The 70,977-nt window shown below is 48.8% G+C and overlaps 1 protein-coding gene and 1 long non-coding RNA gene across 5 annotated transcripts; one reads left to right on the top strand and one right to left on the bottom strand.

Moving 5' to 3' along the window:
- Positions 1-14,382: 14,382 nt before the first annotated feature.
- Clstn3 (calsyntenin 3) lies at positions 14,383-62,608 on the bottom strand. 3 transcript variants are annotated; one of them, XM_038318928.1, is made up of 21 exons: positions 62,015-62,608; positions 59,467-59,698; positions 49,604-49,854; positions 47,083-47,237; positions 44,767-44,889; positions 44,175-44,370; positions 42,409-42,617; positions 42,026-42,175; positions 41,621-41,806; positions 40,899-41,180; positions 40,109-40,221; positions 34,332-34,494; positions 33,696-33,749; positions 32,789-32,946; positions 32,510-32,658; positions 23,842-24,068; positions 23,382-23,552; positions 22,193-22,338; positions 21,656-21,791; positions 15,515-15,717; positions 14,383-15,176 (listed from the first exon to the last, which is right to left on the bottom strand). In XM_038318928.1, exons 4-21 carry the CDS (start codon positions 47,144-47,146, stop codon positions 15,036-15,038), a joined length of 2,871 nt encoding a protein of 956 aa, XP_038174856.1. In that variant the 5' UTR covers positions 47,147-47,237; positions 49,604-49,854; positions 59,467-59,698; positions 62,015-62,608; the 3' UTR covers positions 14,383-15,035. The 3 variants fall into 3 exon arrangements, with proteins under 3 accessions (XP_038174856.1, XP_038174857.1, XP_038174858.1); XM_038318929.1 differs by having other exon boundaries at positions 49,604-49,851; XM_038318930.1 differs by having other exon boundaries at positions 62,064-62,608.
- LOC119808445 lies at positions 62,001-65,345 on the top strand. Of its 2 annotated transcripts, none has more exons than XR_005284431.1 (3): positions 62,001-62,079; positions 62,693-62,807; positions 65,025-65,345. It is a non-coding gene; the product is annotated as an uncharacterized LOC119808445 (long non-coding RNA). The 2 variants fall into 2 exon arrangements; XR_005284430.1 differs by having other exon boundaries at positions 64,997-65,345.
- Positions 65,346-70,977: the final 5,632 nt, after the last annotated feature.

Raw genomic sequence — 70,977 nt, 5'->3', positions numbered from 1 at the left:
ACAGCCTCAAGAGCAGTTCAGGGAAGGCATTAGCACACGTGAATTTTGGCATCAAAATCGACAACATGTTTAATAAGTGTTTGCTTGAAACATATCTGGCTTTGGTTTCCAGAGCTCTGTGGACTTCAAAGTTACAAGTGAAAGGCCTTGTGAGGTATATAGAGTCAAAGCCCGTAATTGACCTGGAAGAACGAAGAAAATCTTGACTCAGTGTTGGGACATGCTGGTGACTATGAAACTAAACTCTACCAGGAGCATTCTCAGAGGCTGGTGTGGCTGTGAATGGCAGCAGGGGTAGGAGAGGTAGCTCAGTTCTGTGCTAACTGGTAGTCTCTCCAACAGTCTGCCCTTCTGGTTCCTAGGATCAGCCCCCCCACACCAGTGCTGTAGCCATTTCCTCTGAGTGGAAACATTCCCTTCTGACATGAGGAGAGAAGAGGAGCCCACACATATCACCAGGATCTGGAAGCTCAGACATTAATTCACAGTCCGGGCCCCACGTTAGATGAGCAGAACCACCGCTGGAGACAGACCCTTGCTGATTGAAAGGCTGACAGGTTGTGCAGGGGAGCTCCAGGGACACAGCCTTTATGAGGCCTCACCCTGCTGGTGTGGGCTTTTTGGCGCTGCAGCTGCCTTTGAGTCACCCTAAAGGAACTTCTAACAAACTCAGTCCTGGAAGAAAGTCCAGTAGACTCACCAGATCACCCACCCCTGGAGACGCCAGAGAAGTTGTTTCTTCTGTCTGCAGCCAGTGCTCTACTGGGTGACTGGACTTTTGTTTACGTCTCCCTAGAAAAAAGCCACACAATAGAGAGTGGCTATAGAACTGAACTCCAATGAAAGTGTTGGGAGCAGAGAGACCCCAGATCCTGAATTTCTTGTAATCCCCTGATCTGAGTGCCTACAGCTTCTCTGAGCACTGAGACCTTCAGGAGTTCCTGATGGCAGGAGAGTGGTTTCTGGTGGGTTTGGCTGGGGTGTGGCTATCTCTATATAATCTGCCCCTGAACACAAAAAAAAGGGGGCATTCTTGGGAATTCAAGGATGACCCGCGTCGCTGTCTCCTCTGTCTGTGTTTGTGTATTTTAACCTCCTGCCCCTTGCCCGAAACTCGCGAACTGGGTAAAAGCGCATCAAACGCAGACACGGGGGGGGGGGGGGGCGGCATGAAAGGATTATCCCGTCAAGAGCTTGGTGTGGCTTTTAGTCTTCCACTTTCCAGTCGCTGTGTCTGGGGAGATGTAAAAGAAATGCCTATTCACCCCAAAGAGGGAGAAAGCAAAGGAAGATTCCACCCAGCCCTGCTTGGTGAATAATAAGTGTGTAGAGACCACAGGAGTGTGGGTAACATGGGCAGCTGCCCTGGGAGGAGACCCCTCCAGTCAATCTTGAACCTTTTACATAATTTAGATTATTACGGCTGGTAGTGGTGATAGGACTCTTACAGGAGAATCTGCTGACTCTCTCTTTCCAATTCCGAACCTTAACACCTCCATCAGTTAGATATATGATGCGTGCCTGCAGTCCCAGAGTTCAGGGGGTGGAAGCAAGAGGACTGAGGGTTCAAGATCATTCCCTATACACAGTGAATTAAAGCCCTATACTATGTGAGAAACTGTCTCAAAAAAAAATACATTATCATGTAGTGAGGGGCAGCGGGCCACGTTCCCTACGCCCTGCTCCCGGCCTCCTGGCTAGCTTATGTCCTGAAATAACACACAAACTGTATTCATTTAAACACTGCCTGGACCATTAGTTTCAGCCTTTCATTAGCTAATTCTCACATCTCTTGCTTTAACCCATATCTAATAATCTATGTAGCACCACGAGTGGTGTCTTACCAGGAAAGATTCAGCACATCTGATCTGGCAGCTGGCTCCATCAGGTCTCTCTCTCCCAGAGAGGAGAGTCATGGCGATTGCCTGAGGCATCTGCCTCACTCCCAGCATCCTGTTCAGTCTACTCCACCCACCTATGTTCTAACCTATCAGACCAAGCAGTTTCTTTATTAATTAACCAATGAAACAGCAGATAGACAGAAACACTCCTACATCATTATCATAGACCTAGCTATTTGTGTCTAACTTTGTTTATGTCATTGACAAGGTCACCTGTTGGTCACCACAGCCCTTGGTTTCATAATGGCAATGGTCACGTCCTGGTCAGAAGACACAGACATACACTTGCTCTGCCATGGACTCTACAGCAGCTCTGAGGAACCGTCTCAAAATGATGTGCTGGACTTCAGATGTATCTCTGAATCAGCTCTTCTCCGTCTCTGAGATTTCCTTGGATCCCTTACATTTTCTCATGCAATAGTTGACACATTACACACACACAAACACACACACACATAATTATGAATATGTTAATGTATATTATGTGTGGAAAAGACTTATTTCTGGTTAACTAGATTTTAAACGAATAATTAACTTATTGAAATTGTAAGTAGAAAATCTGATTTCCCTTAAGCCTCTAAATTCAACCTTGCTATTCTCTGTATAATTGTACTAAATGCCATGTTTTCGAATCACTTCTGCTTCTTCTTTTGTTGGGGACTGTGGACCCCCAGACCCTGAATTTCCTGTAAACAGCTTGTTTTTCTATGCTTGCAGCTGCTCTGAGCAAAACAACTTGTTTTCCTATGCTTACAGCTGCTCTGAGAGCGAGACAGGGGAGTGGTTTCTGGTGGGCTTGCAGCTGAGAGTTGGGGTGTGGCCCTTGATCAGGGAGACCCTATATAAGCTGCCCTGGAACACAATAAAGTTGACATTCTTGACTCAAGGGGGCATTTTTGGTGGTCTTGTTTTAAGAACGACCCGTGTCCCTGTGTGTGTGTGTGCATGTGTGTGCTTGCACGCCTCAGTCTCCAGCCCCTTGCCCAGCTCGCGAACCCTCTGGTAGTGCAGGCAGTACGCTACAGGTGCAGTACTGCAGTTATAGAACATGTAGTAGCGGTTTAGCTCACTTTGAACAGCTGTGATCCCTTTACCCACCAACCTCATGTTTATTACCTCTCTCGTTGCCATGACAACACTGACGGGGCACTAAGGGAAGAGGATTTATTCGGGCTCATGGTTTTGAAGGTGACAGCTGTCATGGTGGAGAAAAGATGACAGAGTTCATGCGGGCGGGAGATGCTGCCGGGACTTCGTCTTTGGTGGCCAGAGTTTGCAGTGCAGTTTATCACATTCAAGCATGTTGGAGAGCAGAGAGCTCAAACTTGAGCAGAGACAGCCTATAATCCTCAACTCCACCCTAAAAGGTCCCAAAACAGCACCACCAGCTGGGACCAGGGGTTCCAGCACAGACCCCTCCCTGCTAGGGAGAGTTCATGTGTGAACCGTAGCATTCCCACTTATGAGCTGGGAGAAACTTCCATAACTGCTTTAGACCATATTCACGAGCGTGGTGCTTGCTGCCACAGCTGACAACCTGAGTTCAGCCGCAGGACCCACAAGTTGGACAGAAAGAATCAAGTCCTGTAAACTGTTCACTGGCCTCTACTCACACATCAGTTGCCACGGCATGTACACACACACACACACACACACACACACACACACTCACACGTGCATGCATGCATGCATGCACACAACATAAACAGAAAAAATGTAGAAAAATTTTTTATTTCATTAAATGTCATAGTCTGTAGTGGGCGTAGTCGGTCGGCAATTGGAAATAACCAAACTAGCCTTATATAAAATACTCAGCTTTAATAAAAGGAGAAAATGGGAGAAACTTACAGAGCCAGAGTTCCAGCGCGGAACCAAGAGGGCAAAACAAACAAACATGGTATTTTGTGCCCCGGAGAGGTCACGCCCCTCAGACAAGGGATTGGTCAGCTTCCCCATCAATAGTCTTTGTTACTTTTCTATTTGCTGTGACAAATAGCCAAGGAAAGTTACAGTTTGGCTTCCAGTTGCCGAGGGTTAGGGTCCATGACGGCAGCAGAAACAGCTGAGAGCTCACATCTTGACCCATAAGCAGGAGGTATGCACACTGGGAATGGTGTAAGTCTGTTGGGGGCTGTGGACCCAGACCCTGAATTTCCTGTAAACAACTTGTTAGGCTTGTAGCTGCTCTGAGAAAAACAACTTGTTTTTTCCTGTGTTTGAGCAGAGACTCTCAGGAGCTCCTGATGGCAGGGGAGTGGTTTCTGGTGGGTTTGGCTGGGGCGTGGCTATCAGTTAAGGAGCCCTATATAAGCTGCCCTGGTACACAATAAAGGGGGCATTCTTGGGGCATTCTGGTTTCAAGGATGACCCGTGTCTCTGTCTGTGTGTCTTTGTGTGTTTAAATCTCCAGGCCCTTCCCTGGCTCAAGAATGGTTCTGAAGTGCAGGCTCCACACTACAGGTGTAGTACCATAGTACATGTAGTAGTATGGATGATACATAAGTCTTTTGAAACCTCAAAACCATCCCCTGTGGCACACTCCTTCTAATAAGGCCACATCTCCACCAACTTGGGACTAACTAATCAAAATATGAGCCTGTGGGGGCCATTCTCATTCAAAACGCTATAACACTATTTAGTACCTTGGACAGCATCAAATTGCTTTCAGCTAAAAATTAACCTAAAGCTAAAATGTATTTCCAGTTAAAAATACAGAACTCAGCCAGGCACAGTGGTACATGCTTGGAATCCCAGAACTCAAGCAGAGACAGAGGCAGAGGCAGGTGGATATCTGTGAGTTCAAGACCAACTGCAGTTACATGGTGAGAACTTGTCTCCAAAAAAGGAGCAATTTTCAGATTCTGTGAGACCCTCACCCCTTATTCTTAAGGAGCAAGAAGGAATTTCTTAGCAGAATATTTTAAAATTAGAAACTAATTTCTAGTTCATGCTCCCAGGAAGGATAGTGGCCCCTCCCAACTCGGGAGAATAAAAAGTCAGGATGGGACCATCTGGTGATAAGGATGTCCTGACTCAGGAACAGTGAGTGGCCTTGCTCGCTAACAAAGCGGGGTGGGAGAGAGCAAAAGACCTTGCCCCCGTGCCAAAGCAGCTTCAAAAGACCTCTTTGTAGTTTTTCCTTAAAAAGCCTACCCCACAGAGGAGCGATAACTCCTCTCTACCTCACCCTAGCAGGGTCAAAGATGGGTTCCAAACATGTTTTATTATGCTAATTAAACCTTGATTATTACAGTCTGGGCCTCTCTGGTGGTCTCTCTTTCTGGGGGTCATAATCTGGGCACAACAATTCAACAAAATCCTAATTAAAATACCCATAATACTCCCCACTGAAATAGTAAAAAAAAAAAAAATCCCAAAGTTCAGATAGAACTATAAAAATATCCCAGATAGCCAAAGTAGCCCTGAGCAAAAGGAACAACGGATGGATTGCCATTCCATATTTCAAAATATATTATAGAGCTTGAGTAATAGAACTGTAATACTGGCATAAGAAAAGATATGTGTAACAATGAGACAAAACAATAGACCCAAATGTGGGCACATATAACTACAGCCATCTGATAGTTGACGAGGAAGCAAAAGCATGCTGAAGAAAAGACAGTAGCTACAACAAACGCTCCTTGAAAAACTGGATGTCCACACACAGAAGAATAAAACCACACCTGTGTCAATTCCCAGCACACACACAAAAAATTAACTACAAGTGGATCAAAGACCTCATAGTGAAACAAGAAACACTAAACCTACCAGAAGAACACATGAGTGTAGGAAATGCCTTTCTGAGCAGGACTCCACTTGCTCAGGAATTAAGGCCCAAAATTGCCAGGTGGAGCCTCATAAAACTAAAAAGCTTCTGTACAGCTACGGAGGCAGTGAGTTGAGTGAGGAGAAACCCACAGAGTGGAAGAGGGTCGTTGTCATCTGTTGGGAGCTATTGGGGGCTCTGGACCCCCCAGACCCTGAATTCCCTGTGAGTGGCTTGTTTTTCCTATGCTTGCAGCTGCTCTGAGCACCAGACCTTGATGGCAGGCTGGTGGGTCTGCAGCTGAAAGATCCCGAGAGCTGGGGCGTGGCCAGGGCCCTGTATAAGCTGCCCCTGAGCACAATAAACTTGGCATTCTTGTATCAAGGATGACCTGTGTCCTCGTGTCTCTGTCTGTGTGTGCGTGTGATTTTAAGTCTCCAGGCCAGTTCCTAGCTCGCCTAACTGGTCCTGTGGTGCAGGCGCTACAGGGCCATTGGTTTCTACAGTCAGCTCTACATCTGACAGAGGATTAAAATGCAAAATATATGAAGAACTCAATATAAATAATCCAGAAACAAATGACCCAACTGAAAATGGGGCTGTCAATCTGGACAGAGTTCTCAAAAGAAGAAAAACATAGCTAAAAATACTTCAAAAAATATTCACAATCTTCAGCAAATTGCAACAACCTTGAGATTTCCTCTCACCCCTCTCGGAATGGCTAAGGTCATCAAAGCAACTGGCAGACAAGAGCTGGAGGAAGTATGGGGAAAGGGAACCCTAAGTCCCTGTTGGCAGAATGGCAAACGGGTGCAGCCACTCTGGAAAAGAGCATGGGGAATCCTCAAAAGCTAAAAATCTACCATTCAGTTTAAAAGTTAGCAGGGGAGTGACTAAGCTGTTGACCTTTGACCTGAGAAAGCTGAATTTGCTTATCAGGTCAGCCATAAATATAGGCCAATGGGCTTAAATTTTTTAATCGTTTGTCTTCAATAAAAATAATTAATTTACATTATGATTCAGCACAATGGCTTTCTCTAGGTGCTAGAACCATATTCTTGGACTTCCCAGCCTCCAGAACTGTGAGTCCAATAAAATTCTATTGTTTATCCTCAGTCTGTGGTCTTCTGTTATAACAGAAGCTTTAATAACAAATTCAGTTCCATAAGTTAAATAAAAACCTTTTTAAGGGAGCCATTATGTTTTTCTTGCTAAAGAAGATGGAAATACCCTGTAAGGATAATGTGGCAAGATTCTAAGGTGAGACCGCTTCGATACATAGATTCATGTTTGGAAAAGATACCACAGACACCCTCGCCGTGCATGAGTCAAGAGGCTTTCAGACAGAGGTGAAGGATGGAGTCTCATGACAAACTCTACCTGGCAGAATGTCCTCCTCCTGAAAGTGGTTTAAACAGCAAGGATCTTTCTTTTTCTCACACTGCAATGGGTCCAGAAACACAATGATTTAGTAACAGTCCTTAGACCCCTAGGCTGTGCTTCTTTACAGTTCTCTGGCTTCCCCATCTTCCCAGCATTCCAAAATCATATCAATCCACATGAGAAAGGACAGCTCGGGCTGGAGGGTTACAGGACACTAGTCAGGTCTGGAATTTTCTTTGGTACTATAGACATTAAAAACCAAGCAATATTCATATATTTGCTTCTGGCTAAGGGCTAGGTGTGGTGAATAAAAGAATCGATAGGTCCCAGACTGAGATTCTGGAACTGTAGGTGCAAACAAAGAACTATTATAGACGAAGAATAATGTGAGTTGTACGAGTCAGCAGCTCAGGTGGAGCGACCTGAAGATCACTGTAGAGCAGGACGGTAGTGAAGAGCGAGACACGGACTTGAATGAGAGCCTGAGAAACTCTGAATAATGACGACAAGAATGACTTAAGAAGTAGGAGGGAGACAGGTGCCAAACCCTTGGAGAGATTTGGAAAAATAATGGGGTGTGGCGGCCAGCTGTGAGAAATAAGAATGAGAAAAGAATGTTCTAGTCAGGCAAGCACAAGAATGGACCTTGTCCATGTTGGTAGGAGCAGAAAAAGGGACAACTCAAAAGCCCTCATACATGTTCATACCAGTGTGGTTATGCATATGTTATAAATATATGTATAATATATGGTTTTACAGAGCTATATAATGGTCAGATGCTTATTTCCATTTCCAGTCTAAAATTAATTGTTCATTAAAAAATAAATATGATAAGAAAATAGCCGGGCGGTGGTGGCGCACGCCTTTAATCCCAGCACTCGGGAGGCAGAGGCAGGCGGATCTCTGTGAGTTCGAGACCAGCCTGGTCTACAAGAGCTAGCTCCAGGACAGGCTCCAAAGCTGCAGAGAAACCCTGTCTCGAAAAACAAAAAAAAAAAAAAAAGAAAGAAAGAAATAAAAGTTAGCAGGGGGAGAGAACTGGAAGGCCTGGAGTTCAGTGGCAGAGTACTTACCCAGCAACACACAAGCTCTGGGTTTTCTCTCTAACACCACAGATAATAAAAAAGTGAACGAAACCTGTACTGTGCATTCATACACTGAAATCCAGTCTGCTAAGATAAGTAAATGGAGTCTTGGAGAAGTGATTAGATCATGGTGTTGCGACTTCATAAATGGGATCGATGCCAATGATGGTCAGAGTTCATTGTCAGCTTAGAAAACCCTAGAATCATGTGGGAGGTAGGCCTCTAGGCTCATCTGTGGAGAATCGTCTTTATTACAATAACTGATGTGGGAAGACCCATCTCGGTGTGGTCAGGACTATTTGGCTAGGGTTTTCTGGATTGCGTACAGTGGAGCAATCCAGCTGAGCATCAGCACTTGGGCATTGGTTCACTGCCCTTTGCTCTTGCCTGTGAGAACAAGAAGTCTAGCCCCACAAGTTCTGGCTGCTGTAACTAACCTGCCAGGATGGCTGTAACCGAAATCAAGAGCCAAATAAGTTAAGTTTCTCTCTAAGCCGGCTTGTCGTGCTTTTTCATCACCACAGCCATAAGGAAAAGAACTGAAGCTATACACCTCCGGGAAATGATACGGCTGCTTGCCCTGACTCTTGCTGCTCCTCTCCATGTGAGAACAAAGGAATGAACCATCTAAAAACCAGGAAGAGAGCCCTCACCAGACACTGAATCTACCGGTGCCGGATCTTAGACAACCTAGCCTTCCAAACTGTGACCAATAAATGCTTACTTTGTAAGTCTCTCAGTCCACGGTAACTCTGTTATAACAGCCCACCCAAGTGTCTGCTTCTATTGGCTTAGAATACCTGAGTGTAATAATAAGGACTTTTGTTTCCAGGTGCCGCGACCCACATCCAAGCACTGGGCTGAGCTTCTGGAGGTTCAGGGAGGATGGATCACATGGGTAAGGGGGCGGGGTCAAGATCATCATGAAGAAAAACCACAGAGAGACTGCTGACCCGAGCTAGTGAAAGCTCAGGGGCTCTGGACTGACAGCTGGGGAACCTGCATAGGACTGAATTAGACCCTCTGTGTGACAGTTATGTGGCTTGATATGTTGTGGAGTTGGGGGCCTGGCAGTGGGACCAGGACTTATCCCGGGTGTATGGGCTGGTTTTTTGGAGCCCATTCCCTATGGTGGGATACCTTGCTCAGTTTTAATACAGGGAGCTAGGTCCTGGCCTCAACTTGGCATACCAGACTTTGTTGACTCTCCAAGGGAGGCCTTACCTTCGGTGGGAAGTGGTGAGGGGGGGGGAGGGACAGGAGAAGGGAAGGAAGGGGAACTGGGGTTGGAAATAAAATGAAAAAAAATTAATAAAAAAGAGAGTCTTTTGCTTCCAAAACATGACATGACAGAACTATTGTTTGTAGGCCAGGGGGCAATGACAGGGAGTACAAGGCAAAGCAAACTGCCCACCTCACGGCCAGGAAACAAACAGGAAAAGGAAATGGACCAGACCCACAATCCCCCCATGGACTGTACAACCCAAAACCATAGAGAACCCACGAGCCTCCCACCTATGTCTCGCACTCTAATCAGGCTCCAGCTCCTTAAACTCCCATGACTTCCTCACATCTGGTGACAAAGTTCGATCCGGAGGGCCCAAGAGAGACACTCAACATCCCAGCTCCAGCTTCAGTGTCCGGACTGGGCAAGCAGCATAGCAAAAGCGCAAGGGCTACACACCTGTCGGGGGCATTCTTATTGGTGACTTCTTAGAACTTTCTTCTGGAGGAATTGTCACTGCCTGTCTTCTGGATGAAGTACGTCACAACTCACGCCAGCTGGGCATCTTTTGCTTTATTCTGGTTTGGGAGGTGGGCTGACACCGCACTCTGCAGAACTCAGCAGACTTCCCTCCCATAATAGGCTTGCATGCTCTTGGCATTTTGCTCATCCACACCGGACTCTGTTGACTTGTCAACAGACCTTAGCAAATGCCTGAGATAATCTCTTGAAGGAGAAAAGGTGGGACCAAGGAAGCTTAGTCGGTAAGGGTCATTGGGCCAGTAGTTTAGGCAGAGCCAGCTCCACGGGGACAGGTGGCATGGACAGCTCAGATCCACCTTGGGCTTGGGACTCTGGAAGTACAGTCGCACTGTTGCCTGAAGCTGTCCACTGCTGTTGCCTTCTTTTGGACCTGACTTTTCCCCTCTCCAAAGTGGCTGCAGAAGGAGAGGAGATGCTTCGCGGTGGCCTAGCAACAAATCGAGGTATTCTCCGATTGGCTATCGAACCTGTTAACAGCCTCTCCTCCAAGCCAGCCACATTGCAATATACCACAGAAAAGGGAGGAAAATACCAACTGATGAAGGAAATAGGAGGAGCTGGAGGAATGGCAGTCATGTCTGAGAGCCTGAAAATTGAGAGGTTCCCTCATCCTTGTGGACTAGAAGGCACAGCCTGCAGATACAGGCTTCTTCCTATTTCTCTGACAGAGCCAGCTCCAGTATACCCCAGAGTCTCCATCCCCTCCTTCTACCCACTGTCTCTAAATTTAGAGCTTTGTCGTCCTCTTCTTGTAGCGTGAGGGTATTTTAAGCACTCTCGGGATGATGTGGCAAGAGAGGCGTTAACTCTAGCACCATGGAGGCAGATAAAACAGCTCCTCCCTGCCGCCTGCCAAGGGCTTACCCATCACCCTCACACCTACCTCCCTTCCCCATGCCTTCCTCCCTCTCAGGAGGCAAGCTGGAAGAGAGAGAGGGAGGAAATTGGGTCCCCACGGTGCACAGCGGAACTGCTTGGGCACTGGGTCTGTCCTCTCATGTTGTACTTATAGACATCCACAGGAAACACCCAAGGGTTTGAAGGATCTAAGGGATCCTCCCACAGCTCAGAGGAAATCCACATCGTGACTGGTTTGGAAGTTTTAATAAATCTACTTCAGAGAGTCCCTGAAAAAACTGAAACCTGGAAGGAATCTGAGATCTCCCACAGCTCCCTGAAGAGCAGGAACCAACTTATTCTTAACCCTTCCCAACAAAGCCCCCAAGGTGAGGGCTGATTGGCTGAGAATCTCAAGTGTTCCGATCAGGCCCAAAGTGCAAGGTGAGTCTAAGGCACGCCTCCACTGAACTTGCGTCCCGTGCCCTGACGACACCAAGGCAAGTTTCCAGGGCTCTGGTTTGGTAACGTGAAGAAAGACACAGTTTGTTCTTGAACTCGTAGTTGACAACACCTGCCTCTACGTGCGGCTTCTCCCAAGAACTCGGAGCTTCACCATGCAGTAAGCTAATTTCAACAAGTCAAGATTGGACTTAGGAAGGAAAGAGCCTCCCACTGCAGGAGGAAAATTTGAGTGCAGCCAAGGAAAATGTGCTTGCTATTTCTAATTAAACTGGAAATAGGTGAACTCACCCAGCCAAACCTGAAATCCTGGGGCTTTGCCAGATTCTTTAAGGGAGGTTAGGGAGGTTAGGGAATGTTCCAGGAGAGCTTGAGCAAGAAAATAAAGACCCACTTGGACTCTTGCCTGATGCCTTTTCCCTGGATCATTGACGCTGGCATCTTGTCTAATTCTATTCTCTCTCTCTCTCTCTCTCTCTCTCTCTCTCTCTCTCTCTCTCTCTCTCACACACACACACACACACACACACACACACACACACACACGAGAGAGAGAGAGAGAGAGAGAGAGAGAAAGAGAGAGAGAGAGAGAGAGAGAGAGAGAGAGAGAGAGGGAGGTGGGGAGCCCGAGAGAAGCAGGTAAGAAGGCAATCAAGATCAGGAACAGGAATCAAGACATGTCAAGACGGTAACGGTACAGAATTCACAAAGACTGACTGAAAGTGACAACTCCAAGGCCCAAGCCGCAGCCACAACATAAGGAACTCCAAAGCAAATAAAAATAATGATAAGGCCTGGCTTCTGCCCTTCTGCATGGGAAGCCTCAGTCTCTAAAATCCAGGGTGAGTGAGGACCAGGAGGTTGACGAGAGGAAGGAGCAGGAAGTTGGATGCACTAAGTCAGGACCATGGACTCAGACTCTTGTATTCTTTGGAGAGTTAGAGCTTTCGGTTCTCTCAGCCTCTGACCTTCACCTTGGGCTTCTGAGGGGTGGCAGGAGCAGTTGGAAGTCTGTTCCCCATGGTGTTGTCACAGGTCCTAACAACACTTCAGGGCACCTTCTGGTCCACCTTCCAGCCCCTGGCTTCCCAGGCCAATGGGTCACAGGGGCAGCTCTCCTCTATCACCCCAGTAAGTCTTCTCTGAGTCTGAGGACCACCCACCACTTCGTGCATCATTTTCTGAGCCCCTGGTGTGCACCTGGCCCCGCACAAGTTACAGAGGATGCAGGGAATCTGTCTGATAGAAATGCATGTGCGACAGCCTCAGAGGACCTGCTGTCATGGAGTTGTGACCACGGCGTATCCAAACACAGAAGAGTCTTAGAAGAGGCTGCATTTGAATGGACTCTTTGATAATGAGCAGGGCTGTCAGGCAGACAAAAGGGGAAAGACATGAGAGGCAGAAGGAACAATTCACACAAGAACACAGAGGCAAGAAAGAGCAGCGTAGCTTTAGGAAGTGCCAGTGCTTTGTGTGCCCGGCATTCAGGAGAGCAGGGGTAGTGGTGGCAAAGAAGCCAAAGAGGGAGAGGGGCTAAGAGGCTGCCAGGGCATCTGGGGTTGACTCAACCCGTGACAGAAAGGAAGATTCCAAAGAAGGGAATGACATAGGCAGAACTGTATGTTAGAAAGGCCACTACGGCCCAGTGTTAAAGGCAGACTGGAGTGGAGCAAGATAGAGGGGTCAGGGGCAGGAAGGGGGCTCTTGGGACCAACCAGGTCAGAGGTGAAGAGCACCAATCAACGTGGCAACAGCAGCAGCATGAAGAAGCAATGACAATGTTGTGTCACTATGTGGACACGGGGATGGGTAAGATAAAGATCTAGACCGCGTGCCAACTTTCTGGATCAGGACACTGCCAGGGAAGGCTAGGGAGAGGTAACCATGACTGCAGTTTGAGCAAAGGCCAAGTTTGAAGCAGAAGATGCCAGGCATTCATACCGATAGATAGGTGGAAATACCAGAGAGGAAAAAGGCCTGGGTGAGAGACATACACGTGGAGCCATCCAGATACAGCTGAGGTCTGGAACTGTGAGCTAGGCCCAGGGCACCTGGTAGAAGCAGAATGGAGAGCGGAGCATCAGTAGATGAGAAAACTCCAGCTCTACCCCATGATGCTACAAAGGAACACGTAGAACTAGGGAAAGGATAATGCTCTAGATTGCTCGCAGGCTCTTCAGAAAGGAACGACAGTGTGGTTCCCTAACATTGCCTAGGGCAGGAATAGTACAGGAGGGACAGTGTCCACAGCAGCGGGGACAGCACAGGAGGGACAGTGTCCACAGCAGCGGGGACAGCACAGGAGGGACTGTGTCCGCAGCAGCGGGAACAGCACAGGAGGGACAGACAGCACAGGAGGGACAGTGTCCACAGCAGCGGGGACAGCACAGGAGGGACAGTGTCCGCAGCAGCGGGGACAGCACAGGAGGGACTGTGTCTGCAGCAGTGGGGACAGCACAGGAGGGACAGTACAGGAGGGACAGAGTCCGCAGCAGTGGAGACAGCAGCAGCTGGGACAGTACAGGAGGGATGGTGTCCACAGCAACAGGGACAGAGAGAACCAGTGGCCCCAAAGATTGAGGGCAAACCACAATCTGCCATCCTACCAGTTCAGTGTGAAGAGAGCTAAGGCCACTCCGCAGCCACCTCAGGGGATGTGGCAGAGCAGAGGTCCCTGGAGCCTGAGTCACGGATTGGTCAGCAAAAATATCTGATCCCTTTGTTGCAGAGAGCAGCACTGCCAGGGCCCTCCCTCAGACCCTTCAGCTGGGAGTCGGTGTGCTTGGATTGGGATGTTGAAAGCGGAGGAGGGACTGGTGCACTGGGCATCTGCCCACCCTTCTAGGTCATTCTTTTCCAGGACACAGAGGGAAGAAGGCAGCGTGAGTCATCGTCCCCCCCCCATCTTCCCTTCCCAGGGACCTGACAACCTAGGGGTTCACACACCAAATGACAGCTAGAGCTGGCTCTACCCTGTTACCTCAACCTGCGCAGAGACCATAAATGACCCCTGAGGTCAGAGAGCCCACAATCACACAGACTGGCCAGGTAGACAGCAGGCTAGAGCTTTTTTTTCTGGTTGTTTTATTTGAAAACCCTAGGGTGTGTCCCCACCTTTACCACACCCATCCCCTACCCTCACCCCAGGACATGACAATGCCACACACACACACACATACAAGGCTGTGAGCTGCACACAGAAACACAGGAGTTGCGCTCACGACAACATTGAAAAAATATACACTATATATAATACACCCAGGACCCCCATTCCTCCTCCTTCCCCACAACCTAGGCAGAAGCAGGCCATGGAGAAAGGGACAGGGACTGTAGGACCTTGGGACTGCTCAGGCAGGAGAGGAAAGGAGGACAAGAGGAGGAGACTGTGAAGAGGGAGAAGCAGGGATCCCCAGAGTGAAGTGGGAATAGAAGCAAGGAATCCTTAAAGTAAGCAGGGAGGCCCAGTGTCGGGACAGAGTAGGGAAGGGCACAGCAGCAGGCTCCTAACCAATCCCACGCCCACCTCAACCATGGCTGCGGATGTCCCCCTCCCCAGTACAGTGCATGGCTGGCAAGGTTTGCCACCATAGGTGGGTTACAGGACAGCCAAAGTCATCCAGCGGCTCTCTGCTCTCCCAGCGCAGCTAGCTGGGGCAGGCTGGAGGAGGGCAACCCCTGTGGGGCCTGCTGGGGCTCTGAGATTGAGGGAGCACTCGGCGTGAAGAGCTCTTTCTCCTCTTGGTCTCTCTTCTCTTGGAATGTCTCTCTCCCTTTGTTTCCTGGGTGCCTGTCTCCCCAGGGCAGGCCTCTCTCTAGGCAGAGTTGGAGCCTCAGTAGCGGTGTGGGGGGCTCTCAATGATGCGTCTCTCGTCACTGCTGGGGGAGTCAGCAGCCTCTGAGTCACTGCTGTCTTCTTCCTCTTGCTGGCCACCAGCAACCCCTGCCACACCGGCCTGCTGGTTCTGGTAGGACTGCAGAGGACAAAAGCAGAGAGAACAAGAGCTCAATGGCCCACCCACAACCAGAGCCTCTTCTTGAAGACGTGTATGCACACAAACACACACACACACACCCCTACACACGCCATCCCAAGCCTCTCCTTGAAGACGTGTATGCACACAGGCACCATCCAGAACCTCTCCTTGAAGATACATTCACACATCATCACGTATCCCTCCCCATCTCTTCCCCGGTCTCATCCTTCCTCCTCCATGCTCTTAGCAGCTAAACCAAGAGCTTTCTCCTGGGGCCCGGGCCTCATCATGGGTATCTGCTGTAGCTGTGTCCCTCATTTTTCCAAGCCACTCACCTCCATGGGGTTCACGATAATGGTGAGAGCAGAGTCATCCCAGAAGAGATCAGGGTCTTTCGGATCAGTGGAAGCCCCTGAGGGTCCTCCGGCTCCCGAGACGCGGCGGTGAAGGGAGTGGATCCGCACGAGGCCCAGAATGACCATAAGCACCAGGAAGCCCACACAGACCACAATGATGAGAGTCGCAGCACTGGGGACCACTGTAGGGAGAGCAAGGAGTTGGGTGAACGCAGCACACCAGGGAGATTTGGGCACAGGAGCTGTAGGGAAGAGACTGCTCAGGGGAAGAGGCCCTGGGAAGAGAAGACAGCCCTTGCCTAGGTCTCGAGGAAGTGACTAACCCGAGAAACTGAAGAAAAACAGACCCCACCAGAAGAGTCAACAGGAAGGAAGTGGGAAAAGGCTGCTTCGAGGGCAGCAGGGAAGAGAGATGAGCAAAGAGAGGAGGGTGGTGTGGAGAAGGCTCCCAGCCTAGGGCTGCCTTGAGCAGTCATGTTGTCTCTGGATAAAAGACAAAGACTGGAAACAAGAGCTCAACAGCCTATCCACAATCAGAGCCTCTCCTTGAAGATGCTGTCTTTCTGCCTGGACCTTCCCCAGGGGAGGGAGAGAGAGGAGCAGTTACAGGGAATTGACTGGGATGAGAAGAGAAAGAGCTCTCAGCCTAGCCTGCTGACCAAAGCAGTTGCTGTCCCCAAGACTAGGGACAGGTTCCTATGTCAAAGAATGGCCCCTTCACTTACCCACCTGGTCTGAGCTCACTCCTGTTCTGTGACACCTCCCTTCTCCTTGGAGGGTTGAGGTTCCTGGTCCTGCGGGGCTTCTGCTCCTTCCCGGTCTCCCCCTGAGGTGTCCTGACTTCCACCTCTGCACCCCCAGGCCTCCTGCCCTGTAGCCTCATTCTGATGCCCAGGTTCAGGGGTGCATGGACTCTCACAGGCAGTGAGAAACAGAAAGGTATGTGCACTCTCACACGGACCTTAGAGCTGATGGTGGAAAAGCAGATGTGCATGCACAGGCTCATGCCAATGAGGAGTGAGTGGGCACACAGCTGAACAAACACTGCCATGCCCCAGATCCGAGCCAGGCCCCTAGTTGTCCACACGCCTGCCTGGACCAGCCACCTAGCAGCCTGCTCACTCAGTAGGAGTAACGGGAGGTGTGTCAGAGTCTCTAGCGCAGCACCGAAGAGCCGTAGAGGCAGGCTCACCAAACTCCCCACCAGCTGGGCAAGCCAAGCAACTCCCTGAAGGAAGACATAAGCACTACAGGCATGGGCCCTGAGGGCCACACGACAAGCAGCCGTGAACAAAACCTGGGCCCCCTTCTGCACACACACACACAGCACGCGGAGAAGCATGAGGAGCCACAGCAGGGGAGCTGCAAAGCCCTGAGCCAGCAAGTGGAGGAAGAGAACCCACAGGTATTCTCCCAAGCCCAGAGCCCTCTTGGGCAGCCGGATCACTATTTGCCACATGGGTTCACACTTCTCTTCACACCCGAGGAAGTCCTGTGGCTGAAAATTTGTGTGTGTGTGTGTGTTTCACAGACACACAGAGACTAACAATCATATAAGCAAGCCATACATGAATGTCGCATTGCAACTCAGCCTCACATTTACCCGCATCCTAAAACTTACACATTAAGAAACAGAACAGTGTAGAGGAGACAGCATAAGAGCCCCACACCCAGCTACAGACCCCTCTGCCAGCAGCCAAGCACGCACACAGCCACCACTGCAGGACCAACCAGGTTAAGTGGAGAATGCCTGCTGTGGCTGTCCCAGCCACCACACAGTTCCCTTCGGCGGCCCTGATGGCTCTCTGACAAGCTCGTTCACATCCTGACATGACCCACGGCCCATTTGGGACCACTTGCCAAATAGAGCTAACTCTGCGGGGGCAGGGCCAGCATGCTCACTAGGCACTGGCTCCCAGGCAAAGATGGGCCTGGTTGGATCAGCATTTTTCAACTGCCTGGGCTTGGAGGAGGAAAGAGAAAGGGGACAGAGCTTCTCTTTCTGTGCACGTGCCCAAAATAGCCCCTCACGGGTCTCCAGATCAATGGACAAGCAAATGGCCCCTGTGGCCAAGCCTAGTCAATCCCACTTTCATAATGCAAGCCACAGTAGGTGGCTTTGCACTAATGGGGGCCATAATATAAACCCAAATCAGATACACTTATACCTCTGAAGCCATGACGTAATGAAGGAAATGATATGCCATGAACACAAAGTGTCTTCAAAAAAAGACAAAACGCAACACTCCAGCTGTAGACCAATAGTTCTGACTCATTAGGATTCATTCAGTAGGCTGGGAGAATGTTTCAATTAGTCACAGACTTCAGAAAGCCCATCAGATCTTGTGGCATTAGATCTACATGGAGAATTCTGGCCTTGAGTGACCGCTGCAGCCAACATTAAGGGGTGTTTAGCAAACGGTTCGTGTGACCGTAGTGACACAGTTGAAAGCCCTGTCCGCAGCCCAACATAACGCCACCCCTTGATGAAGAAAGCAGCTCAGAAGAGATGATCTTCTGCGCCCGGTGCCTACCCTGTGACTGCACAGGTTCTTCAGGCTCCTTTTTGCTTTAGCTCCCAGCTCAGGTTTCGGCTCTGACCCAGCGCTGCCAACACAGCAGCTCACGGGAGACATTTTATATGAACGGACATCATCAGGCCCGGCTTCGTTCATCTCCTTCTCCTCACACCACTGTCCCTTCTTCCTTGCTTCCTAATTATTTCTCTTTTAGGTACTTTGCTTTAGGTTTGTTTGGTTTGGTTTGGTTTCATGAGATGGCACATTGCTTTGTTGCCTGGACTTGGCTTGAATTCCTGGGCTCAAGTAATCCTCCTGCCTCAGCTCTAAGAGACTGGAAATATAAGGACACAATACTGTGCCAATCTTATTTTCTCCCCCTCCTTCTTTCTTTCAGCCATGGACCCTGAAGAAATTATTCATCTTTTTAGAAGGAATTCTCTTTTTTTCTTTTGTTTTTTTTTTTTGTTTGTTATTTCATTATACAGGGTTACATAAGGCTATTTTCATGCAAGTACATAATGTATGTTGAGAATAGTCACCCCAATATCCTTTCCATTCTACCCCATCACCCGAGTTAGTCCCTTTGTTCCCTCAGACAACTTCAACTCTTCTTCCGCATCATCGCCGTTTTCTTTTTAATAAGATTTCTTTGCACAGCTCTCTGTGGTGCTTCAGGTATTTAGAGAAACGGCTCCCAAACTTGGCTGAGCAATGGGGTTACATGGGGATCTTTAAAGTTAACCACTGGTAGATTTGACAAGATGGCCCCGCAGGGAAAGGTGTTTGCCTAGCAAGTCTAGTGACCTGAGTTCATCCCTGGACAGCATGTGATAACCGGCTCCACAAAGTTGTCCTCTGACCTCTGCCACATGAGCCCACATACACACTTCACACCCGCAAAAATACACAACAATAATAATTAATAAAATTAAGTAAAATACTGTCTCGAAAAACCAAAAAAAAAATTAAGTAAAATAAAAAACATTGATACCTGTCTCTCATCAATTTGGGGTGTCAGCCACCAAGAGATTTTTGAGTTCCCCATGTGTCATACGTGAAACAGTGTGTGAGGTAGTAGTGCAATGTCTTCATCATCTTGCTCCTCAACTCTTCTCAAGTCCTCACTGTCTACCATGCTTCTCCGGCCTGCCTGAGACCTCTCCAGAACACAAGTGCAAACCCCACACATGTCACAAACTCTTCCTTGACCATTCTTTTCCCCCCCACACACACCCGGGATCTCTTTTGTCTGATGCATAAAAAGCTGCACGGGAATCAGCCTCCATCCTTGGAGGAGATGATACAGCTATGTCTACTCTCATCTACATCCCCCTCTGCTCAACATGCCCTCTGCCTGAGATGGTAGAACTACTTCTACTGCAGCTTTAAAGCAGTTTGGCGTCATGAAGCCCTAATCCCGCACAGCAGTGCTTGGACTTGGGAGGCGAAGGGGAGGGGACACCTTGGTGTCAGAAGCAGTGTATGGAACAGGTTTGGTAGGTGTGGATGAAGTGTGTCACCTGGTGAGCTCAAGCTAGCTTACTCACTAATGACCTCAGAAAAATGGTGACCTCTGTGCCTACTAGGGCCAAAATAAGGGAAGAGGCAAAGAAGGCAGGTGGCTGCTGTCCACTGAAATCCCAGCAGGACGTGAGGCTGACCTGGATGTAAGTCACAGAAGGACATTGCACACAGCATCAGAGCAGCCCTTCCAGAACAAGGGGATGAGGGATGACAATGTCTGTGGAGCCAGCCAGGACAAGGCACTCTGGGCAGAAGCCCTGAGCAATTAGAACAAGGACACCCCTCCTGGGACCTCAAACCAAAGAGAAAAAGGGGCTGAGATCACGGCCATGGCCCCCAGATCTAGTTTGAGCCTACTCATGGGAGCAGAATCAGGCATCCAGCCCAACAAAAGGTTTGTGAGGTGACCCAGTGCCTGTGAGCTCCTCAGGGAATTGCCTAAAGAGCCTGAGACCTTTGGCTGCTTTTCAAAAGTGACAGTCTGTGGCCTTTGGGGGTAGAGTTAACGCTTAAAACATTGACATGAGGGCCGGGCGGTGGTGGCGCACACCTTTAATCCCAGCACTCGGGAGGCAGAGGCAGGCGGATCTCTGTGAGTTCGAGGCCAGCCTGGTCTACAAGAGCTAGTTCCAGAACAGGCTTTAAAAAAGCTACAGAGAAACCCTGTCTCAAAAAACCAAAAAAAAGAAAAAAGGAAAAAAAAAAAAAAAAACATTTACATGATCTCCAGAGCCAACCCTGACAAAAACGAAGAGTGAAGTTGGGTAACTTCACTGGGTCAAAAGCAAAGGTGTGTCTCGAAAGTGAGAACAAGTAAGCACACCTCCAAACAAAACAATTCTGAGAGGTTCCCCAAAGTCACTTTCAGCAATTTACCACCATTGTTCAGATTTTCATAACTTAAGACAAGACTTATTTTATATTATAAAATGTAACATGTTATAAGATGGTGTGATGTCAACCTTATAAAAGATAGATGATAGATAAATAGATAGATAGATAGATGATAGATAGATGATAGATAGATAGATAGATAGATAGATAGATAGATAGATAGATAGATGATAGATCGATGCATGAAATACAGTAGAAACATAACATGCCTCAAAAGGTGGGTAGCCTCAATCTGACAGAAGCAGAGCTGATTTTTTTCTTTATACTCAGGCTTTCTCCTTCCTTCTTTTATTTTTTCTTTTGTAATTAGGCAACTCTTAGTATTAGAAAACAAACTGAGCCACTGGTAAAGGACCATCCCCAGCGGGCAAGACTGCCCCATCCAAAGACAGCATTAGGCATGCGTTGCTTTAGAAATGGCCTTGGGATTTTACATAGAACTGTGTTACATGTTTAATAGTGCCTACTCTTTCCGGGGGGCGGGTAGCTATCCTGTAATTCTTTCTTTGTATTGTATTTATTTATTTATTTGGGGTGTGTGTGTGTGTGTGTGTGTGTGTGTGTGTGTGTGTGTGTGTGTGTTTTAATGCATATCCCACAGTACATGTATAGCGGTCAGAACCCAACTTGGAGGAGTCAGTCTCTCTTTTTACTATGCATTTCCCAGTGCTTAAACTCAAACTCAAACTCAGGTCATTAGACTTGACAGCCAAGTGTCTTTGCCTGATGAACCATTTTGCTAACCCCCTCATTGTTCTTCTCTCTCTCTCTCTCTCTCTCTCTCTCTCTCATCTCTCTCTCTCTCTCTCTCTCTCTCTCTCTCTCCCTCTCCCTCTCCCTCTCCCTCTCCCTCTCCCTTTCCCTCTCCTCCCTCTCTCTCTTTCTTTTTAATAGACAGATCTCACCACATAGCCTAGTCAGGCTTCCCTCCTGTCTGTGCCAGCCTCTTGAGTGCCTACACACCACACTGCCTTGTGATTCCAGGCTTGAGCACCCTGCACTGACTCAGGATTCACCTTCTCAGCAGGGTTAACAGTCCAGGGGGATGTAGAGGTGACCCCACAGCCATCACTAGGGCAGGTACCACAGAGAGCAGAAGCTACCGCCTTGCCCTCCTTCCCTCCCAAGGATATAGGGATGGGGTCATGCCACACTCCTCACCCCCACTCAGCTTACGTACTGGAGTTCCGGTGGGAGCTGGCCAGGCTGTGTCCAGCCATCTCAGGAGGAGGCTGGTGACCCCGGTGCAGGAACTGCTGTGAGCTGAGCACATGGCTGGGGTGGGCCACCCGGTTCATGCTATGCAGGACGTTGACCTAGGGAACGGGAAGGCTTTTTAGGTACAACCACTTCTTCCCAGGGCCTGTTCCACCCCCTCCAAGCTCACTCGGTACACCCATCTCTTGTCTGGGGTAAGGCTCATACCACATAATGTGTGTGGGGATCAGAGGACAACTTGCAGGAGACAGTTCTCTCTGTCTGCTATGCGGGTTCTGAGGACCAACTTCAAACAGGCCACTGGGCTTAGCAGCTAGCCCTATCACCTTAACAATCACTTCACATTCCCTCCTTCTCTTCCTCCTCCATCTGTCATGAGTCTAGGAATCTTCAACACAACAAAGTCCCTGTCCATCAAACATCTATCTGAGTCCAGTGCATCCTGCCTCCTTGCCAAGAACAGCAGGTGACCTGGAAGGGAAAGGGATCCTCTGGGTACCTCCACGATGAACTCGTTGCTGGAGTAGCGGCCATTCATCTCTGAGCAGGAAAGCCTGAATTTCCTGGCATACAGGGCGGCTCCATGCCGAAGCTGATACCGAGCGTGCCTCAGGATCTCTTCATACACAGTGATGGTCTCCACCCCTGGGGAATAAGGAGACAAGCTCAGTGGAAAGGCCAGCGAAGGGAGGTTCAAGGCAGCACCCTGTCTCAGGCTCCAACCAGCGGACAACGCAGTGGGAGAGCTGGTTAGCCCCATCCCTCAACAGAGGCATAAGCTGACATCTAGGAGAAGAAACACTCCCACACACTCCGATCTACAGAGGTAGAGTAAGCAAAGCCACGTTTGCTTCTCTGCCCTTCTCACCAAGACTTGTGGCTTCTGAGACTCCCCAGGGAATGAAAGAATCTAGATAGTTATAGAAAAGAAGGTAAAGACATCTCCAAGGGAGGTAATAAGCAGAAGGGGCACAGCTTTGGTGAGTCCTGGAAAGGGACCAATGTCATTGTTTCCCATTCCCCCTCAGGGATGCAGCTGCCTCCAGGAACCACCAAGCCATCGCTCCCCACCATCACTGAGTGACACCTAAAGCTACGGTGGATGCAGGAAAGGACAGGTAAACACACCAAAGAGCCACAAGACTCAAAAGCTGGTCGGGGAAGACAGAGGCAGGAGAGCGATGGCAGAGATCTGAAGGGAAGGGGCATGGAAGTATAACGAGGAAAGGAGGGGAGCCAGGCTCTGGAGAGCAAAGGGAAAGAAGTGGTTTCAGAGCCTTTGCCCAGGCACGTGTCCCTCAATCTGAAAGCCAAAGGGCCTTCCAGCTAAGAAGGAACAAAATGGCATTTGACCAACATCCTGGGAAGGAGGAACCATGTGCTTAATCAGGGGAAGCCCTCCCACACACACACACCACACACATCACACACGCACACATGCACACCACACATACACACACCACACACATGCACACACACACACACACATACACACACGCACACGTACACACACATATGCACACGCAGACACACGCATACACACATGCACACACGTGCACACACACGCTCACACACCACACATGCACACACACATACACACAAACGCACATACCACACACACATGCACACACACACACACACACACGCACGCACGCACGCACACACAACAGACCCCGCGCCTCACTGACCAGCAATGGTGAGGTAGGCAGATGTGTTGGTGAGCTCCAGGCCTCGCTGCTGCAGGGATGCCATGTCCAAGAGCAGGCTTTCTCGCTCAGGGTCCAGGTCATCACCCACCAGAGAAATTTCACAGCCATCCAGGTTGTGTACAATCTCATCGGACATGCGTGTGTCTGTCACTGTGAGGGGAGTCAGGGTCAAGGTCAGAGCTGTGCCCACTGAGGCTCTGAGACCCAGACATAGTCACTGCATGCTGGTCACTCTTCCCCACTCCCAGGACCATTCCTTAGGGAAGGTAAACATATCTCGAACATTTTGTTATACTCGTGACTTCCCACGGGTTTTAAGGGTGAGCTGTTCTCAGTCACACTGACACAAGAGAAAACCTTTCCACTCCATCTCCACAGTCATTCCATTTACAGACATCACTGTTCTCTGGACCATCTCACTCCTTGGGGTTATCTCTACCTGTGCCCTGCCAACTCTCATCTGCTTTGGCCTCCACCTGGTGAGAAATGGAGCAGGTGATCTGAAGATCAGGGAACAAAGGAACCCCCTCGGGTCCCTCAAAGTCCACCGCTGGGCGGGCAAAATGAGCCGTGCCACTCAGAAGGATCTGAGGGGCATCAGGCTGAAGGACCACCACATAGCCTTCCACTTCAGGGATGGAGACACAGGACTCTTCACTGAAGCACCTGCATAAGAAGAGAGGCAGCTTGTCACTCCCTGAGAAACCCAGAGTCTGCCCAAGCATGATGGCACACACCATTAATACCAGCACTTGGGAGACAGAGGCATGTGGATCTCTGTGAGTTCAAGGCCAACCTCGTCTACATACAAGTTCCAGGCCAACCAGAGTTACACAGAGAAACAGTGTCTCAAGAAACAGAAGTCCGGAGTCTGTTTCACACCTCTGAGCTCCCACCTCTGCATTAGAGAACCATTTCAGAGGGAGTGAGCAGAAAAGAGAAGGTATATGATACATAGAGTTTAACAATCCTAGACGCTAATTACCAAACAGAAGGATGCTACGGTGATGTAGTGTCGTACATCACATGTTTAGAACAACATTATTCATCGTGAACTTACTAAAGATTCTTCAGTTCCTGCAATAGAAGTATCTCTGTCTACTATATTAAGATATATTAAGTAGCTTAATATAGTAAATCAACAATCAATATTTTGGTATCTCTGTAACTAATGACTATAATCACAGCATGATTATTATCTAATTCAAACATAAGATTCACTATACTAAAAAAAAATAATAATCCTTGGCTCTTCCAGGATACTATAGTTCAGTTCCCAGTATATCATGTTGGGTAACTCTCACTCCAGGAACACTGATGCCCCCTTCTGGCCTCCAAGAGCACTTGCACACAGGAGCACATACACACAGACATGCATACATGTAAGTAAAATAGTTGAAAAGTAGAATTTGGGGAACGTGGTAGTAACTCAATAAAAGAATAGCATTCTAACTTGGCATGATGGCGTACACCTGTAATCCCAGCACTCAGGAAACAGTGTCAGGTAGATCCCTGTGGTTTCTTGGCCAACTAGACTACAAATCAAGATCCAAGCCAACCAGTACTACCTGGGGAGGCTCTATATAAATGCCAGAATAAAATAAATAAACAAATGTCGGGAAAGAGACAGGGAAGGAAGGAAATACTGGGCCACACAAGCAGTATGTGGCACAGTTAAGGCTTCAGCCAGAGTCCCACTGCAGCTCATGTTTGAAGCCCTGATTTGTACCAGGTAAAATTTCCCTCCCCGTCTCTTACCATCTCCCTGCACCTTCCGCCATGGGACAATGAAACAAGACATCCTTCACCAGACACCAGTGCCTCAGTCTTGGCATCCCTCCAGAACTATGAGAGATCAACCTCTGTTTTTATAAATCCCCCAGTTTCGGCTATTCTATCATATAACAAAGTAAGTCAGGAAATTGGGACCAGAGAAGCAGGGTGTTGCAATAACAAATGTCAAAACTGTGAAAGCAGCTTTGGAGCCAGGAAGTAGGTTAGAGGCTGAAGCAGTTTTGAAAAGAATGCTGGGGAGCGGGCTGTGTTACCATAAATGGAGGATTAAGAAGGTTCTGTTGAGGATTCAACGAGAAGAAATTTTGTTTTATTTTGCGAGTTTTGTTTGGTTTTGTTTTGTTTTGACAAGTTTCTTCCCGAGCCCAGAGCTCACCAGTTGGTTATTCTGGACTTCCAGAGAGCTCTGAAGATCTGCTGTCTCCATCACTGCAACTTCCCTAACCATCTCAGCGCCAGGGTTACAGATACAGCCACCTCGTGGCTTCTTCGTGGAAGGGCTGGAGATCTGAAATCAGGTCTCATGCTTGAGTAGTCAGTGCTTTACCTATGGAGCCATCTCCCCGGCATGGAACTTCTTACAGATGATTGAAGATAGAATAATCAGGATTTTGCTAGAGATATTGCTCATAAAGGCCATTCTGCTGAGGTCTAATGAGGAGATGAAAGGGCAGACTCTCTCGTGGAAAGCCATAGTAAGGGCCATCTTTGTATATACCAAGAAAGGACTGAGCTGTGTTTTGTCCAAGTCTGAGCATTTTTGGAAGCAGAACTTAAAGTCAACGAACAAGAACAGCTGGTAGGGGTTGGAAAGATTGTTTGCCAGTGGAGAGAACTCCCTGCTCTTCCAAAGGATCCTAATCCAGGTCCCAGCATCCACTTCAGCAGTTCGTAACTGCCTGGGACTCCAGCTCCAGGATTCCATAGGCACTCACAAGCACATGCACAAACACACACGCATACGTGTAAATAAAAGATGCTCTCTTTAAAGGAGAGTTAGTGCAAGAAACTCAAAGGCAAATCTGAAGAAGTTGCATGAGCGCCTTTAGCCACAGGATTAAAATGAAAAGAAGACTAATTTTAAAGATGAAATTTGTAACTCAAAAGCAAACAGCTTCTGGATTGAAAGGATTCACAGCCTCCCAAGTAAAGAATGAGCAAACAGGCAGACAAGAACTAGATGATCCTTTGATAAAGGGATCAGTGTGGACAGGAGGAAGGTGCTGATTATCAAGACATTGGAAAAATAAAGACATTCAGAGATCTTCCAGGCAGCCCCAGGGTGTGGCAAGAAATCAACATTCCAGGCCTGGGTCACTTCAGGTCTCTGCTCCCTACAGTCCAGAACCCTCCTCCCTCCACCCGCTCCCAATGTCCTGGTTCAGCCATCCCAGGTGCAGCTGGATCACCTACAAGAGCACACACAGGCATTGGTAGCAGCCATGTGAGAGAAAGGGGCATGGTTCATTTCCACCTGATTTCAAACGATGTCACAGAGAGCCCCGAGAGTCAAGAGGGCAGAGACAATACAGACGGTATTAGGGCCATACTGAAAGGGACGGTCAGTCTTCTAGGGCAGTGAAGGCGAAGTCACCAGAAACCGCAGAGCTACAGAGCTCCCGGTATGGGTCATGGGCCTGACAAAGCCACTGTAGGAACTGTTTCATAACTGATCCCAGCAGGTCACGGGAGGAGGGCTGTCTGGTGCCTCCTGGCTGACCTCATCCCAGTGCGTCTTGGAGCAGCACAAGGAGTCAGGGGTGATTTGAAAGCTTCGGTTTTGTTTTCTTTTCTTTTGCTTTGTAATGGGGACCTCATATAACCCAGGGTGACTTCAAACTCTCTGTGTAGCCAAGGATGACCTTCAACTCCTGACCCTCCTGTCTCCACCTCCTGAGTGCTGCGATTATAAATCAAGCAGTATCGATTTGCAGTGTGCTGGGACTCAGATCAAGGACAAGCAACACTACCAACTGAGCTATAGCTCTGACCCATTAGTCTGAAACCTTAATATCTGAATTAGCATGGCTAGGGAGACTGTTACACCAGCAAAGGACTCACCACGCAAGCAGGAATACCTGAGTTCAGATCTCCAGCACCCTCATAAAAGCTAGGCGTGGTAAGCCTGTACCCAAAGTGCTGGAGTGGCAGAGACAGGAGGATCTTTGAACTTACTAGCCAGCCAATCTAGGCAAATTGGCACAGTCCAGAGAGAGGAGCTGTCCCAAAGAAAAAGGTGGAAAGTGATTGAGAAGGACACGTGGTGTTGACTCTGGCCTCCACTCACGTGCACACACATGTTCACATACAAAGAAGTGCATGGATGCACACACACACATAAAAAGAAAGATGTAATATTAGATATGTGTGGTGAGGCATACTTATAAATCCAGCACTCCGAAGGCTGAATGAAGCTGGAGGGTCACAGGTTCAAGGCCAGCTTGGGCTGTATAGTGAAATGCTGTCAGTCCTGACCACTTGAGGGTGTGCTTGGAAGCAGCTTTCTCTCTTTCCTTCATTCTTCTGCCTTCCAGAATGGGTGTGTCTAACCTATGTGTGATCCTTTCAATGTTTGTGGGAAACAGCTAATTTGTTCAGCTGCACAGACTCACAAGGTGAAGAAGAATTTGCCTCAGGGTATATCAGCCCCCACATTGCCCCCAGAACTCCTCTGATGACACTTGAGACTTTGGGGGTTTTGAGTTGATACTGGGATGAGGCAAGACTGTCAGGATGGAATGGATATAGTTAGGTTAGGTGGGATGCATTCTCAAGAATGGATTAGTACTGACTAGGAGAGAGGGTCTTGAGCCTCATAGCTCTTCCTCTCTCATGTTCATACTTTCTCTCTATTCCTTCCTCTCCTTCTTCCCTCCTCCTTCCCTCTTCCTCTCCCTCCACTTCACCCACCTCCACTCCCTCCTTCCTTCAGCCCCCTCCCAGCCTCAGCTGTTAGCTGTTCCATTAGGGGATGATAGAGCAAGGAGTCCCTCGCCAGGTGTTAGCCACCAATCTTAGACTTCCCAGCCTGTAGAACAACAACAACAAAAAAACCTATTCTTTCTAAACTACCCAGTTTCAGGCATTCTATTATAGTAACACGGAATAGACGAAAGTCAGGCGTGATGGTTGAGGCCTGTGATCCCAGCACTCAGGAACCTGAGGCAGGAGAACTGCTGCGAGCTTAAGGACAGCTTGAGCAAGGGAGTAAGACCCTGTCTCAAAAACAACAAAGAAAGAAAAAAGATTGATTCACCCTTCTTGAACAAACAGTCTTGGCAAATGGGGTTGTTGTTCCATAGGGCTAGGGACTCTGGTCTCTATGATTGTATTAGGTGAAAGGATTTGGGGGAGAGAACTGTAGTCATCAGTGTCACCCACACCCCCAGGGTGACTGCCAGAACTAATAGAAAAAGCTGTGCCCTCAGCAGGTGTGATGGGTTCAGAGCCCCTGGAAAGAGCCTGTCATCGCCTGCAAATGGCTCTAGCTGCCCAGGAATGGAGCACAGGCAGCAGACCTGGGAAGCACTTACGCTCTAAGGGATTTAAACAGGAAGAGAAGGCTGAGCCAGCTTCAAAAGCCAAATAAATGATCTGGCACAGAGATTCTGTGTGGAGCAGTGTGGGCAAACATGGTCACCCCAGAATGAGTTGGAAAAAAAATTGAAAATTAAAAGTGAGGATTCAGAAGAAGAAGAAATTCTTTCTGGGCAGGATAGGATATTTTTAAAAAATAGCTTTGAACGGGTGAAGGATTTTGCACAGGCAGAAGTTAGAGCAAGATGAAGAACACACTTCAAGGAGTCACAGGGTGAAAGGCAATAAAGCCAGTAGGTAGCATGGCTTGAACCAAAAGCAGAGGCTGTGCATCAATGACTACTGTCCAGCCTGCAGTTTAATGACTGATGGAGGATTCTCATTGGTTAATAAAGAAACTGCCTTGGCTTTTTGATAGGGCAGGATTTAGGTGGGTGGAGTAGACAGAACAGAATGCTGGGAAGAAGGGAAGTTAGGCAGATGCCTCGGGCAATCGCCATGCCTCTCCTCTCTAGGTCAGACGTGATGGAGCCAGCCACCAGGTCAGACATGCTGAATCTTTCCCGGTAAGACACCACTTGTGGTGCTACACAGATTATTAGAAATGGATTAAGCAAGATGTGAGAATTAGATAAGAGATTGAAACTAATGGACCAGGCAGTGTTTAAATGAATACAGTTTGTGTGTTGTTATTTCGGGGCATAAACTAGCCAGGTAGCTGAGACCCGGGTGGCGGGAAGCGGCCCGCAGCTCTCACTACAAATGACACAGACCTCATGGTGTCTTTTTCATTAGAAAACAGTCTGGTTTGAGTTAGGCATGGTAGTGTACACCTATAATTCCAGAGCATCAGAGGCTGAAACAGGAGGGTCTTAAGTTCAAAGTCAGCCAGCATTAAATGCCAAGACCATATATTTAAAAGGAGAAGAGGAGGAGGAGGAAGAGGAGGAGGAGGAGAAAGCAAAAGCAAAAACAAAAAGTCTGGTTTAATATCACTGGCCAAGTCTGAAGTAGGGGTGAAGTAGAATTAAATCAACTGGTTAGGAAGGTAAACAGGGTAGAGTAATGAGGGATTAAAATTAAAGAATTAAGTTTCAGATGCCCAAGGTCAGGGACTTGATAATAGATGGGGCATGAAGGACAAAGACAGAGAGGAGTCAAAGATGACCCAGGTGACTCAAGCCTGCATGACTTCAAGGTCAGAGATACCATTAGAAAAGAGATTAGAAACCCTGGTCCCTTTGGGCATGGGTTATTTAAAGTCAATTATTTCAGCATTGGTTCATCTAGGCTGAGGCTACAGCAAATAGGAATAAAGTCAAGAACCACAGAGGGGACAAAGTTAAGAAAAGATGGCAACCATCTATCCAGAGGCTAATGTCTAGTAGGCAGGCTCTCCAAGAAATACATTGTTTAGAGTTTAAATCATTTAATTCTGCCAATCCTGATGGTACAGGTCTATAATTGCAACTACTAGAGAGGTTGAGGCAGGAGGATTGCAAATTTAAAGCCTGCCTGAGCTACAGAACAAGTTCACAGGAATCCTTGTCAACTTAATAAAAACCTGTTTCTCCAAATAAAATGTAAAAATAGAGCCAGGGATTTAGCTCAGTGATTGGGTGCTTTCCTATTATGCACAAGGCCCTAGTACCAACAAATAGTGGGGGTGGGGCAACTTGCATTTAAGCATTGACCAAATGATTGCATAAATCTGACTTTAAAGGATCAGAAATCCAAACATTGGAAACAGCTCTTTCCTCTGAAACACATCCTTCTCTGATTGGCATCTCTGTTTCTGCTGTGAGCTGGACACACACACACACACACACACACACACACACACCTACCTCCAAATATCTCCCTATGACTTCAGGGAAGTGATCTGGACCAAGCCACATAGTAGCCTACAGGAAAGTAAGGGCTGATGCATATTAGCTTGAGATGGAAAGATGCTTGCCTAGCATGTACTTGATCTCCTAATCAACATAAGCTGATATGGTGGCATGTGCCTACAACCATAGTGTTGGAGAATTAAAAGCTGAGGACAGAAAGTCCAATGACATCCTTAGTTATATAGTGACTTTGAGGCCAACATGAACTACATGAGACCTTAGAGAGAGAGAAATAAAGGTGAGAAAGGAAGAAACCTCATTTTAAAAATGTCAAGACCTCTTCCCTCTTCGGAAAAGATCAAAATCAGTTTTCAAGTCCTTAATAAGTCTCTAGTCTAGGCCTGAATGAAGCAGCAAAGACATTGACACATGCCCTTCTGGGATGCCCCTGCCAGAGTTCCGCCCTTGACCAAACACAGTTCTCTCCTTTATGTAGCTCCTAAGTACATGGAGGGAGTGAGGAGGCTTCTTGCTTCCTGAGGGATGAAAGTGCCTTAAGAATTCTTATTAGAGAGATGGAGAGATGGCTTGGTGGTTAAGAGCATTGGCTGTGCTTCCAGAGGCCCCAGGTTCAATTCACAGCAACCACATGGCACCTCAGTACAGGTTGTAACTCCAATGCTAGGGGCTCTACCAATGCCCTCTTCTGGCCTCTGCCAGCACTGCACAAACATAGTATGCAGGCAAAACACCCATACACATGAAAATAAATGATTCTTTACAAAAGAGCCTACGACTAGAACACAGTGGGGTTCATACAGCTCTGATCCAAGCCCACAAGATGCTCAGTAGTCTGTGACCTTCATCTCCACAGTGTATCCTCATGACAGTTCAGCACCCCCTCCCACAGGTCTGACTGCAGCCTAGTAATTGTGCCCAGTTACTAGAGATCTCAGGGCCCCTTTCCCAAGATATCTGAAGTCAGATGCTTCAGGAAATTTATGGAGAAACTGAGGCAGAAAAGGGAGAACACATGAAATTTGAGTCCAAAATTGTATAGTCCACCCACTAGATGGCAGTAGCTCCTAAAACTGCCCTAAAGACCATAACTAGGGGTGAAACAGCCTTCAAGGAGGGACTGGTAACACCTACAGAACGGGCACTCTGGCAAGCATTTGCTCTGGATTCTAGCACTCAGTTCATAACAATTCCACTGGTCAGTTTCTATTATTCCTCGAGCTGTATTTTAAAATATCTGATAAATACTTAAACCTTGAAATCCACAGTTTTTCTGCTAAGGAACTCAAAAATCATCCCATTAGAATGCAAAGACCATCATCCTTCTCTTTTGGAGATACACAATCCCCGTCTCAGCTACTCACCTGCCAGCACACTATAAAAGCAGCCATGAACAGTAGGCAAACAGGCAGGCTGTGTTCCACTAGAACTGCCCAGAATAGACAGCAGCCCAGATTTGGCTTGAGACCATTCATGGCTCAGGTTCATCACATTCATTTTGCAAGAACTTGGTGAAGTAAGATTAAAATAGGCAAAAACAAGTAGAGTTCACCATTTGCCCAAGGTCATCCAAACAAGTAGTATCAAGTCAGAATTAATGTCAGGTTCCTCAGCTTCCAATCTTCTCTGTCCCATTTTATATGTCAGCATAGAGAAGATCGGAACCCCCAAACCCTGACAACACAGTTTTGCAGAGAGAAACAGATTGGGAAACAAGATTCTGGTCCAAGCCCTTCTACCAACAGGACCTTCAGCAGGTGAGCCGCCCTCTCTCAGTACTCAGGGGCGTGAAATGAGCACCGTGCGGCTAGCTCTGGTGATGTCCTAAGACCAGGGTGACACTGGCGCTACTCCATAAGCTGACCTCCCACCCAACACAGTGACGCTGGTGCTACTCCATAAGCTGACCTCCCACCCAACACTCACTTGACAGCAGTGGTGAGGCGCAAGGGCCTGACGCCGGGTGTGGCAAAACGCAGAGTGTTCATGTAAGCCACATGTTGCAGGGCATGGTTGAAGGTCTCCACATCATCCCCCTCCAGGGTGAGCAGGGACTGCGAGGGGTTCACGTGGACCTGGGTCCCAGACACAGACATAGCTGAGAGCAACACCAGGCGGCAGGAGAGGAAAGGTGCTGAAGTCTGGAGGGGTCAAGGGGAGGGGCAGAGGCATGCTGGGAAAGAGAGGGAACGGAAGGGGCTATACCTTCATGCCTTTGCCCAGGCTCTCGAAATCCCTATAGTCCAGCCCCTCCCGACATGCATAGAGGCACTCGATGACCTCACGGCTCTCCAGGCGACCTGAACGCACGCTGAAACCAGCCAGGTAGCCATGGAAGTAGTGGTGGATCTGCAAGGGGTCTCCTAGGGCAGGAACACAGGGACAGGCCAGGTAGTGAGAGGAGAAAAGAGGAGCAGAGGAAAGGTGGGGCCGAGGGTAGGGCTGATAGAAAGGGGAAAGGAAAACATACAGAAAGCTTGAGAAAGAAAATGAAAATATGGAAATAAGAGAGATGAGAGGTGAGAAAGAAGTGGGCCTGTGGGGAAGGATAGAGAAGACCCATAAGGCAAAAGGCAGGACAGAATTTTTGCCTAGCATATGTGAGGCTCTGGGTTCCATCCTAGCAACACAGAGAAAGAAGAAAAATGAGTAGGGGAAGAGAAAAGACACAATGAGGAGGAAGGGGAGGAGGAGTGGACGTGTAAATAGTTTCTGAGAGGAGAGAGAAGGGGAAAAACACAGTCAAGGAGGAACATTGGAAACCACAGGAAATGAGGAGAATGTGGGAGGGGCAGTCCTCCCAGGGACATGCAGGGAGACCAGGATGAATGTGTGTGATCTTCACAGATGCCTAGACTGTCCCCTCCTGCTACCTGCTTTCTGCCATGTGGAAAGTCAGCAAGAGAAATGTTATTACAATCTTAAGCAGGAAAAAAAACACTCAGAATCCAGGCAAGCTATGCCCAGCCTTCCTGCTTCCAAAAAGACACCCCACTTGATACATGTTTAGAGACTCTACCATGGTGACATGTGACCCGGAAACTAGAAAGGCTGGATTGGGGCAGACAGTCAGGATTAGAACGCTGGTCTCCAGTCCTCATACACAGTGTACCTGGGGTTGTGTCTGTACTGTTGTCTCCTTTTTCCTTCTCTTTGTTCTTCTCTTCTGGGAACCAAGAAAAAAAGTAGCAGTGAGTTGTGAGCTGTAACAAGGGGTTCTGTAATTCCTCTCAGGCTTTGTAGGATTTGTAGGCTCTCCACAGAGTCCCAGTCCCTCTTATGCCATGCCCAACTCTTATAGGCCCCACTTATGCTATGCCCAATCGTGCAGGCCTCTGTTACGGTTTCCTCTATTGCTCAGGAGACAGGACGGTTCTGGTAAGATAAGCACACAAATGGAAGACTAGCAGTCCTCTGAAAGATTCCTGTCCTCCTGTGTGGGAGAGGCTGTTGAAATTGTCATCTCTTTGACGGAACAAAATAGGAACTGCTGGAGTCACACTGTAGATTTATGGATTGAAATCCTACCAGGTTTAAGGCTCTGACCCACACAATGTGGAGGACAGGTAGTATCAGAAGCAGAGGTCTCCTCCAGCAGAGTTCATTCCTAGTAGCTACCCTGCCCAGCTGTACAGAGATTCAGAAGGTAGCCTCTGCAGAGGGACAGGCCACCCTCGCTCCTCACCTGGCCACCTTCCCTCATAGCCCTAAGCTGCTGAGTCTTTACCAAGAAGGTCGGAGGACTCACCAGTCCAGCAGGCCCCAATCATGAGCGCAGGTTCCCTCCTAGGTGGGTGGATGAGTCCATTGTCATGGATGAGAGCAGGGTCGAAGGAGATGCCATCGGTATACAGTGTGACTGTAGGGAACTCGAGATTCAGGGCATAGTGGTGCCACTCATCGTCACAAACCTGGGGCACAGTGTGGGAGCAGGAGCCCCTCAGTGACTGGAAACAGGACACTCCTACGCATCCCCAGTTCTATCAGCAGGGCTGCCCACCCAGCTCAAAGAATAGCATTCTGTCCAAAATCTGCAAGGCAGGCAACTGCCTACAGAAAACTCTGTGGGTTAGGAAAACCTTTAAAACTGCAAACAGAGCTAGGCACAGGAGTCCATGCCTAAAGGCCAGCAACTCAGGAGGATGAGACAGCGGAATCACTTGAGTCCAGGAGTTTGAAGGTCAGTGGAGCAACACGACAAGCTCTTGTCTCAAAAAAATAAAATAATAACAACAAAAAACCCACAGTGTTGTAAATGAACTTTTCCCAAAATATTTATGAATGGATAGGCAGATGACACTGTGATTTCTAAGGTGGTCTCTAACCCAATAGGAACCTCTGGGACTTCACTCTGCTGTTTGTCCTTGAGTCATCAAGATGGATGAGGAATTGGCAGAGGAAGGGGTAGAGGTCTCTTCCTTGCCTAATTCCTAGTGTTGGGATCCCTCAAGGCTTAGGCATAAGTGCTCTCCCTTCCCTGCTCTATATCCCCTTCCAAGGAGTACCCAGTCTGTTCATAGGTGCTCAGACTCCATATTCACACTGTAATACCACCACGCCCAGCCCCAGCACAGAGCTCTCCCCAGATGCTGGGCTTTCCACTCGGACTTCTCATGGCCACCTCAAGTTTAACATGTATGAGATGGAAGCCAATATGCTTCCCAGCTCCCCCACATCCCATCTTCCTCTCAAACCACCAGCAGGTGCTTTCATCTCAGGGCCAAACAAGACTGACAGGTGCATCTCCATGGTCACATATCCATGTGTGCCCCGGTCCTTTTGTGTGGAGTCACAATAGTTCCACTTGTTGACTTGCCTCCTCTTTTCTTCTTTGTACTGGAGACAGAACCCAGGCCTTGAGCATCTGAGACAAGCACTCTACTCTAAGCATATCCCTGGTTCGTTCTTTTTCTGACTTTTTATTTCTGATTTTGTTGGCTGGTTTGGGATTTGTTTGTTTGCTTGCTTGTTTGTTTGAAACAGGGTCTCTCTATGTAGTCCTGGCCATCCTAGAACTCACTTTTTGTAGGGCCCTGGTCTGCCCTTGTTCCTGGGGCTCATCTTGAGGACAGTTTCTGGTCAGATGACTAAGCATCCTGTTTGTTCCTGTGCTCCCTCTGCCCCGCCTGGTGATTTGTTGTAGGGCATTGTTGACTCTATTGTTGGTATGGTAATTTCCCACCTGACTAGGTGGAAGTCCTTGTGCAGCAGTTAGATATGGTAATTTCCCACCTGCCTGGGTGGAATTCCTTGGGCAGGAGTTGGGTATATAAGATTTTCCCCAAGGCTAAATAAACGGCATTAGGCTGATCTCCTTCCGAATGACCCAGGTCTCTTTGTGTGTTCTTTCAATCTCCAGGCCCTTGTCCGACTCGCGTAAGGTACAGTGGCGCACGAACTGTACCGAGGGGGTAACACAGAATCGGGTGTTACAACTTTTTAGACCCGGATGTCCTCAAACTCACTGAGATCTACCTGCCTCTGCCTCTGGAGTGTTGGGATTAAAGGTGTGAGCCATGAACCATCATGCCTGATGGTTTGGGTTTTTTGAGTCGAAGTCTCTTGTTGCCTGAGCTATCCTCAGTTTCACCAGGACTTTGAACTTCTGATCCCCCTGCATGCACCAGGCCACCTGGCTGTATGTGGTGCTGATCCCATCCCCACATCCCATCCTCCACACCCAAACCAACAGATGCTTTCTCTCAGGGCCAAACAAAACTAACAGCTGTGGGTTTCTATGTAGGCCTCTCTGTCTCTGGACTGCCATCAGTAGCTACACACTCAACCAACTTCGTTATATCCCCCAAGACAAATGATGCTGGTGGTGGTGGTGGTGATGATGATGGTGGTGATGATGATGGTGGTGATGATGGTGATGGTGATAGTGATGATGGTGATGATGGTGGTGGTGATGGTGATGGTGATGGTGGTGATGGTGATGGTGGTGATGGTGGTGGTGGTGATGATGATGGTGGTGATGATGGTGGTGATGGTGATGGTAGTGATGGTGGTGATGATGGTGGTGATGGTGATAGTGATGATGGTGATGGTGGTGGTGGTGATGGTGGTGATGATGGTGGTGGTGATGATGGTGGTGGTGGTGATGGTGGTGATGATGGTGGTGATGGTGGTGATGATGATGGTGGTGATGATGGTGGTGGTGGTGATGATGGTGATGGTGGTGGTGATGATGATGGTGGTGATGATGGTGGTGGTGGTGATGGTGGTGATGATGGTGGTGGTGGTGGTGATGGTGGTGATGGTGATGATGATGGTGGTGATGATGGTGATGGTGGTGATGATGGTGATGACGGTGATGGTGGTGATGGTGATGGTGGTGATGGTGGTGATGGTGATGATGATGGTGGTGATGATGGTGATGGTGGTGGTGATGATGGTGATGACGGTGATGGTGGTGATGGTGGTGGTGGTGATGGTGGTGATCATGATGGTAGTGGTGGTGATGATGGTGATTTAAAAAACAAAGTCACACTAAACTGCCAGGAAAGTCTTGAACTCTCAATCCTCCAATCTCAAGCTCTGAGGTAGCTGGGATCACTGGTCTGTGCCACTAGGCCTGGCTGACTTCCACTCCTCTGCCTCGTCAGTATAGTCCTCCCACACTGCCCAAATGACCATTCTCAAATGTAACTCTGACCCAGTCATTTCCTGCTTTAAGGCCTTCAGACAAGGGCTTCCTAAAGCCCCTGCCCGTCTCTCCAGGCACTCCTTCAGCCTTCCCTGTCGTCTGCTGTACCCCAGCCCCACTCTTCTCTCCCTTGCCTCAGAGTTTTCATCTATTGCTCCTACTTAGATCTTTTTTAAACTCTACCTCCTCTATAGGCTGCCTTAGGGGTCAAGGATTGACTTGGCACACACTGGCTCCTGGGCTAGATCTCCATCTCTGCCAAAAAGAGGAGATAGGGAGAGAAACAGAAGGCAAGGGAGGGGAAAAAAAGGAAACAGCTTGCCTACCCAACTAAAATATAAGCTAACTGAAATTAAATATTTTGATTCATATTATATTCATATTGTTAAACTCCAGTGTACCCTAGAATTTATCTGTTGAAAAGGCAGGTACTTAATTGGTGTTTAATAGATGTTTTAAATAAATGAGAATAAAGAAAGTTTTAAAGAGAAGAACTAAGGGACGTAGATCAGTGACAGAGCATTGCCCTAGCATGTAAGGCCCTGTTTTCAGTCTCCAAGTCCCCAGCAACTCTAACTCTCTCTCTCTCTCTCTCTCTCTCTCTCTCTCTCTCTCTCTCTCTCTCTCTCTCTCTCTCTCCTCCCTCTGTCTGTGTGTGTGTCTCTCTCTCCCCTCTGTTTGTGTGTCTGTCTCTCTCTCTCCTCCATCTGTCTGTCTGTGTCTGTCTCTGTCTCTGTCTCTCTCTCCCCTCTGTTTGTGTCCGTCTCTCTCTCCTCCATCTGTCTGTCTGTCTGTCTCTCTGTCTGTCTCTCTGTGTGTGTCTCTCTGTGTCTCTGTCTCTCTCTCTCTCTCTCTCTCTCTCTCTCTCTCTCTCTCTCTCTCTCTCTCTCTCTCTCTCTCTCTCTCTCTCTCTCTCTCTCACACACACACACACACACAGCTGGCATGGTGAACAGGTCTATAAACCCAGGTCTAAAAAACAGGTCTAGGGAGGCTAGGGCAAGAGGATCACAAGTTCAAAGTCAGCCTTGGCCACAGAGTGAGTAAAAGGCCAACAGGACAACTTTGTGAAACCTTGTCTCAAAATAAAAAGTAAGCAGTAGACTGGGGACATAGCGCAGTAGCAGAGCAAGGTCCTAAATTCAATCTTCAGCATCCCAGGGAAAAGAAAGAAAGGAGGGGTTAAGGGGGAAGTAGCAGGGAGCCAACATCATGGAAGAAAGATCCAGAAGCAGCAAACAGCAAATCTCTCTACACTTTGCTACAATAGCCAGAGCTTTTGTAAACAGACCTTGCTTATCTAGTTTATAAGCCCCTGCTTCTCTTCTATTTCCTGTGCTTTTCCCCGTTTATCAATTACTCACATACAGAGGGTATATAAGAAAGGTAGAAGATGGAAACTCAAATTGGCCCTCACTGGCCCTTGTAGTCAACTTGGAGATTGAACAGACAAAATGTGATGGCACAAAACTATAGTTCCAGCTCCCAGAAGGAAGAGACAGGAGGGTTGAAAGTCCAAGGCCAGCCTGAACCATAGAGTAAAAACCATGTCAAAAACTAGACTGCAACTCGGAAATGTTAACTTAAGAAAGGATCTTAGTTCCTTTGTCCATTTTTAGGCATGAGCAAAATAATAAAGATTAACATGTATAGAATTGTTTTAAGTCTATAAAGGTCTATTGTATAATTTAATCATACAACAACCTCAGAATGTAGTATTCCTTTTATCCATATGAAAAGGCTAAAGTTTAGCGTGGCGTGGTGGCACACACCTGTAATCCAAGTACTTGGGAAGTGGAGGCAGGAAAATCAGGAGTTCAAGGGCATCCTCTGCTACTCAGCAAATTCAATATCAACTTGGTCTACAAAGAGACCTTATCTCAAAAATAATAATAACAAAATACCATAAGGTGAAAATTACAAATTTTAAAAATACTAGCCAGATAGTGGTGGAACAGCCCTTTAATCCCAGCATTTGGGAGGCAAAGGCAGGCAGATTTCTGTGACTTTGAGGCCAATCTGGTCTACAGAACTAGTTCTAGGACAGCCAGGGCTATACAGAGAAACCCTGTCTTGAAAAAAAAAAAAAACAAAAAACTAGTACTGAGAGCTAGTAGGCTTCCCATTCAACACTGAACCATAAGCTCTGAACTTGACCCCAGCATCACTTGGTTTCCTGGTTACAACTAAGAATCAAGGACTGATGTAGGTGTGTCTTCTATCTATCTGATGATTTCATTGGTTAATTAATAAAGAAACTGCTTGACATGATAGGTCAGAACATAGGTGGGTGGAGTAGACAGAACAGAATGCTGGGAAGAAGGGAAGTGAGTCAGATGCAATGAAGCTCCAACCTAAGATGGACATAGGCTAGAATCTTCCCGGTAAGCCACCCTCGTGGTGCTACACACATTACTAAATATGGGTTAATCAAAATGTGAGAGTTAGCCAGTAAGAGGCTGAAGCTAATGGGCCAAGCAGTGTTTAAATGAATACTATTTGTGTTGTTATTTTGGGGCATAAGCTAGCCAGGCAGCCGGGATCCGGGCAGCGGGAACGCAGCCCGCCTCATCACTACAGAAAAAACACACTGTTATATGGGTTATATATAAGAAGGAAATAAAATAAAATAAGTTGCTAAGATAGATGGCCGGGATTAATAGAGAGTTGCCCCTACTTCCCTTTAATCCAAAACTACTTCTCTAGGCAGCAAGACTTGAGAGGACCAGACAACCTGGGGTAGACTAATCAATGGCTGAGATTGGAGGAAGGCCAATCAAAACAGCAATTACAACAACAACCCCAGAAGCTCAGAAGCCCCTTCTCCCCCTTAGTTCCACCCACCCAGTCCTCTCACAGGCGGGCCCCTGTCTCACCTGCTCCAGTTTCCAGAGAAACTTGACTGGGCGTGCACTCTCGAGCAGCGGCCAGTAGAGGAAGGCAATTCTGCAGCCATGGACGGTCAGTGAGTAGTGAGAGAAGCCATCCTCTGAGGGGACAGGAAAGAGGACAGGAGTCAAACACAGGCAACAGCTGGAGAGGATGAGTCTCACTTTCTCAGTGCCGTTGAGAGGGGCAGGTGAAGATAGAGTCAGTCGGCTCCTAGAGAAAGGATGGGTGAACCAGGTGTGCTGGGCAGGGGCCTTTATGGGCATAGGACAGGGATGCAAAGAGATAAACTTGACAACTGCCAATGAGAAGGATGATGTCGTTTGGGCGTCAGTCTCAAAATTATCATCTCAACAAGTCACAGAATGACAGGGGTACCAAATCAAGTCCACGAAATGTTCATGGTGGTGGTTGCCACAGTCACAGCAACTAGGCAAAGTGAGCCCAGAAGTTTGGGGTCAGCCTAGACAAGACTCCATCTCTTTTTCTTAAGGTGGTGTGGGGAGTATGGTGGGACAGCCCTGTAATCTCAGCACTCAGAAGGCTGGGGCAAGGGGGCTGTTCAAGGTGAAAGCCAACCTGGGCTACACAGCAAAACTGTCTATTTAAAAAAATAGACAAACTAACAGACAAAAAAAAAAAACCCTAGCACTGGCAACTTAGAAATTAAAAGAGGGAAAGAGATTGTCAACAGTCCACATTGGGTAGCGACAGGTGACAACCGCAGGACAGGTAGCCAGTGTCCCGCCTCAGGTTAGGGCCCCAGGGAGGGCTCACCATTCTGGACTGTGTTACACACGATGGTCTCCTCCTCCTTCTTCCCCTTGCTGGGAGTCACGCCATGCTTCATCCAGAAGGACAGTGTAAAGTGGTCACTGAGACCATCCTGCGGCCCAGCGCCCAGGCCTGCTGGGCCACCCAGGGGAACTTGCACAGCTTGGGTGCCATTGAACCAGTAGATGAGGCTGCTGTCCTGGCTGTAGTGCACTGAGAGTCCCGCTGTCCAGTTGGCATTGGGACCGGGCATGGGCAACAAGTCTACCTCCCCAGTGGCAGCACCTGCAGAGGCCCCAAGAGGCACAAGTGTCAGAGCTGAGAAGCAGCAGAGGAGGAAGTGGGAAGGAAGTAGGTAAGGTGACTGGCAACATTCACCACCTCGGAAAGCCTTTCAAAGACAAGAGAAGGGTAGCTCTCTTTCTTCTAGAAATGTCTCTCATTATCTCAACCCATTCACCATTTCTCCATTGCTCCCAAACCTTGTCCTGTGCATCTAGTTCTGGGTCCAGCAATGTGCATCTTCACCGTCTTCTTCACCATCTTCATCACCATCTCCGTCACCATCTACCTGCTCTTTGGGCCACAAAAGCTACCCACACACCTCAACTCCCACAGAAATACAAACACCTGCGGTGGCCTGAGGAGTCAGCTTTCAGAGGAGGGACAGAGAGGATGAGGGATGGTTGGGAAGGTATGGCCCAGGGGGCAGGGTACACACGCACCGCAGAGTTTCCGCAGTGCCCTTTCTGAGTAGTTGTCTCGGTCGCAGCCCTTGGCCACATGGCTGGTCTGCAACTCTATGGTGGCCTGAATGTTCCATAACGGTTCGTCGCAGGTCTCCAGGCGGATGCCAGGGAACAAAGCCAAGCTCCCAGCTCCCGGGGCATACTCAATCCTTTTGTTCCAGCCTGCACAGGTGAGACAGAAGGCGAGGAGACAGATGGTAAGGCAGGCCCTCCTGCCATGTGCACCGACCGTCTGCAGCTCCGAGGAAAATGGCCTGTCTGGAAACGTGCCTCCAGCACCTAGCCTACCTGCCGTGGTCATCAGATGGGATAAGAGAAAATTTGGGGGGAATAAAAAAAATGACAGGTGGTTTACAGGCAGGTCCCTGCCAAGAGCCTCACCTTGCCAGCTGGGCTTGCAGGTGGGCTTCACCTGAATCTCCACCTCGGCGTCATCCGCAGCCCGCTTCTTCCCACAGTCGTACGCTGTCACTGTGAACTTGTAGAGCTTCTCACCACTGTACTGTAGCTTCTCCGTGTTCTCAATGTTGCCTGAGGTAGGAAACAGGAGGCCAGACAGACAGGTCAGGGTCACCAAAAGAAGCCCAGAGAGGCCCAGGGAGCCAGCATCAGCTGGTTCATTTATCAGCAGGTTGTGGGAAGGAGGTACCAGGGAAGAAAAGGAGGGGCTGTGGGGAGGGGCAGGAGTAAGGAGCGACGCCCTGGGTCAGTCATCCGGAGAGCAGAGAGGATGCTGGGCAGCTGGGGACAGGGAGAAGTCTCACCGTCATTGTCGATGAGGAAAGGGGTGTTGGGTGTAAGGATCTCATAGTAGCAGATCTGGCTGTACTGGGGGGAGCAGTCACCATCAATGGCTTCCACACGTAAGATGCGGTCATACAACTTCCCCTCTGTCACTGCAGCTCGGTACAGATGCTCCACAAATACCGGGGCAAACTCATTCACATCGTTGACGCGGACATGCACGGTTGCCCTGTGCCCGTAGGAGCAAAGTGGACATGGAAGCATTAAGCAGCTGCAAACACTCAGCAATAGTGCAATCAGGAATCCAGACGGGGAGGGAGACAGGGAGGGAGCCTGTCGGCCCTTGAGACTGCCCATGCCCCCTCAACAGGGCACTGAGCTGTGCTAAAGTCATAACAGATACAAAACCATACAAGGGGGAGCACCCAAGGAGAGGGCCAATGATGTAGGGAAGGAGGAACAAGCACTAAAGAACACCCGAAGCCATCTTGGTGATTTCTGTCCAGAAGGCTGTAGAAAACGGGGAGGAAGAGAAGAATAGGTTCTGCACACAGCTAATCCCTCAGCTGCCCGCTCCTGCCTAACCACTCATTCCATAACACTTTCAGCCCTCATTAGGATGCCAAGGTAAGGGGAAGGGCAAAAAAAAACAAAAATAAAAAAGTAAATTCGGCAGACCCCTGACTGAACAAAAGTCAAATCTTACAGAAGAAATGAGAAAAATATAGATTAAAAAAAAAGTTAAAAGTTTCCAGTTCTCAGGGAAGTGACATTTGACTGGAATGTGTAAGTTGTCTGATACATCTGAGTAGTTCACCTGCCTAAATTGTGCCTCAGCCATGGCTCTTTCTGACTCACACACCTTCCCAGACAGGCAGAGCTAGGTCTAAAGTCTTCATTCTGTTCCCTGCCTCTAGCCCAGAGTCAGGCTCCCAGGCTCAGAGGCAAAGGTCTTGTCTCTCAATGGAGCACTAAGTCACAAAGACCCTTCAAACCTCTGATGCCTCTCAGTGGCCCAGGATTCCTTATTGCTGATCTGTCTCCCATTGTCAAGTGAGAATTTAGCTGGTGACAGATGTCGGTGTCTGAGAGCCAATCTTCTTCCATGCTATGACCATCCCCATCTTCCCTGTCCTATTCCAGCTATATGCATATCACAAGCCTGATGTTTGCTGTGTGCTGCAAATGGACCAGAGGGGCACTTGGAAGGGGTCTCACTGCATGTGGAATGTGCTTATCTCTTCCTTGTTGTTGTGTGGTCACCACAGTGCCTATACGCTGTGCAGCAGGTGCAAAGGGACTTGCTTTTCGTACAAACCATCTCTTGTAAGCTTCCTAGCAACATCTCTGTCTCACAAACAAGGAGAAGCAAGTCCAGAAACTCTGACTACATTGCCTAGGGTTGTAAGAAGCAAAGAGGAAGCTGGGCAGTGGTGGCGCATGCCTTTAATCTCAGTACTCGGGAGGCAGAGGCAGGAGGATCTCCGTGAGTTCGAGGCCAGCCTGGTCTACAAAGCAAGTTCCAGGACTGGCTCCATAGCTACAGAGAAACCCTGTCTCAAAAAACCTAAATAAATAAATAAATAAATAAATAAATAAGGTCGTGGGTTCCATCCCCAGGTTCCTGTTGGTCTATCCTCTGCTAATAAGAGGCTAAAGAGACTAAACTTGCCGAGCTAAGCCTCACAGTTTTGGCTTACAAAGGAAAGCCCCATCTCTGAGAGACCACTGTTGAAGGAGGGGAAAGGGTTCCATAAGGGACAGGTATGGCATAGGCCTCCCTCACTTGTGAGACTTCTTGGTATTGGTGCCTTCGGGCCCCTCGCCACAGTCATAAGCCTGGATGGTAAAGGTGTGCTCCTTCTGGGCCTCACAGTCCACAGGCTCCTTGGCCCGGATCAGCCCTTCACCTGTTGCCTTGTCCAGGATCACAGCCTCAAAGGGCACCCCAGAGCCGTGCAGCCGGAAGCCACAGATCTCACCTGGCAGAGCAGGAAGAGAAGAAGTGAGTCTCCACGTGACACCTCCTTCCAGCCCTCAGCCTCCTCGCCCGGGGCCACGCCCAGCTGTATAACTCCTCCCAGACTCCAGCCCCTTCTCTTGATGACATGAAGAATCAGTGATCCCCAGCTTCCCTGAGCAACACACTCAGAGCCAGCGGGTCCACAAGATCTAATGTGCCTAATTGCTCAACTCTGCCATCCTTTACTACATCTTCGTTCTTCCGGGGCCACCCATTCCCTTTCTTGCACATCTGACACTCTCCCCAGGCCTGTGCCCCCCTTTCTCATCGCTTCCTCTATGAGGACCTCCCATCCCTCTCTTGTCTTCTGCCTTCCCAGCCACCTTTCTCAGTCCCACCGCTGTACCCCAGTTACCTGCGTAGCGCAGCGGGGCATCTTTGTCCAAGGCAAAGAGTGGTGGATTCAACAGGACGGTGTTGTCATTCTCCATGACAATGCCCTGGTACTCTGCCTCAATCCATGGCTTGTGCTTGTTGGCTGGCCCCAGCCCAGGGAGAAGAGAGAAAGCACTTATGAGCTAAACCTCCGCTCCCAGGATGCAGCCCTTGGTAACCTCTACCCTAGACCTTCCCATGCCAGGCCACCTTGCAAGCAGGAGAAGGATGAGCTACAGAAGGGCTCGGAGGCTCTGTAGGAGGTCACAGCCTTCTCCTATAACTGGATAGGCAGTTTCCATGGCAACTACCTTCCTGTGGGGAAGGGACCACTATCTCGCCCTGAGGATCATGGATAGGGGTAGAGAATCTCCTATTAAGGTCTTTTTGTCTTGGCAAATGGTGACTAGGGACTCAAAAAACAATAGTAGCCCTTAGAAGGTCCTGAGAAGGGGCAGGAATGAGCGAAGGGAGAGTTAAGATGAGGGAAGAATATTGACCAGTTTCCTAGGATATTAGTGATTTATCCTTCTCCCTAATGAATCTCAACCCTAATCCCTTCGTTCTATACTTCTCCAAGTCCAGCCCAGATTTAAGGCCACCCTCTCAGCAAAGAAGAAAGGACAGGAGAGAAATATATAGGACAGTAGCGGGGGGGGGGGGCAGCGATAGGGTAGAGAAATCAATGCCAAATGGCTGGACCCAGCAGAGCTGACATCCTAGGGGATTATGGAGCTGGCCTAGAAACACAGCAAATCCCTGTCTTATTTCCCATCCCCATCCCCAAGAGAATGCAGTCGTAACCAGTACATTTCTAGGTCCTTCAAGACCTGCACACCCCACGCTTCCTGAACTCTTTGACAGACCTGTGACGGAATCCTAATTTTTTTCTACCTCATGTCACCCTATTAGTCTCTGTCAAGTAAGGTCTCTTCCTCAGGACCAACTGCCCTCAAACTCTTGAGAGGCTACAGGGAAGACACACATGTCTCGTCTACCTTTTTCTAGACCCAATCTCCACCATTTGATTTACCTAAACCCACTGGGCCCAGCCATGCTCCCAAAGTCAGATACGGAGAGGGGAGGATGTACCATCAGAGGGAAACGGAATCACCAGAGGGTTCTCACCCCAGTATCTCACGACGAGCAAGAAATTCTTATTTCTGTTCACAGCCCAAAAAATGTTCTGGAAACTGCAGGCCTCACCATTTCATGATGGTGACCACCATAACCCCCTTCCTTAATGGCTGAAGAGAAAGCTTCAAGATGGTGTATGGGAGGCCAAGTAGTTAGTGTCAGAAGGCTCCAGAGCCAGGAGGACCATCCTGAAGTAAAAGCTCCAGCCAGACATAGAAAACAACAGACAGAAGAGCCACCAAGGACAGAGCCAGGCACCCTGCAACCTTGTGACTCTCCTGGTCCCTGAGCCCTTCTCCCTGTCCCTTTCCAATGGCTGCCTGCTGCCCTATGTCCATTATTCCTCCCTTCTTGGCTCCCCGGCTCTTCCTTGGCTCCCTCCCCCACTTCTCACCTTTCCTGTTGATTTTCCTCCCTCCTTCTCTGTCTTAATCTTTCTCCTTTCCCAGCCCTTTCTTACTCCTTTTCCACTCCTGTCTCCCTTCTCACCTCTTCTCTAGAGCACCCCACACCCCTTTCTGCCCTTTCTATCCTTTCTCCCTCCCCTCTGCCTACCTGAACCTTCTGCCCCTGGCCCCACCCTCCCCCTCCCCCTGACAGGCTGAATTTATCTGCTGTCTGCCAGAGAGGGCAGCTGTGGTCACCCACCACACAGCGGATGCCGGGAGAAGGGTATGGATGCAGAGGGACACGAAAAAAACATACGTGCTCAGAATTGCTGAGTTGTGATACCCAGTTTCTCCCCAGGAAGGGATGAAGACAACCAGATGGATCTGCCACACACCCTTAGTGAGCACACCCAGTGAAAATGAATTGAGGGAATGTCACCCTCGGGGAGCAAGTTCCTTTGAGACAGGAGGTGTCTATCAGCACGGAGGAGTTGGGGGAGGGGGCAGAGAGACCCCAGGTGGGAATGGAGACCACATACAAGCAAGATGCTGGGCAAGCACATGTCGAGATGGGCCAGAGAGGAGGAGGAGGTGGCCCTTGGAAGTGAGGAGGGTGAAGGAAACGGGTCTGAGGAAGGATGGAAAGAGGTGGTCAGAACGGAAAGGACACCTGTCATGTGCCAGAGAGTCTCAACATCTCCCTCCCTCATACCCCTACACTGCTCAGCCCGACACCCCAGTTCAGAGGTCCCCATCCCCGTCTATCTCACCTTTGTTGCCAGAGCTGAGCTGGAGCAGAGAGGTCAGCAGGAGGGGCAGCAGCAGGAGGGTCATGGTGCGATGTAAAGCACTCCAGGCCAGGCGTTCCTGTCCCCAGGGAGCCTCAAGCCTGCTAAAGCCACCTTGGGGAAGGGATACCGAGATTCTGCAAGGAGGGGAGGGCAGTGGGACCAGATGAGAAAGAAGCCCGCTGACCACGCTAGTTCATACAGCCGATTTATGCAGACCGGCTGGGTGGCCGAGATGGGGGACTTGCAGTAGCTTCTCTTCGCTCTCCAGCCCAGCGTCCTCCACTCTCTCTCTCTCTTCTCTCGCTCGTTCTCTCTCTCACTCACTCCCACCCCATCCCCGCTACTGCAGGATGACATCAGCACAGCCAGGCAAGGATTGATGGGGCGGCTGGCCAATTGGAAGACTGGGGGCGCCAGGTGCTGCAAGGGGGGTAGGGAACCAATGCGACTGGGAAGCAGGGGCGGGAGAATGTGTTAAGGTTTTTTCCCCTGGCTGCAGTTTGGGGGAGCAGAGAACTGCGGGGGCTAAAGAAGAAACTGGAAAGCCATTGGGGGGGGGCATCGGAAGACCTAGCTGAAAGCCGGGAGGTGGGGTGAGGACGAGAGACGTCAACAGACTTGAGGGTGGCCACGAGAGGCGGTATTCACGTCACCCACCCCCAATTCTTCACTAACCTCTTTCCACAGCCCATTCCATCAGCTAGTCCCTGCTGTGTGCTTCCTGGGAACCCGGAGGCAAAACCTCCAGCATGAACATGAGAGATTCGAGCATTTCAGTTTCAACCCAGGGCCCCGTGGGAGCCAGAGGAGGGGCAGCAAAAGCAATGACATGGGCCCTGAGCTGAGGAAGAGGGATGACTTCCTGCACCCCTTTCTGCACAGTTCACCAGCATCTGGAATGTCAAGATCTCTTTTTTTCCTGCTGCTTAACAGTCCCCAGATTCCTGATCTTAAACCATAATGGAGCTGCCCTACAGCTTGACAGGAGTGCTGGCCAGTTTGGGAGACGAGTGGGTCGCTGGGGGCAGGGTATACAGTGATTTCCATATTCCCCAAGCCATTATGATGATGTGTCTTGATAAGGATTGACAAGTAAGTGATGGTATCCAGGACTCAGACTAGAGAGGGAAACCCTAGGCCCCAAAGAGTATAAAATTCTCAGCCCTCCCTTGCCTTCTCTTAAATCAACACTCATTGAGCTTCTTCGGTCTCTCTGCCTTCCTCGTACTTGTCCTTGGAGGCCAAGAACACCAGTTTGAGGACCACATTCAGCCAGCTGTGTGGGAGTTGTGGAGGCCTTGCAGGCTAGCCCTCCCCACCCCTTTTTTTTTCTAAGACAAGGTTTCTCTGTAACTTTGGAGTCTGTCCTGAAACTCACTCTTGTAGACCAGGCAGACCTCAAACTCACAGAGATCTGCCTTCTCTGCCTCCCAAGTGCTGGGACTGACTCAGGTCTCTATTACATGGGGTTCTTGAGTAAGGGCTGTTCTCACCTCCTTCCCTCACACCTCTGAATATCAGGAATATTCCCTCACACCCTGACTCAAAGAATAAATCTGGAACTCACAGTAGCTCTGCAATGCCATACCCCAGGAGCCTCCAGAGGGAGCCCTCAGGGTTCCCAAACCCGCCAGGAAAGGCATGAAGGCCAAAACTGACACTTGAAAGTTCAAGTTTGGAAGACTGACAGCTCCAAGGTCATTTCACAGAAAAAGCTGAGACCAGAGCTCCTCACTGGGGTGGGGGGGTGGGGGTGTCGGGAAGCCTCTCACTGCAGCAAAGGCCCAGCCCTGTTAAAGCCCTGGTTAACTGAACCTTCCCGCACTGCATGAAGGCTGACCTGGATCTGTGAGCCTCCCCTTCTAGATAGCTCCCCATCCTGACTCCTGACTCCAGGCTGTTTCTGTCAACACTGAGAAGAATGCCTCCCAAGCTGTTCCAGGAGAACCTGGATGACTACCTGGAAGTCCCAAGGGATGACCTCACCCTTCCAGACCGTTTGTGCTCCCCTCCCTCCTCTAGGTTCTCCTGCCCACCTGATGCCCTAGGATCTCTTTCCCTACAAGGCACTGCCCCTCACAGCCTTGTCAGAGCTGTCGCGGGCAGCAAGGACCTGGATAGCTAGTAGAGAACCTCAGACATCAGTGTGGCTCTGGGGAAGGGAGTACGCTGAGGACAGGACAAGATCAGCCACCAGCACAACCACCTACTGATGAAATCTCTTAGCTCCTTCTGGGCCGACATTATGGAATTCGAAGCAGAAATGGAGTTTGAGGAGGAGCTAAGGATTGTGGGTAGATGGGAATGCCAGGTACTTTCCCTAGGGGGAAAGGAGGACTGGGTAGGTGAACAGGTGCCTCCTAACAATATGAGCCAGAACAGGGGCCCCTCCAGCCCAAGCCAGGAACAATGACCACCAAGCAGGCCATGGGCTCCCCAAATAACCATCACTGACCAAGAAGCTCCTGCGTTCCCCAACTCCTTCCTACTTCTTCCTTACCTCTTGTACGTTTTTAACAGAAGAGTTCATTTAGTTTACTTTGTATTTTTTTAATTTCTTCTTTTGATTATGTTTTATGTGAATGGATGTTTCGTCTGCACGCAGTAGTGCCTGAGGAGGTCAGAAGAGGGTGTCAGGTGCCGTAAAACTGGAGTTACACGCAGGTGCCGGGAACTGAACTCGTGTCCTCTGGATGAGCAAAGCGTGCTCTTAACTGCTGAGCCATCTCTCCAGTCTTCTCCTTGCCCCTTCTCAACATCAGCCACAAACAGAACAAAAAGGCCGATAAGCAAACATCCGTTCATCCTGGAGCCTGTGACACTGGGTCTCTGAGTCTCTCTCTGCCTCCTTGGCCATACTTGACAGCCGTCTTTCCTGCTTCCTACATGGTCCATCTGAGTCGCCTTTGCAGAGTTCCCTAGCCATCCTGACACCAGAGCTCCAGCTGAAGCTTGTTCCTGACTGTCTCCCTCTTGCCTGTACTCTCTGGGCTAGGTCAACGCACCCTGTTTTCCACTGCCATCTGGAAACTCCCCCTGACATTTGCTCTCCAGCCGCGGCCGTTGCCTGAGCCCCAGAGCGATGTTCTGGATGGTCTGTAAATCATTTCCACTTATGTGCCCAAAGTCAAATTTGAATTCATTATCCCCGGGGCCCAAAGCTCCTCCACTTTTATATTTACTGTGTCTGCGGGTGGCAATCACCAGCCAGACCTTTAGCCACACAGACATCCCTCAGTTCCTTATTGCCATGTCCCCTCCCAGCACATATGCACACACCACATTCAGAATAACTTTCTGCACTAGTCAACATTATAGATATTTGGTATGTAATTAGTCCAAATGGAAATGTGCTGATATATATATATATATATATATATATATATATATATATATCACATTGTAAAATAGTATTAAAAACACGTCCAGTTTTCTAATTGATCACATGCCAAAATTATAACATTTTGAATAGTTTATGTTAAACAAAACGTATTCCTAAAATTAAATGTTCTTGTTTCTCTTCGGCCTTCTATCGGTGTTCCTAATATATTTTATGAATGTGACTTGCATTTATGACTTTTATTCCTATCGTATGGCACTCTGCTAAGTGTCTGCTGTTGTTCCTTCCTTCCTGAGGCTCTTGTTTCTCGCCTAGCCCAAATTGGTCCCCAGTCTTAATCCTCCCTTAACCAGGCTGCATAACCTATAGCCACAGGGCCCACCAAAAAAGTAAAAATGACCATGTCATTCCCTGCTTAAAGCATTCAGTGGGGACTTGTGGCACTTCAGACAAAGACTACTTAAGAGGGCATGCCAGCTTCCAGTGCATCCTGATGACCTCCCAGGAGCCTCTGCTTTCCTTCTGGCTTCTGTGCTTTTTCCTTGCCACCCCGCCCCCATTATGAGCCATGCCTAGTGACATGGGCTTGTAAGATCTGCAGGCTGAGGAAGGAGGATTGCAAGTTCAAGGCCTGGCTAGGCTACAGAGTTCAGGGCAAGTCTGAACAATTTAGACTATTTCACAATAACAAGAGAGCTATAGAGGCTAGGAGGTGCCTGCTGGGGCTAGGAGATGTCTCAGTTAGTAAAGCACTTACATCCCTAGCACAGGTTCTAAGTTCAAGTTCCAGAACCCACATAAAAACACTAACATGAGGGGCTGGAGAAATGGCTCAGAGGTTAAGAGCATTGCCTGCTCTTCCAAAGGTCCAGAGTTCAATTCCCAGCAACCACAAGGTGGCTCACAACCATCTGTAATGGGGTCTGGTGCCCTCTTCTGGCCTGCAAACATACACACAGACAGAATATTGTATACATAATAAATAAATAAATATTAAAAAAAAAACACTAACATGAGCCCCGGGGTGATGGTGGTGCATAGCCAGGCAGTGGTGGTGCACACCTTTAATCCCAGCACTTGGGAGGCAGAGGCAAGCAGATCTCTGTAAGTTTGAGGCCAGTTTGGTCTACAGAGCAAGTTCCAGGAGATCCAGATCTACATACAGAAAAACCCTGTCTCAAGAAAACAAACAAATAAAAATGTTGACACAGTGGTGTGTGCTTGCAGTCCCAACACAGAGAAAGGTGAGACAGGAGGATCCTTAAGTATCATTGGCCAACCAGCCTATTTGTTATATAATTGGTGAGCTCAAGTCCATTGTCTCAAAGAAGGTGAACAGAAACCATGCACACGCCTGCACACACGTGAACATACATTTTAAAGAAGGGAAGGGAATGTGAGTGTAGCTCACTAGTAGAGCATTTGCCTAGCACAATGTCCTAGGTTCAAACTCTTTTATTAAAAAAAAAAAAAAAGGAAGAAAAGCAAGAAAAAGAAAAGAAGAAAGGAAGGGAGGAAGGGAGGCAGGAAGGCAAGAAGGAAGGGCAGGAAGGAAGGGAAGAAGGAAGGAGGGAGGGAGGGAGGGAGAGAGGGAGGGAAGAAGGAAGGGAGGAGGGAGGGAGAGGGAGGGAGGGCGGGAGGGAGGGGAGAGGGAGGGAGGGAGGGAGGGAGGGGAGAGGGAGGGAGGGAGGGAGGGAGGGAGGGAGGGAGGGAGGGAGGGAGGGAGGGAAAGAAAGTACGCTCCCAACTTCTCATCTCTCTAACTGAACCCCTAACTCTTGACCCGGTTCCTCCCTCCCTACTTCCATTCCCAGCACTCTTGCCAGATATCAGATGCCTAAACACTGATCCTCCACCATTTCAAGACTAAGCAAGCCTGTTCTCTGGGAGGCATCCATTAAGGTCTACTAGAATCCCAGGCTGGGAGGTAGGGGGATTGTTCTTTCATTCCCAAGGGCTCCTCAACTAACATTGAAACTAAGAAAGAGGGGAGGAAAAACCAAGAACTTTGAGCCCCCCCCCCCCCCAGCTAACTGCTCTTCTTTTTGCAAAGTCCCTCCAAACTTCCAGCGGGGTCTGGGGGATGCTGTCCCCATTTTAATCACCTTTCTCCCCAGTTTCACCCTCAGTTTTCCTGCTCCCTTCTCTGCTCTTCCCATGGTCACTGTAGATACCTCAGCTCCCGAGTCCTGCATCTCTCAGAACAAAGGGGCTGCGGTAGTCAGATTGAGCCGGGCATCATTTCAGGTGTCCTGCCTCCAATCTCTCCTTCATCCTGCTTTCCCCTGTAGACCATGGTAACCTGGGAGGAGGAACATCTGGTATGTGTGCAGAAAGGGAAGAAACTGGGCTGGAGACACTAGCTATGAGGAGAACGCTGGGGAGGGAGACACAAACATGCATGTCTGGGAATGATCCTGCCAGTGGGGTTACAACCTCTTGTCCACACCGAGGGCGTTCACTGCTCCACCCCACCCCACCCTGTCCAAGGCTAAGGAAGAAAAGCAAAAGCACTTAGGATAAGTGTATAGAGGAAGAAAGAGAGGGATCAGGTGGGCCCTGGCTACACTCCAGCTGGACATCCCTAAGTCACGGATGAAGAGCCAGAGGCAGCCTTTGGGTTTCCCTGACCCAACAACCTCTGTTGTGGGATAATCTTTTTGTACACTGTGAAGGTGTGTCTTTGCCAAGATGTGCCTTTGATTGGTTTAATGAAGAGCTGGACAGCCAATAGCTAGGCAGGAAAGGATATGCGGGATTTCTGGGGAGATGGAGGAAGAAGAGATGAATCTAGGAGCGTGAGACATGAGACGCCAACGAGACACGAACCAAGTCGGACATATACAATAGAGGAGAGATTAAAATAAAACATGTGGCAGAAAGTAGATTAACAGAAGCAGGTTAGTTTAAGTTATAAAAGTTAGTTGGGACAAGCCTAAGCTAAGGTCAAGCTTTCTTAACTAATAATGTCTCCATGTCATTATTTACGGGCTGGGGGTCCCACAAAAGAAAGTCCTCTACAACCTTCATTTCCCAGGAAAGGGAAGCAGCCAGAAGCCTAGAGCTGATTCAGGACCAGCCTCAGCCTCCTCCCTCCCTCCCTCAGAGGCCTTAGTTCTTTCAGAATAAGAGTCTGTGGATCAAGTGTCAGACAGTAAGGGGCTCAGTGTAAAAGTAAGACAAATCAAGGGGAAGGGGCAAGGAGAGGATGTAGGAAAGTCCCGGGAAGCCAGGTATGGGGGTACACAAGTGTTGCAAGAATTTTCTCCCAGCAGATAAGGGGAAGACTAGGCAACGTCTACCCCTTCTTTCTGAAGTCTCAACAAGTCAAAGTATTTTCCACCAAAGTTCCCTCAAGGGAACTGATGAGTTTATTGGGCTTTCTTGCTGGGGAGTGAAGGACCCCCAAAGCACCCTGAAAAGTCTACACCCAACATGAATGGTGGCTTTCCCAGAGCTGCATGGGTGGAGCTTTCTCCCAGGACTCTCTCCCAGCCTGTATACCCTAGCTGCTCCTGAGACCTAGAAGGTCACATGCAATTGGGACAAAAATTGTACGCAGATGGCTGGGAGGAGTGGTTTGATGCTCAGGTGAGTGTCCTGTGACCCTCCCCCACCCCTCCTACGATCATATGAAGATGACCACTGTTTGGCTCAGAGGACAGTGCTACATGACAATACCCAAAATCTCAGCTTTGGGGAGACTAAGGGAAGAAGAGGACAAGGTTGAGGCCCATTTGGGCTGTATAGTTATATAGTGATCCAGTCTTGGGGGGGTACCTGTTGCCACCAAGTGAACAATCCTGCATTCTCTTCCTGCAATAGCTAGATGTCTTACCCATAAAAGACAGTTACTGGGGCTCTGGCCAAGAACAAGACTCAGCCCTGCATTGATCCCAGAATGAATCTGGAAAGAACTCAAAGTTGGGTTGGACACCTTACCCTCTTCCCAGACTTCCTAAATGTCCTCTTCTCAGGAAAAGCTCTGTGGACCACTGGATCCCACCATGCTTTGCCCCCTCTCACAGCCCAGGAAGATGTTCCCTGTGTTGTCGTCCATTGCCCAGGGAGCTAGAAGGTTCCATGGTGGCTGTCAGACCCAAGCCAAAGTGAGCTTAGTCCCTCAAACTCACCATGCTTCGGGGGGCCAGACCACCCACCCTGCAAGTCTGCACCCTCCACTCAATCATACCACACCAAGAACAAGAATCCCCTGGATCACCCAAAGAAGCACAAACATCCAGAGGAAGACTAAGCAGCTCCTAAAGCAACTTTAGGAATTAGGAACCTCAAACCACCCAGACTCTGAAGACAGAGTGTTGTTCCCGTTGTGGGCAGCAGAGGGCTCTCCTCTGCAATGCTAGTCCGCACACCTTGGATAGACCACAGCCCACACATACACAGGCTCCCCGGTTCCAAACCTGCGTGCAGCCACATGAGACAATGTCCCTCACTCAGATCAACGACCCCCTCTCATCCTTACAAGGAAGAGATGGTTGTCAAGAGGATCAACATGTGGGTAAAGAAAAAGGCTAGAGAAGGGCCAAGGGCCAGACAGGGTGAGCGCTGCTTCCTGCAGAATGTGAAACTGTAGAGTTGGCTTTGTTTACCTGAGTCTAAGATCCAGGGATATGATGGAGATTCCTGGATGTTTATTTCCACATTCTGTGGAGTGGCTTTGCTGACAAGCTAGGCCTCTGTCCCCAGACCCTGAGGCCAGGTTGTCTGATCAGGAACTGAAGTAGGCAGTCACTTACCCTCCCACCCTTGGGCCTCAGCCACCAGAGATGGCCGGGACCAGCTATGTGGGCACCTGTGCTCCTCAAGGGGGACAAAGAGGACTGGCTTTCCACGCCAACCCTATAGTAAGAACAAAGGGGGCCTTCAGCAAACGATCGGTGTGCCGGTCACCGGAGGACACACCCAGAAGGAATGGCTTCCTTCTCCTGGAATTCTGAGAGCTTTCCACGTACCACCATCGGCAGAATACCGGGAACAGAATGAATACGGGAAAACGTTGGCCATTACTATCTGAATTCGTAATGGTTAGAGCTCTCCAGAGCGGAAGCAGAGCATTGTATTCTGCAGATCAGGACAAGGCACCAACTGTCGATTCCGCTGCGGTGTCACTAGGGGCGTAATCACGGGAGAGAATAAATGACTAATAGCAAAGAAGTGGAGTTAGTCACCAGAGCTCCGCTACCTGGGCTGCTCAGACAGGGAACTTATCGAAGGTGAACTGGATGAAGAACAATTGTTGCTCCCCAGCCTGAGCCCCAAAACCATAATCCCAGGACAGCTCACCCCCTCGTGCCTAAGAAAGACCCGATGGAGTGGGGTGTGCCTGCTTCTGAGTGCTTTGGCCACTCATTCTCGTCTTCCTGACAGCTAACGGGACACTTAAAGTCAGGGAGAGGAGCTCTCCCGCTCGCTCGTGGGCTGCCTGTACAGACTCATCAGGCTCCAGGCCGGACTGAGTCCACCTGGAATGTAGTCACACCTGCAGCCAAGGCCACAACTGCGCCCAGGCTTCTGCAGTTCCCAGGTGTAGACTCCACCTCTGTCTGCCCACCCTCCCTGTTCCCTGCCTCTTACGTTGGGGTACAGAACCAGCACCGTCCTCCTGCCCTGGAGGTCTCACATTTCTCTTTTCACTGGGGGCACCCTCCATGTCTACAGAACCACCCCCCACTCCTGCCAATCATCTCTCCGCTCCAATCAGCTTGCAGCCCTCCCTCTGATCTTCTTTGATCTGAAACGGCAGGCGGAGGGTCCACACGAGTAGGTGCTGAACACTTTTCTCTCACAAAAATTCCACAGGCTGCACCATTCTCTTGGTCATACCTGTCTTCTGCGTGTGTGCCCTGTGCGTGTGGAAGACGGAGTGAATGAATATGTGTTGTTGACGTGGGCACGGCCAAATCAAGGACCGCAATGCCTTGGCCCGTGGGGAACAGCAAGGCTTTCCCTTCCTGGCCCCAGTACAAATGTTGACAGTGTGTACAGAAAACGCCCACCATAGCTTTATCCTCCTGGGTGATTCTGGCCTGAAGACCGATGCTGTACAGAAATGCTAAGCCTGCCTCCTCGGTTAGGCTGTGCACCATAGCCCCTGTCCCTTGATTCAGCTGTACGCAATAACCTCACCTCCCTGTTCAACTGTGTGAAATAAATACACTGAGCTTCCTTGATGCTGAGGCTTCTCCATGAGAGAGCCCAGTTCACCCGGTCCCAGCTTTATATTTGTCTGTGTTTCTGTTCATTCCCCCACCGCACCAGCCAGGTCAAATCCCTGGAGCTGTGCTAGGATGTGGCACTTCTGTTTGTGGTTTGTGGGGATATGACTGTCAGTAGTGTCCCAAAGGCTTGCTGACAGCCAGTCTCTTTCCGCTTTCCTTTGTGTTTACTAAAGTAGCTCTGTCATTTTCAGTGTCCTAAGCCAGTGGCCTAAGGAAGAGCTAAAAGCACCCTTGGACAAGCCACTGCTGAGACCCCGCTAGACGGTCCTGGGCGGTATGGCACTTCCCCGTTTTGTCTTCTTCTGCTCTGCTGTCCGTGACTGATCTGCTCCCCTGCCTTCTGTTCCAGTTCCTCCCGTTGGGTTCCTCTCTCTCTTTCCCGCTATTTTAGGAAAATGCTTGCTCCATCCTCTTGACACAGCTGCGAGAAAACTATCATCATCTTTAGCATAACAAAAACTTATCCCCTGGGTCTCCAGTGCAGCGAGAACACACAGGGGAGGAAGGGGCGGCTAGATGACAGAGCCTCCTCTCTGTGAGTTGCCCCCCACAGGTTGCCCCCCACGGGTTGCCCCCACCCACCCCTCCACCCCCAACTCATTCCACTGGGCTTCAGAACAGCTCAGATGGGGCAGGGTGGACTGTCTGAAGAAGGGTTTACCAAAGCCATGAAAGGGGGAGGGGTGGGACAGAGACCTCTACAGCTCAGTGGCTAAGCCACAAACACAGCTTCACCCATGAACTCGTCACTGAGAGGAAGTGATGGCGCGGGGTCTAACAAAACCCTCTCCAGCTGACAAGCTCCCCACATAGGCAATGCGGAAGAAGCCTTCACTGAAGGCCTTTGCTCCAAGATGAAGATCTACACAAAGCCCATGGGATGTGGGAGGTTCAGGGTTGGACTCTTCAACTTCACTCCTTTAGACGATCATTTTGTGATGCCTCCCGACACAGAACTGTGGTTAGCCTCCACTAGGCTGGAAGGGCCTTCTGCCTGAGGCTCCTCTAGCCTGCCTCTTGCCTCTTCAGCGGCTCCCTGCGTCTTTTGTCTTTTTAATCCCTTGCTGTCCTCTCCTGTGGGTCATTTTAATCTGTCCAATAGTACTACTACAGAGGGCGAGGAGGAGAGCCCCTCAGACGCTAGAAATGATTCCCGGCGCATTCTCATTGAAGGTCCCTTTGCACGCATCTCTTCCCACAGTGCATCGGCCGTGGCCCGAGTGAGAAATAAAATATAGTAGTGGAAGTGTGTGACTTCTATGGCTAGGTTACTCTGGGAGTTCACCCACCAGCTCTTGTTTCGAGTGCTTCCCCACCCCCACCCCACTCTGCCTGTGGCCTGTTTGGAAGGCTCTAGACCCTTTAGCAGGTGGTTCGTGACCCGTGGAAGCCTTGGAAGGTTATGGCCGCTTCCGTTTTCAGGCCTGCTTTTTCTAAGCCGTGTGAACTGCCTTGTGCTCCCACCACCGCAAGCTAACAGGCCGCTCTGTTCTTTCTCCACTGTAATGGACTGGATTCTTCTGAACCGAAGAGCCAAAGTCGAGGTTTCTTCTGCTGCGTTGTTTCTGCCAAGCATTTTATCACCATGGTGATAAGAGTGAAAGGAACTGTGGCCTCTGACCTTGCCTGTTTTCTATTTTGGGCCCTGCATAATGACTCTCAAAGGGTCCTATGGAGAGGGCTGTGTGGCAAGTAGCAGAGACCTCATCTGGTCTTGGTCACCGACCTGCAGCCCAATCAAGCTTTCAAGTGCCTGATGCCCTGACCACAGCTGAAGCCTTGCTAAGTCACCCCCCCCAACTGCTCCTGATTGTCTTGCGAGAGACCCTGAGGCTAGGTCACCCCCTAACTGCTCCTGATTCCCTTGAGAGAGACCCTGAGGCTAGGTCACCCCCTAACTGCTCCTGATTCCCTTGAGAGAGACCCTGAGGCTAGGTCACCCCCTAACTGCTCCTGATTCCCTTGAGAGAGACCCTGAGGCTAGATCACCCCCCAACTGCTCCTGATTGTCTTGCGAGAGACCCTGAGTCTAGGTCACCCCCTAACTGCTCCTGATTCCCTTGAGAGAGACCCTGAGGCTAGGTCACCCCCTAACTGCTCCTGATTCCCTTGAGAGAGACCCTGAGGCTAGGTCACCCCTAACTTCTCCTGATTCCCTTGAGAGAGACCCTGAGGCTAGATGACCCCCTAACTGCTCCTGATTCCAACTCCAGCAACTGTGTGAAATGATACGTGTTGTTTGTTTTCAGCCAAGGAAGGGACAATCTGTTGCACAACAGATAGCTAATATTTAAATTCCATCGCAAGCCACTCATTCTACCAAATCAGCAAAGGAAATGGGTGGGAATGAAAAAATGTCCAGACACAGAAGGCTTCAGCCCCTCTCTCTTCTCACAACCCTGCCTTCCTCAATAGACACCAGACACCAGCCTCTTTACAAGTCTAAGGAGACTGTTTCCTCTCTAGGCTTCTGGAAAAGCTAGTTTCTCCCTTTCCTCTCTCTGCAAGCTCCAGTGATGTCAGAGAACCACCCCCACCCCACCCCACCCCACCTCCCCACCACCACCACCATCCCCCACCACCACCATCCCCCACCACCACAACCACCACCACCCCACCACCCCACCCCACCCCACCACCACCCCACCCAACCCCACCACCACCACCACCAGGTAACTGGTAAAAGGAGTGTGGTAGTGTGAACATACTGGCCCCCCATAAGATCATAGGGTGTGGCACTATTAGGAGGTGTGGCCTTGTTAGAGGAGACTGGATGACACACACCTTTAATCCAGACCTTGAGGCTGGAGGGTACACCTTTAATCTGGGCTACACCTTCTACTGAAAGTGTAGCACTGTGGGGGCCGGCTTTGAGGTCTTTTTCTCAAGCTTAACTTGGTGTGACAGTCAGTCAGCTTCCTGTTGCCTGTAAGATGTAGCGCTCTCAGTTCCAGCACCACGTCGGCCTGCACGTCGCCATGTTCCCCTTCCTGGTCATAATGGACTAAACCTGAAACTGTAAGAGAGCCATCCCAATTAAATGTTGTCTTTATAAAAGTTTTGGTGGTCGTTGTGTCTCTTCACAGCAATAGAACCCCAACTAAGACAAGCAGTGTCCAGCATTTCAGGGGGATCCCCAGCCCTCTCTGTGACTCAGTGAGCATCAAGGTCATCAAAGAAATGCTGAATCACAGATGGACAGGGAGACTACCCCAGACAGTGGCAGCAGCAGGTCTGGGGCTGGGGAGAAAGTCCACAAAGGGTGGAGCAGCTGAATAAAAGAGAGTAGCACCATAGCAAAGGCTTTTGAAGCCAGACGTAATGCCCGATGATGTTACAGAGCTGGTGTCATGGGACTTGCCCCAGCCCCAAAGCAGTGTCCAGCCTGGCAGCTGCCAACAAGAATCTTTTGCTGTCAGCCAACAGGTTCATAGCACCCACCAGATTCACATCTGCCGCCTACCAGAACCCTGTAGCAAAGGATAGACCCCCAGTGAGGAACAGCTGGGCCAGCTCAGGCTCAGACCCTCGTCCACTCATGGGGCCGCTCCTTCCAACAAAAGATAAGGTTCCTATCGATGAAGAGTGCTTGGTGACCTCTGGTCACTAAGACAAAACACCCGACAACTTAGGGAGAATTTTGGCTTGTGGTTCAGGGGCTATCAGTCCATTAGTTAGGTGAGGAAGGCATGGAACTAGGATGACTTAGTCTGAGGCAGTAGGAGCCTGTGACAGGGCTTGTTCATATCTTGGGAGGTCAGAGAGCAGAGCACTCAGGTAAGGAACAGAAGCAGCTGGAATCTCAAGCCTCCACCCCCACCAACCCCACTCCTGCTAGCTAATCCACACATCCCAAAGATTTCCAAGCCCCCCACCCCACCCCAAACTGTACCATTGCTGAGGACCACGTTTTTAAACACATGAACCTATGAGGAACATTTACATCCAAACTCTAGTGGTACCCAGCAATGGAGAGGGAAGGCACACATTGCTGGTTGGAATTCTCAGCCTCCACTACCACTCTCAGATCCTAGACCTACCTACCTACCTACATCAAAGCCAATGCTCTGGTCCACGCTCACACAAAGACATAAGTGGTACCTGACATTCCGGGCCCTACACTTGGCCCTGAGGATGCTGAAACCTACAGGACTAAGCCCTTCCCTCAAGGAGCTCCTTATTTGGGAAGGACAGACAAGTGAACAGGTGGATGTCATGCATGAAGATACACTCAAGTATTGAATAAACACAGAGAAAGCAATGTCGCCTGGAGTCAGGAAGGCCTCCTGGTTCCGTGGTTAAGAGCTCTTGTTCCTTCTGCTCTTCCAGAGGCCCCCTGGGTTCGATTCCCAGCACCCACATCAGATGATCTACAAATGTCTGTAACTGCAGCTCCAGAAGCCCCTGTGCTGTCCCCATCCCAACACAAAAACAGAAATAAAAACATAATAAATATTTTAAAAAGATCCCTATCATAGCTCGGCCCCGTGGTGACACCTGAGAGGTAGGGGCAGGAGTTCAAGGTCATTCTCTGCTGCATAATGAGTTTGGGCCATCCTGGCTACATCAGACAGAGATCCATGGGTGAAGTCTGGTGGTGGGAGTTGGGGGGTGGTACAAACTGCCTTTCTTTGTCTCTGCTCTACAGTTAAGGAAACTAAGGACAAAGTTTCCATCTTTTACAAAGGTTATATGTAAAATACAAAGGAAATCTGGGCTTTAAACTTAGGCAGGTTAGAGCTTCTGGACTTCTCTACCTTGGCGCATTACTGGTCTCTACCCACTAGGTGGCAGTAGTATTCCCCGTTGGTTGGTTTTTTTTTTTTTTTTGGTTGAAATCCCAACGCTTCTTAGGGAGCGGTTCTGCTCCTGGTGGGGAACCACTGAACTAACCGTTTTCCTTTCTTACCTCCACAAACTCAGGATAAAGCATAGTGCTCACCAAGGACCAGGCATCCTCCTAAACAGTTTAAGTTATAAACTCATTTACTCTTCACTGGAGCCCCCTAGTGCCAGCTTCATTGCTCTGTGTTCTACAGAGGACACCAGTGGCTCGGAGAAATCACACACATTGGAGACAGTCACAAAACTTGCAGGTAGCGATCAATGTCTCCCTTGGTTGGAACCTGTTGAAGGTAGCTTGGAGCCACCTTTTTATGGCAGTGCTGTGCTGTGTTGCCCTCCTGTGACTAAATGGGGTGGCAATGGTGTGTGGGGAGGAGGTCAGGCAAGTGTGAGAAATGGAGACTCCATAAAATTAATAGTGAGACTAACACAAGAGCAAAACTGCAGAACGAGGCTGGGGGGCGGGGAATGAGAAGATCACACTTACTGAAGAAGAACCGGACAGGACAGACAAAGATCTCTCAGCGGGCTCACACCTTGAAAAGGCTTCAGGTGGGGAGGGTGTGAGTTAGCCGTAGATGATAGCAGAACGGAGGGCGGGCTTGAGAGCGAAGACTCGTGGCTGGATTGGGGGGTTTGGTTTGGACCCTGCTGTGAGTGTCCATGGCTTCAGTCAATGACTGCAGTGTGGAATATCATGCAGAACAAACCAGGTCGCCAGAGCCACCTTGTCTCTGAATCCCACAGCCTACTCATCTCCCTTCAACCCTGGTGCTGGACCCAGAAGCCCCAGAGTGGCCGGGGGCAAAGTTTGGAAAGGAGAAGACAAACTGAACTGGCGAGCCGGCTCAGTGGAGCAAGGGCGCTCACCGCCAAACCTAACGACTTGAGTTTAATGTCAGGTCCACACGAGGGAAGGAGAGAAGCAACTCTCTCATGTCGTCTACTGTCCCCGGTCCCTCCACTCAGGGTCTCCTGTGGCCCCTTGCGCTGGGCAGAGCTAGTAACTCCTAGGAGAGCTATATAAAGCCCCGGACAGGGAAAATCCAGGCCCTTTCTCCTAAGCTCATCCCCTCACAGAGCAGCAGGTGGCAGCACGAACATGATTTTCAAATTACAACCAAGGATAAAAGTCAAAACTAAAATGTACTTCTGCCCTTCCTAGATTTACACCCACGTGTGTTCTGCTTTGCCCCCATCCTCCTTTCCCTGCCCATGCCCTTTGCCCACCTCAGTTAATGAGAAACAGAAGTCAATGGACTTGGAAACGAACTTAGAAGGTGAGAGGGATCATTGAGGTGGGGTGGGGGTGGTGCCAATTTGTTTTTAGACAATATTCCCGGTCTCTGGAGCACACTCTTGGCTCAGCCAGCCTCCCAAGTTTACATCTAAGGTTGAAAAGTTCCTCAGGACCAGATAGATGACTCAGACGTTAAGAGCTCTTGCTGCTTTTGCAAAGGACCCAGGTTTGATTCCCAGCACCTACATGGTGGTCCATGACTCCAGTTCCCCAGTACCTGACGCCTCTTCTGACCTCTGTATGCATCAGGCACATATGCGGTGGATATATACACATATAGACAAAACATTCATGCATATAAAATAAAAAACTGATTGATATTTATTGAGCTCTACATTTTTCTCTGCTTCCCTCCCTGTATCTCTCCTCCCCCCTTCAACCCTCCCCCCAAGGTTCCCATGCTCCCAATTTACTCAGGAGATCTTGTCTTTTTCTACTTCCTATTTCCCATGTAGATCTATGTAAGTCTCTCTTAGTGTTCTCATTGTTGTCTAAGTTCTCTGGGATTGTGGTTTGTAGGCTGGCTTTCTTTGCTTTTTGTTTAAAAACCACCTATGAGTGAGTACATGTGATAACTGTCTTTCTGTGTCTGGGTTACCTCACTCAAAATAATGTTTTCTAGCTCCATCCATTTTCCTGAAAAATTCAAGCTGTCATTATTTTTTTTCTGCTGTGTAGTACTCCATTGTGTAAATGTACCACATTTTCCTTATCCATTCTTCTGTCGAGGGGCATTTAGGTTGTTTCCAGGTTCTGGCTATGACAAACAATGCTGCTATGAACATAGTTGAGCACATGTCCTCGTGGCACGATTGAGCATCTTTTAGATATATTCCCAAAAGTGATATTACTGGGTCTTGAGGAAGGTTGTTTCCTAATTTTCTGAGAAATCGTCACACTGACATCCAAAGGGGTTGTTCCAGCTTGCATTCCCAATAGCAATGCAAAAGTGTTCCCTTTTCCCCACAACCTCTCCAGCAAAAGTTGTCATCAGTGTTTTTGAACTTGGCCATTTTTACAGGTGTAAGATGGGATCTCAGATTTGTTTTGATTTGCATTTCCCTGATGACTAAAAGGATGTTGAACATTTCCTTAAGTGTCTTTCAGCCATTTTAATTTCTCTGTTGAGAGTTCTCTGTTTAGGTCTGTACTCCATTTTTTATTGAATTGTGTGTTTTTTTGGTGTCCAATTTCTTGAGTCCTTTGTATATTTTGGAGATCAGACCTCTGTCTGATGTGGGGTTAGTGAAGATCTTTTCCCATTCTGTAGGCTGTTATTTTGTCTTGTTGACCATGTCATTTGCTTTGAAGAAGCTTTTCAGTTTCAGGGGGTCCCATTTATTAATTTTTTTCTCTCAGTGTCTGTGCTGCTGGGGTTCTATTTAGGAAGTGGTTCCCTGTGCCAATGCGTTCAAGTGTACTTCCCACTTTCTCTTCTATACAGTTCAGTGTGGCTGGCTTTATGTTGAGGTCTTTGGTCCATTTGGACTTGAGTTTTGTGCATGGTGATAGATATGGGTCTATATTCATTCTTCTACATGTTGATATCCAGTTATGCCAGCATCATGTGTTAAATACGCTTTCTTTTCTCCATTTGATATTTTTTGCTTCTTTGTCAAAAATAAAAATTTTTAATTTGCTTCCCCTATGCCTAGGATTACAGACCTTATGCTTGTGCAGGTCATGTATGCTCAGGTCATGCATGCACAGGTTATGCATGCACATGTCATGCATGCACAGGTCATGCGTGCACAGGTCATGTGTGCACAGGTCATGCATGCACAGGTCATACGTGCATAGGTCATGCGTGCACAGGTCATGCGTGCACAGTCATGCATGCACAGGTCATGGGTGTGCAGGTAATGAGTGCACAGGTCCTGCGTGCACAGGTCAGGCGTATCTTGTGCTCTTTAGTGGCCTACATTTGGATAACGGAAAGAGCATCAGAAGGGTGAGTTAGAATGAGATGATGAACTGTCCCTCCCAGTTTCCCTGAAGCTGAGCCGATTGGAAGGCTTATATCCTAGGAGACCTGTCGGTCCCTGGCAAGTCGTCCAATAGGCCGTGTGACAATCCATCTTCCTTGCGAATGTGACAGAGTTTAAGACCATGGGGTAGACTGTCTCATTTGTCTTCCTGTTTCTGTGACAAATTTCTCAACAAATGCAGCTCAGAGGGGATTTCTTCTGGCTCACAGTTCCAGGCCACAGTCCATCACAGCGAGGAGGACAAAGCAGCCGGGACTTGAGGCAGCTGTTCACATCACATCCACAGTCAGGAGGCAGAACGATGAAGCCTGTGCATTTCTCCTTTGTATACAGCCCAGAACCCAAGCCCAGGAAACAGTGTCCCCCACAATCAAGATGGGTGACACACACCGTTAGTCCCAGCACTCAGAAAGCAAATGCAGGTAAATCTCTGTGAGTTCAAGGTCAGCCTGGTCTACACAGTGATTTCAAGGAGAGCCAGGGACACACAATGACACCCTGTCTATAAATAAATAAATAAATAAATAAATCTAAAGGATGGATCTTTCCACGCCAATTAATCTAAACAAGAAAATTCCTCAGAGGTGTTACTTACTTAATTTACGCAAGCTGGAGGGGAAGGGGAAATCCACTGGACGTGTTGAACACTTCAAGGGAAACTGCCCAGTACACTAACCTAGGAGTTCTCCCATGTATTCCCCGGATTGAACTGTTGTAACAAAGTATCATAGACTTAACAGAAACATTGGGCAGCTCCTAGGTGGGCTGGAAGGGCAGCATCACCCTCTCAGTCTAATCTCAGGTTCTAGTGAGGGTGTTGTTTTGGATTGAAGCTGGCTGCACCTCACAGAGGTTGTTAGACAAGAGCCTGGATCTAGATAATCCTTTCCAGGTGTGCCAGGGGCTTGTCTCCTAGGGGCCAGCTCACAGAGATGGGCCTCCGGGAGTAAAGAAGAAGGAAAGCCCACCGTGGTTATGGATAGCAGGACTGGGGACCTGGATAAACTGGTAAAGACGAAAACCATTGAATCTTTGCTTTCCCGGATCATCCTTCTAGTTGGTCCTACAGACCAAGCCACTCCTGCCCCCGGGCTGCCCTGCTCTTCCTATAAATCCAACCCTGCCTACCTCAAGTTAATTTGTGTCAGTGATTAGTCACCGTGCAGGAAGGGTCACTAATATGTGCCCTCTGTCAGAAACCAGTCCCTCAGACTAAACAAGGGTGGGTTCAGAAGCCTCTTTAGCTTGTACGCCATCCTTGTAGCTGTACAGCCCCCAGGTCCTCTGCAGTTGTTAGGCAGCTCCTCTCAAACTCTATACCTTAAAAGTTATTGAGAACCTCGAGGAGTATCTGCTTATGAAAGCCCCGTCAAACTGGAAATTCCAATGGAAGATTTGAAAACCAAAAAAAAAAAAAAATATGCAACTTGCATTCCCATGGCTGTCAGAGGATGAGTCCGCACACGTCCTGCGGCCTCCAACAGGCTCTGCTGTGTGCTCGGGAGATGAGAGAAAAACAAATAACAGCTGGAGGTGTTCGTGGAAATTCTTTGGACCCAGAAAAAGGTTCTGAAGGACCCCGAAGGCATCCCGACTACACCTGGTTCTCTTTGGAGAACCACTGAGCAGCGATTACAGAACACATCCTTAATCCCAGGCTTCACAGATTATATCCATGTAGTCATAAACCACACAATACAGTGGCATCCTTTGGCCCTAAGTGATTAAGAATAAAAGCCTGGGGCTGGAGAGATAACTAAGAATATGTGCTGCTCCTCCAAACATAACATTCTCCACATCCCAGGACCTGCGTCAAGTGCCTCACAGCCACCTGGGACTCCAGCACCAGGAAATCTAATGCCCTCTTCTGGCCTCTGAAGGCACCTGCACATATCACACACACACAGATCACACACACACACACACACACACACACACACACACGACAGGATTTATCTGTAGCTTTGGAGCCTGTCCTGGAACTAGCTCTTGTAGACCAGGCTGGCTTCGAACTCACAGAGATCCGCCTGCCTCTGCTTCCCGAGTGCTGGGATTAAAGGCGTGCACCACCACCGCCCTGCTACACCTTTTTTTTTTAAGTGCATCTTACATTTACCTACAAATTTGCCATTTCGCTCTGCTCTTCCCCCCGTCTCATTGTCCTTCATCCTAAAGACATCTCCCCTGCTTCTCACGGTGCAGGTCTGCGGATGGCCTTGTCTTTGTTCATCCGAGTCCCTGGAGGATTCTGTTCTTCCTTCTTAGATGGAGTCTCAGTATTGACCCAGGCTGAGCTCACACTCACGCTTCACCTGCTCAGCCTCCCGAGGACTGGCTTCACGGGCACCTTTTACATCACTGGCTCTTTCTGTAGCATCTTAAAGGAGCTGTTTCTGCTCTGCATTATTTCGGGGAAGAAAACACTGACATCATTGAAAATGTCCTCCCCATGCAGAGTTCTTTCCTCTGGAGGCTTCCAGGGGAATTCATTCGTTCGTTCGTTCATTTGTTCGTTTTTGGTCTTGTGACCTGAATCCAGGGCTTCACATATTAAACAAGCTCTCTTTCCTACTCCTGTCTGACTGCTTTCTAGATCTTTCCTTTATCTTTTCAACCGACTCCATTTTTAATTTTCAGTTCTGCTTTGGGTATACCGAGCTCCCTGAGTCTGAAAACACGTCTCCCCGTCAAGCTAGGAAGAGTTCAGTCACAGTTTATTTTGGGGCTCTCTAGTTAGCAATCAAACAATGAATTTCATTCATATTGTTGTTCTTTGCTCTGTTCACGCCCCCTTTCTCTTCTCGTCTCCTTCCCACCTCTGCAGGTTCCGTTCCCTGACAAAGAAGCTCCCTTCTGTTTTCATGCCCCATCCCCTTCCTCCTCGATCTGGATTCCTTCTTCCCTGGTCTGGTTTTTCTTGATTAATGTGATGGTCTCTAGCTCTGCTCATTTTCTAAAAATGTCATATCCTCCTCCTCTTCCTTTTTTTCTGAATAAAACACCACTGTGTGTGTGTGTGTGTGTGTGTGTGTGTGTGTGTGTGTGTGATCTTTTCTTTATTGAACTGTCAATGGGCCTCTAACCCGATTCCATATCTCGATTGTTGTGTTTAACACCTCGGTAAACACATATTGCCTGAATTAATGGACCACACCATCGTTTCTTCCAATGTTTCTTCTGCGTGATTCTCTCTCTCCATCTCCATTTGAAATGACAGGAACACATGCATTCAGAAGCTTTATATTTCCAACGGATCCCTGAGTTTCTGCTCATTTTTAAGAACATTTCCTCTGTTCTTCTGGTAGGATTGTTGTTATTTCTGTTTCCAAGTCCACAGGCTTCTCCTGCCTCTGCCTTGCCCTACTAAGCACTCACAGTTATTCTTTTGTTTTCTTTCCTTTCCTTTCTTTCTCTTGTTTTGTTTGGCTTTGCTTTGGTAAGATGGGGTCCAGCTCTGTAGCCCTGGCTGGCCTAGAACTCATTAATATGCAGACCAGGCTATCCTCAGACTCACAGAGAGCTGTCTGCTTCTGCCTCTCAGAAAGGTAGCACTGCCATTTAGCTCACTTGCTTTTTGTTGTTTGCTTGTTGTTTGGGGGTTGTTGTTGTTTTGCTTTGATTTTTTTGAGACAAGAGTCTTAGGGCCTCTGTGTAACTGAAGGTGCTTTTGAATTCTTGATTTTCCTGCATCTACCTCCCAAGTGTTGGGATTATAGTACTATGCCACCATGACCATTTTTGCTGCCTTTGATTTTTGAGACAGTGTCTCACCATGTCCCTTATGATCCTGCTGCCTCGGTCCCCGAGATGCTGGGATCGCAAGCACGGATCAGCACACTTGTCTGATTCTGATACTTCAAACACTTCCTTCTTTGGCACTGGCATCTAAGTGTGGCTGTGGGTTTTCTTTGGGGAGTGCAAACATCTATTTCCCAGCATAGCTTAGCACAGAACGCTTCGGCACATTTCTTCATGTTTTGCACGAGGGTTTGAAACATACAGACTTCCTATTAATATTCATACCGTACTGCAGCCAGCTCCTAAATAGATGCATTGCAGCTTGTTTCAAATCTGAAGGCTCAGTAGAAAAAAATAAGAGGAGGAAAGGGAGTAAGTTTATGTTACATAACTAATGGGAAAATAAGTTCAAGAGATCATCTAATCTGGTCTCACACGACCTGAAGGATATCATTTGTTTTCTGTGTCAAAAAAAAAAAGTCATCTGTTTGTAGCTCCTGCGACTGCTAGGCCACAGAATCAGCAGTCCTCCTGATGGGAGCTGCCAATCTCATCTTGATGGTCAGGGCTTTAGAAACAAGCTGCGTCTCAGCATTGTAGCCCATGACCGTAATTACAGCACTTGGTAAGTAGGGCAGGAGGATTGTCCTCCTGGGCAGCTGTGATGGTCACTCTCAATTGTCAACTTGATGAGATCTGAAATTACCTGGAAGACAAGTCTCTGGGCACACCCGTGATGGATATGTAGCCTCTGATCTGCCTGTGAGGGATCATATTACTTAGACCCATTAAGATGCCTATGGTGGTTTGAATAGAAATGGCCCCCATAGACTCATATATTTGAATACTTTGTCCCTGTGCTGGTTTGAATAAGAATGAACCCGTAGACCCATGTGTTTAAATGGTTGGCCTGTAGGGAATGGCACTATTAGGAGTTGTGCCCTTGTTGGAGTGGGTGTGGCTTTGTTGGAGAAGGTGTGACCACGCCCAGTGTGGCATTCTCCTGATTCCTGCAGATCAAGATGTAGAACTCTCAGCTCCTCCAGCACCACATCTGCCTGCATGCGGCTATGCTTCCATCCATGACGATAATGAACTAAATCTCTGAACTGTAAGCCAGCCCCAGTTAAGTGTTTTCCTTTATAAAAGTTGTCATGCTCAAGGCTGGAGAGATGGCTCAGCAGTTAAGAGCATTGGCTGCTCTTCCAGAGGACCTGGGCTCAATTCTCCACACCCACATGGCAACTCATAACTGTCTGTAACTCCAGTCATAGGTAATTCAACACCCACACACAGACATACATGTAGGCAAGATACCAAAATACATAAAATAAATAAATTAATTTTAAAAAAAGAGTTGATGTGATCATGGTGTCTTGTCACAGCAATTGAAACCCTGACTAAGACAGTCTCCACTTGGTGGAACTGTTTGGGAAGGACTAGGAGGCATGGTCTTGTGGAAGATGTGTTATTGTTGTGGGATATTTGATCGCACTGTTGACACAACGAGACTGTTAAAAAAGTTAACCTTGAAACAGAGGTAAGTCAACGAGTAGCTGACCAGAATTAGCCATAAAGATTTTGGAGGACCGGGGAAACTCTAGAGAGGCACAGGAATGAGTACAAAGGGGCTTAGAAAGATCTGGGCAATTTCAATCCGGGAAGCACAGAGAGAGAGGGTCAGCTGGTCATTCCTCCCCCACTTTCTTGATCTATCAGGGTTTTGCCCCAGTATCTGACTCCAGAGTTTTATTGATAATAGAATAGTTTAGATAAACACTTCCTGTCACTGGAGGTAGACTCTGATATTTTAAAAGCTCATGCCATTCCCAGTTATCTCTCTCTCCCTCAGAGTTGTCTCAAGATATAAGCTCTCAGCTGCTGCTCCAGCACCATGCCTGCCTGCCAGTTGTCTCACTCCCCACCATGATGAGTATGGACTCACACACTCTGAAGCTGCAAGCTCCAACTTTCTTGGAGTTGCTTTGGTTATAGAAATATTAATAGAAAATTCATATTGCAATAGAAAACCAATTAGGACAGACCCCCACTAAAAATGGAGTGTGGTCCTGGACTGCATAAAAAGGAGACAATTAGCTGAACACAAGCATTTGATGTTCTCTGCTTCCTGGCTGGGATACAATGTGACCGCTGCTTCCAGTTTATTGCTGCCTCGATTTCCGTGTAATCAGGGTCTTTTCCTTGACCTATAAGCCAAAACAAACCCTTCTTTCAAAGTTGCTTTTGTTGGGGAATTTGAAAACAGGAAAATTAACTAAGACAGTTATATAGCCAGTTCAAGGCCATGTTTGGTTAATTGAGACCCTGTCAAAAAAAAAGAAACCAAATAAACAACCAAATATGAACAATTGCAAAATTGAACTGTGTGCCATTCTTTCTAGTATCTGGGGAGACTTGATTTAC

The sequence above is a fragment of the Arvicola amphibius genome, chromosome 2 (genome assembly GCF_903992535.2).
Source record: "Arvicola amphibius chromosome 2, mArvAmp1.2, whole genome shotgun sequence".
Classification (NCBI taxonomy): domain Eukaryota; kingdom Metazoa; phylum Chordata; class Mammalia; order Rodentia; family Cricetidae; genus Arvicola; species Arvicola amphibius.
This window is presented reverse-complemented; position numbering and strand designations above follow the sequence as displayed.

What these genes read in the sequence shown, in the direction of transcription:
- Clstn3 (XM_038318928.1), bottom strand. Translation starts at nt 47,146, where the DNA reads ATGACCCTCCTGCTGCTGCCCCTCCTGCTGACCTCTCTGCTCCAGCTC. An exon ending in TTTCCTCATCGACAATGACG is followed by an intron (nt 42,176 to 42,408) that starts GTGAGACTTCTC and finishes TTCCTACCTCAG; the next exon opens with GCAACATTGAGAACACGGAG. An exon ending in GATTGGGGCCTGCTGGACTG is followed by an intron (nt 33,750 to 34,331) that starts GTGAGTCCTCCG and finishes CTTGGTTCCCAG; the next exon opens with AAGAGAAGAACAAAGAGAAG.